General features: G+C 42.6%; 3 protein-coding genes and 2 pseudogenes across 3 annotated transcripts; 1 reads left to right on the top strand and 4 right to left on the bottom strand.

Annotated features, from left to right (window-relative positions):
* Nucleotides 1-9,468: 9,468 nt before the first annotated feature.
* Nucleotides 9,469-10,221, bottom strand: LOC136460436 (heavy metal-associated isoprenylated plant protein 43-like). Its single transcript, XM_066460131.1, has 3 exons — nucleotides 10,211-10,221; nucleotides 10,021-10,096; nucleotides 9,469-9,926 (listed from the first exon to the last, which is right to left on the bottom strand). Exons 1-3 carry the CDS (start codon nucleotides 10,217-10,219, stop codon nucleotides 9,469-9,471), a joined length of 543 nt encoding a protein of 180 aa, XP_066316228.1. The 5' UTR covers nucleotides 10,220-10,221.
* Nucleotides 10,222-33,246: 23,025 nt separating this feature from the next.
* On the bottom strand, nucleotides 33,247-33,999 carry LOC136460435 (heavy metal-associated isoprenylated plant protein 43-like). Its single transcript, XM_066460130.1, has 3 exons — nucleotides 33,989-33,999; nucleotides 33,799-33,874; nucleotides 33,247-33,704 (listed from the first exon to the last, which is right to left on the bottom strand). Exons 1-3 carry the CDS (start codon nucleotides 33,995-33,997, stop codon nucleotides 33,247-33,249), a joined length of 543 nt encoding a protein of 180 aa, XP_066316227.1. The 5' UTR covers nucleotides 33,998-33,999.
* Nucleotides 34,000-34,903: 904 nt separating this feature from the next.
* LOC136460434 (protein RETARDED ROOT GROWTH, mitochondrial-like) lies at nucleotides 34,904-53,276 on the top strand (annotated as a pseudogene).
* A 10,254-nt stretch (nucleotides 53,277-63,530) lies between these two features.
* LOC136460433 (uncharacterized) lies at nucleotides 63,531-64,109 on the bottom strand. Its single transcript, XM_066460129.1, has one exon. It carries the CDS (start codon nucleotides 64,107-64,109, stop codon nucleotides 63,531-63,533), a length of 579 nt encoding a protein of 192 aa, XP_066316226.1.
* Nucleotides 64,110-64,737: 628 nt separating this feature from the next.
* The window catches only part of LOC136460432 (uncharacterized), a 7,543-nt pseudogene continuing 191 nt past the window's right edge, over nucleotides 64,738-72,089 (bottom strand).

Below are 72,089 nucleotides of genomic sequence, written 5' to 3'. Positions count from 1 at the left end.
CTGTATACCGATTCCACTGAACCTTACACATCTTTATAACTCGGCTCCTCGTAACTCTTTCTGTTGTCTCCAAAATCCTTACCGAAAACTCCTTATAAGTGAGATCTTCCTTAACTGTAAGCTCTTCTAATGGTATCTGCTCCTCGGGTACACGTAAACACTTCTTTAATTGAGACACATGGAACACATCGTGCACACCTGACAAACTCTCAGGCAATTCTAACTGATAAGCTACTTCACCACGTCTCTCTAAAATCTTGAAAGGCCCAATATACCTTGGTGCTAACTTTCCTTTCATGTTAAACCTTCTCACACTTCTCATAGGTGTCACCTTCAAGTAAACATAATCCCCTACTTCAAAAACCAATTCTCTTCTCCTAGTGTTGGCATAACTCTTCTATCGAGACTGAGCCACTCTCAAGTTATCTCTAATAATCCTTACTTGCTCTTCTACGTCTCTTAAAATATCTGGTCTGAACACTTGAGTTTCTCCTATTTGATTCCAAAACAATGGGGTTCTACACTTTCATCCATACAAAGCTTCGAAAGGTGCCATATTGAGACTCTTCTAATAACTGTTGTTATACGAGAACTCCGCATAAGGGAAACTCTTGTCCCAGCTTGTACCATACTGCAATGCATAAGCTCTCAACATGTCCTCTAATATCTGATTAATCCTCTTAGTTTGTCCATCTGTCTAAGGGTGATATGCTGTGCTAAAATTCAACTTTGTTCCTAATGAACTATGTACTTGCCGCAAAAAATGAGATGTAAATTGAGTACCTTGATTAGACACAATTTTCTTGGGAACTCCATATAGACACACTATCCTTTCCATATATAATGCAGCCAATTGGGGTTTAGTATAGGTAGTCTTGACCGGTAAGAAGTGAGCAACTTTAGTTAACCGATCCACTATCACCCAAATTGAATCATAGCCTCTCTGAGTGCGTGGTAACCCAACAATGAAATCTATACCAACTTTTTTTCCATTTCCACTCAGGTATCTTCATTGGTTGTAATAATCCTATAGGTCTTTGATGTTCAACTTTGACTCTTTGACATGTATCACATAAAGCAACATATTCAGCAACATCTCTCTTCAATCTGTACCACCAATACTTCTCCTTCAAATCCAAGTACATCTTAGTACTTTCAGGATGAATAGAATAAGCAGATTCATGTGCCTCATGAAGAATTGCATCTTGTATAGCCTTATTCTAAGGCACACATAGCCTTTTCCCAAACCATAGAGTTCCATTGTCATCCATATGGAATCCTGATGCCTTACCAATCACTATGTTCTCCGCTATCTCTTTCAACTTCGCATCCTGTAACTGGCCCTTACGTATTTCTTGCTCCAGTTTAGGTTCCATCACCAATTCCACTGCATTAGTGACAGAGCCCAAATTTAGTCGCTCGAATTTGGCACACAACTCACTTAACATAGGTGTCACTTACACCTTATTGGCATAACTCTTCCTGCTAAGAGCATCGGCAACAACATTCGCCTTTCCTAGGATGATAGTGTACCTCTAGATTATAATCTTTGATCAACTCCAACCATCGACGCTGTCTCATATTCAGATCCGTCTGAGTGAAAATGTACTTCAGACTTTTATGATCAGTATAGATGTCACTCTTATGTCCGATAAGATAGTACCTCCATATCTTCAGAGCATGAACCACTACTACTAACTCCAAATCATGAGTAGGATAGTTTAGCTCATGCTTTCTCAACTATCGGGATGCATAAGCCACTACTCTACCTTCTTGCATAAGAACACATCCGAGTCCTTGATGAGATGCATCACAATAGATAGAAAAGCTCTTGCTTAGATCTGGCAAAACCAACACTGGAGCAGTAGTCAATCTTTTCTTCAATTCTTTAAAGTTAGCCTAACACTCCTTGGACCACACAAACTTAGTATTTTTCTCCAACAAACCTGTCATAGGCTTGGCAAGTTTAGAGAAACCTTCTATGAACCTTCTATAGTATCCAACCAATCCTAAGAAACTATGAATCTCTCCCACATCAGTTGGTGGCTTCCAATTCAACACATCTCTCACCTTGCTTGGATCTACTAATATTCCACCATTAGAGACAACATGGCCTAGGAAAGAAACTTCCTTCAACCAGAATTCACACTTGCTTTGCTTAGCATACAACTTGTGTTCTCTAAGCTTTTGCAAGATAAACCTTAGATGTTCAATATGCTCTTCTTCCATTTTGGAGAATACCAATATATCATCGATAAAATACCACCACAAACTTATCCAAAACCTCCATAAACACCTTATTCATCAAGTACATAAAGTAGGCAGGTGCATTGGTCAAACCAAAGGACATAACGGTGTACTCGTACAAATCATACCTCATAGTAAAAGCTGTCTTGGGTATGTCAGTTGCATGAATCTTCAACTGATGATAGCCAGAACGAAGATCAATCTTAGAGAAAACACAAGCACCTCTCAACTGATCAAACAAGTCATCAATTCTAGGTAACAAATACTTGTTCTTGATAGTAACCTCATTTAGTGACCGATAATCAACACACATTCTCTAGGTACCATCCTTCTTGTCAACAAATATAACCAGTGCTCCCCATGGTGATGAACTAGGATGAATGAAACCTTTCTCTTATAACTCCTTTATTTGTTTCTTAAGTTCCTCTAGTTCATTAACCCTCATTCTATATGGATGCTTAGCTATAGGTGCAGTTCTAGGTAATAATTCAATAATAAACTCAATGTCACGGTCAGGTGGCATACCTGGCAAGTCATCGGGGAACACATTTGGAAACTCATCCAGCATGGGTCCTCCTTGTTGACTGTTATCATCAAGCTGGTTTACTGTGGTTGTTGGCGGTGCTCGTACTACCACATCGACACTGATTCTATCCCCATTCGGTGTGGTCATAACAACACCTTCTCTCGACACTGAATGACTGCCTAGTTTTGCTTCATCCAGTCCATACCTAGAATCACATCAATACCAGATGTTCTCAACACAATGGGGCTCACTTTGAACTCTACCCCCGTAAGGATAGACTAGTCAGAAGACAACGATAATAAGCTTGCATACTACCCCCTGGTGAGCTTACTAATATAGGATCTTTCATGGCACATAAGGGTATGCTATGCGTTCTAACAAATGCTTGTGATATGAATGAATGTGAAGCTCCAGAATAAAAAAGAACGGTGGCAGGGAGTTGAGTTGATATCAAACATACCGAGCATGACTTTTGGTTCTGCAAGTGCCGTCTCTGTAGACACATGATTCACCTTCCCATAATGTGGGGGCTTCTGGTTGCTATTCTGCCTCTGGGGGGTTTGCTGGTTGGGCTTCTCCGAGCAATTATATGATAGATGACTGTCTTTTCCACAGCAGAAACACTTGTTGGGAGTGCTAGGGGCACTAGTCTTCATGGGAGTGTTGTTAGGCGCTCCCTGTCATGGTGTCTGCTGACCACTCTACTGCTAGGGACGTTGATTACCATTCTGCTTCTGGTTCGGGTTGCGCTGAGGGTACTAACCACGATTCCATTGATTGGGTGGTCCCTGGAACCTCTGCTAGAAGCCTTGCTGTGGGTTGGTGCGCGGATGGGTATTGCTTCCAGAGGCCTATCCCTAAAGCCTCCTCTTCTTGGCCTCCATCTCTTTGCGCTTATTGTTAATAACAATAGCATGATTCACCAGCATCTGAAAATTGGGGTATGTATTGAACATAAGATGGAGTTGCAGACCATCATACAGACCCTTGAGAAAGCGGCGTTGCTTATCAGCATCATCAGCCACCTCATTCGGAGTGTAATGTGACAACTGAGCGAACTTGTCACGATACTCAACCACAGACATAGATCCCTATTTCAGAGCTCCGAATTCCTCCTGCTTGAGCTCTATCAATCCTTTAGGTATGTGGTAGGATCTGAAATTCTCTCTAAACTCTAGGCTAGGTAATAAGAAGAGCGTACAACACCTTCTGCTGGTCATCGCACTACTGCTATGTTGAGTTGCTTTTCCACTGCACGAAGCCAATCATCTGCTTCCAGTGGATCAGTGGCATGAGAAAACACTGCGGGACGGCCCTTCAGGAATTCACCATGCTTGTCACACGGTGCTCCACCAATTAGATGGTTCTGCTGATTCTGCACCAGAGCTTGCATAAGTTATGTCTGCACTGCTAGAAGTTGCTCAATAGTAGGTGGTGGTGAATGTAGGGGAACACCTCCACGACCTCGGCCTCTTTCTCTTCTAGACATCTGACATTCAACAGAAATATTCAAAATTTAGAGATTTCCAAGTTAGAATATATTCTAAAAATTTTCTGGACGAGTTCCAACATCAGCAGCTCGGTAACACAGTCATATATCGAGTTCCAGATATCCAAAAGATACATACTTTATATTGTTATAAAGCTTAAGAAATTATCTACAACTTTTATTCAGAACACATTCCCATATTCTATCGTTAGATTACTCAAAAATAGGACACAACCAAAACTGTTTTAGATTCTAGACTGCGTAGAAACTTCAACTTAGAGCAGCGATATCTCACAAACCAGATCAGATATAGGGGTGATTATAGAGGCATTGGAAAGATACTTAAGTCTACTTGTTCCCATAAAAAATTCATAATTTTTGGTCATATTGATTTAGATTGGCATTGAGATAAGGACAGACTACTCCAAAAAATAGATCCAAGAGAGCATGATGTACCAAACCCAACTATTTATTTATTGACCTAAACTTTAATATTCTTAACTATGGGACTTGCGGACATGCCCACAAAATCCCAGCACTCAATACAAAAAGCCAACTCACACATAAACATAATAATAAATCAACTAGGTACACCAATGTTCACACCGCACTAATAGACTTAACTTGACTCGTTCTACTAACATCTTATTACATAAAAAGGGACTCCAACACCTATGGGCAAAATTTATGGGGAAGCTCCTCATACATATTTGGCAGGTTGAGGCACACCTTTGCTCGTCTATCACTTGTCGGTATCGCTTAAGGATTTCCTGTAGTGCCTTCAACTGATCTTTCAGTCACCGAATCTTCGCTACTGACTCATAGCCAAAGTGTACCATCACTTGAGTAGTTGGATCTATGCCTTGTGGGTCCATCATTGCCCATTCCAATTTAGGGTGTTGGCGAGGGAGGAATCGATATTGGTCCTCCATATCCTCAAAGCGACGACCATAGAGACCCATGCAGGCTGCAGTGGCTGCATCTTCTATGCTATCCTGCATGGTGGCATAGTGAGCATGATGTGCATAGTTTAAGTCCAGCTGGTATGCACCCTTCTGTTCATCTTTGATGGAGATGCACACCCTGGTCTTTCAATAGGTGTCCTCCATAGGGTGCGTACGCTCAGTGCAGACATACTCCATAGCTGCGTCCCAATCACCGTAGTAGGTCTGAAGAATCCCCATGAGTCGGTGGTGCGAGATGGAAGTTTCACACCCCGGCTTGAACCAGACCTTCATAGTCCATCCCAGGGGAGGGATCGGCTCATCCTATTCAACGGTCTCTTCCTCCTCCTCATCATCAGCAGACAATAAGATGACTTCTACTTCTTCAGGTTCTTTTTCAGGCTCGTCCTAGAACAGCTCTAGCGTAGGTACAGGTGTTGGCGAATCAAATTCTTGTTCCTAGGGGTTTCTCCTCCTCCTCATGTGGCTCCATGAACAAACCATGAGGCGGGTAGTAGCCTCCGATGCTGATGCGAGTGGTCTTATTGGCACGAGGCATCTACAGAATTAGATTTAGTCAGATTAGAAGTAATAATTTTCATAATAGAGTGAGGCAAAAGAAGCATAAAACTTTAGCAAATAGCAAGGGTGAGATAGGAAGTATGAAATGAGTGAAGCAAAAGAAGCTAAAAACGACCATTGCTAACAAGGCTTGTGTCCTACAGTCAACACAGCTCTGATACCAATCTGTTACACCCAATTTTAAGGATAAAATGGGAATGCAAATCTTATGTGTGCCCAGAGATTAGTCACACACATAAGCCTGATAAATTATGAATAGTATCATCACAAGTGTTTATTACATCACGAATAATAAGACAGAGTCTTCACATAAATATAGCGGAAGTATAAAGAAAAGATCTCTCACGGAAGCTCCATATCACAGGGATGTTAACTGGTTGACCACAAGTCTAGTAATCCTCAGAAAAGTCATCATTACCATAGCCATCTGTTACCCATCTGGGATTTTTATCCAAATAATAAAAATAAACAAGCATAAGTACATATTATACTCAACAAGTGTAACATGGGGTTTATGAGGCTCAAAAGGCTTGACACATATTTTACAACATTCAACTTTTAGTTGTCAAAATTTTAGCATAAGAGTAGCAACAAATTATTTCAATTCTCAAAGAAAAACACATGATCAATGTAAATATGAATAATGAATAGCATAAACAGATAATTCTTAGTGTTCATCTATTCCGTAAATGTTCCAAGGTCGCTCATGACCATGAGCACGGCTGATATACCAGTTTTACACTCTGCAGAGGTTGTACAGTTTCATTGTGAGTCGTGATATCCATATACGTGGGTTAATTACTACCAAAATAGTTCCAGGTAGGGGTCACTATGAATACTTTCAAAGGTTCGTCTAACAAGTTAGGGCCGCTAGATTTCTGTGTCCTGCGAATGTAGGGCTCCCCTTCCGACAGGCATAATGACGCGCAGCCTATACACTAACAAACAGAGGCCGCACTATATCCAACCCGGAACACACCCCTCTTGTGCCATAAAGGTAACCTCTAACAAGCTAAAAAAGGTCCTCATACTGAGCTAAAGCTAGAGCCATATAGCCCTCACAACTATACTATAAGTTCCAGATGATCACTTAAGAGAAGTCCTTAAAGAGAGGAATCTAAAGCATTTAGAAAGTAGCTAAACACTACAGCCCCTTGTTTCCAAGTTAATAAAAAGTCATATTTTAATGTATATTGCATATACCATTAGTCTAGTTATAAGATCATGGTTTAATTGAGCACTAGCAAAGCTACCCAATGCATATCCCATAGGTGACAACATATAAGTTCAATTCTATGGAATTCCTATCAAGGGGACACATGCAACATGAATTTAAAGTATTAAAGTAAATAGGAAACAAGGATGATCCCATGCTATACTTGCCTTGAACAAAGTACTCCTGCTGTTCGTGCTCGTCAAAGTAGTACTCTTGACCATCCACGAATTGCTCAACGTCTATACTCGATAACCACAGCAACATACAAGCATCCAGAAGCAATCATGCATAGCAAACAAAAGATATAGATTAGAATAGTACACCAACAGCATAAAATCAAGATGAAAAGTTTGTAAAATGAATCTATGTCTCACTACGATCACACATACGCGAAGATCACAAAAATCGGAGCTAAAACGAAAGAAGTTATGAATTAAACAAGATTTCCTTTAGTGAAATAATAGATCAAATCTAATCTCGAATTTTAAAAGTTGAAAACCTACTTAACAATAGTATGAACATGTAGATTAGGGAATTACGAACCTAACGCAAGTTGAACGGATCAAATCAGAGTTAAAACAGAGATTTTATGGCCTATAAAAGATAGTGGCAATCTAGGAAATAAGTAGAACTTGATTTTTGAATTAAAATAAATAAAATGTGAGTTTTAAATCTAGCCGAGGAGTGCGGGTGCTATTATCAGAAAAGGCAGGGGCTCTTTTGAAAGAATACAAGGATGATGGGTTAAGACTCAAATCATTGTAATGGCCTTTTTGCAAATATGCCAATGAAAGGGTATCATGGAATCTGGGCCGTTGGATTAGACTTGAATGTCACAGATTGAATCGGGCGAAGGAATAGGAAACTCGCCGGTCAGAACAGACCGACGCGGCGGCGCCAATGGCCGGAGCCGACGGCGCTAGCGCTTCAGGGCCTACGGTCCACCGTTTAACGAACCAAAAGGATGAGAAGCAAGAGAGGACGACGGCGGACTCACCGAAACCGAAAGCACGAGCCAAGAAATGACGACGGCGCGTGGCAGCTGCACGATCCTGACGGCGGCGGCGGCGGCGGCGCTAGGGCTATGGCGGCTGCAAGCTCTAGGCGATGCGAAAGCTGGCTGTAGGATGGTATAGGGAGGCGGTGCAGGCATGGGCTCGGCTTTTATGTGGTGGGGCGACGTGGGGCGCACGCCACCGCGAGGGCGTAGCATAGACGGACACGGCAATGGCAGCAGGGAGGTCTCCGGCGCGGATACGGGAGCAAGATGGTGCTGACAGATGGGCCCGGCACGTCAGCGAGAGGAGAGAGGGAAACACGGGCGCGGCGCGGAACTGGGCCAAGCTGATTGGGCCGTGGGGAAGGGAAGAGTAGAACTGGGCCGTGCTTGCGAAGGAGAGCAGGGCGCGGGAGGGAGGCCGAGCTGGGCCAGCGTGGAGAAGCGGAACAGGCTGCAGGCGCGGAGGCATGCCGACCTAAGCTGAAAGCAGGGGAAGGGGAGGAAGAGAAATTCACTTTCCTTTTCTAATTTTTCCAAAGCAAATTTTGAAATGCAAATTCAAATCAATTTGAAATCTGACTTCAAACCAGACAATACAAAAATAATATGCAGCGGCATGAATGCATAAACATGTATGTAGACCTATATTTGATTTTAATTTGAACAAAATTATTGTTTTTTCTAAATTCAAATGCCCACAAAATTACATAATAAATCAAATTCTTCTATTTTAAAATCATGCAAATTTTATGGTGTTACAGCATGGTTAGTCTCAAGCACACTTAACCGAAGCTTCGATCCCTCTTGATCACAAGCACTCATGACTCACACATGGGCATATATGCACCATGTGTTTGCAGTATGCATTTGTGGTGCTATCATCAACTTTGGTACATTTCTTCGTGATAATAAAATCTGCAATTTTTTAAATTAACTAGCAGTAAATAAGAAACGTTGGCTAACATGCATGTTTGAGCCATTCTTCGCGACCGAGATGATTCATCTTCCTACACCGGTTATGGATCGGAGCGAAATCTGACGATCCATTATCTTTAGGCCTTATTTGGTTCTCATGAATTGAGAGTTATTGGAAAACAATCCAATAATAAAAATGGAAAGCACTTTCTAGATATTAGTTTCAATTCATGAGATCCAAATAGACCCTTAGATGAAATATATATACATAACAAAGCCACAACAGCGGTTGAGTACAACAGTCTTGCAGAGGCCGGAATAAAATTTTCTTTTTCTAAAATATAATCTTACGTTTAGTGAGAGAAAACCATCAAAAATCTCAAGCAACTTTGCATATATAGTAGGAGTACAATGAACACAAACTATAAAGATACAGGGTGAGATCCATATAACCATATAAACTTGCCATAGGAAGACAACTCCCCACTCCGATCCCGTGGCCGAGACCACGCACATTTGGCATGCAGGAGTCGCATGCTGAACAGAACACTACTGGATGGTGCACGCTCCTTCATGTGACCTTTCTTCGTAGCAGCCGTAGTAGGGGTACGGCCTGCTGGCGCACCCGTTGTAGTAGCCGTAGGGGTAGTAGCTAGGCACGGCGCAGGGGTCGTAGTAGCAGCTGGGGCTGGGCTTGCAGCGGCTGCAGGAGCAGCAGCCCTTGCCGAGCCACGCCTCGCAGGCCTTCTCGCACTTGTCCTTGCACTTCTTCTCGCACTTCTCCTTGCACTCCTTGCAGCAGGTGATCTTGTCGCACTTCTCCTTGCACAGCTTCTCGCACGCCTCCTTGCAGGGGTCCTTCTTCTCCGTGGGCTTGTCGTCCTCCACGCTGACGATGGTCGCCTCGAAGCACTTCTTCTTGAGCTTCTGCACGATGCGCACCGGGTCGACCGTCCCGACCACCGTCAGCGTGCACTTCTCGGTGTCGATCTCCATGGACTTGATTCCTGGATGAGTGGTCATATCATACATGGCATCAGCCTGACAGCAGGTATATATACACACATTGTTCATTAGATAGAAAGATAGAAAGGTAGATACCTTGGTTCTTGGAAACAATTGCTAGGATCTCACTCTTGCATTTGTCGCCAATGAGGTCAGCTTTGATAACTATCTTCTGCAATATGATGAGCAAACAGAAAACATTCAATACGAATAATGATTCATGGCCACAAAATTCGGAGTTGATCTGCAGCAGAAAATAAAGACATTATTATCACAAGAACTGAACCTTAGACATTGTGATCGAGATGATGACACCCACACCCCTGGGTTGGAATGGATAGCAGACTGCTGCGTGTGTGTCGGGTGGAGACGGCTCTGCTGGTAGGGCGTAGCACGTACTGAATGTTCTCTGCGAAATCTATTGCCAATCCTAAGCTGCTTATAGGCGGCAATCCTGGAAGTCAACTCGGCGAGACAGCAGCTACTGTCAACACGCCATTGGATGGGACCTGGTCGTAGGAGTAATGAAATATATATATACACACACTTGTGATCCACATGCAGTGGAGGAATTATCATAGCCTGTTTCTTAATGCAGGAGGTTGCAACTGTCTGCTTGACTGGTTAGTCAATTCTCTTGCTCTGAGATGTCACTGACTTAGCTCATAAGGATTGGTCGGTTTTTGCTGGTACACATGTTAGTTACGATAGGGAATTTTTAGGGAGTAAATAATATGGTTCACTCATCATACCGGGTCCGTCTACACGTTGTTTCTTGTTTGTGGAAATGTCAGCCCAATGCAAAGGGTTGTTTTAGTTTGAGTTCACCCAACAACACCCCAACAAACATTTTAAGTTATCAGAAAATTGGGGGATCGGACACGCATATCCTCCAGTTTACTAAAACATGTGATCCTGATCACACCTTCCCTGAAAGCATATCTCCTACAATTAAAAAGAACAAAGCGTGGACACTTTTTAGTACGACATTCCAACGTGGGTCCATCGTCCTGCGTCCTTGTGCGATCCCGTGAGTACACGACGGGCCGAAGCGTGCGATCCCGCCCGGCGCTTCCCCACCCTTTCCCTGAAAATGCCACTCCATGCGGGACCAAGGCGATCACACCTCATCGTATGCCACCGTGCAATAGATGTAAACTGAGCCATTGAACGCCACCAGGAAAATAGAAGGAATTGATTCATGCCCCCATGGCTACGACACCCACGAGCGGTCCCCGACGGTCCTCCCCCCTCACCCCCACGCGGGCGCAGCCACGGTTCGATCCCAGCGCCATGGAGCCGCCGCTGCCGCCGGTGGGAGGGGCCGCCGCCACCATGGGAGTCGGCCATCTCGGGGCCTCCCCAACGCCTTGTAGGTCCGGCGGTGCACCCTCCTCAACCTGGGATCCGGCAGCTCCCCCTCCCCATCACCCTGTTGATCCGATGGCGCCCCCTCCCCATCCCCATCGTCAGCTGTGTCCCGTCCTTTGGTGCTAGATCAGCGGGGTCCCACGCCGCGGCCGCTCACGTATCGCCTTTCTCGAGGCTTTTCTTGTCGGCCTCGGCGGCCATGGCCATCGCGCCCCACGACGCATGTGAGTCGGGCCTCGGCGGCTTGGCGCACTGGGCTTGGATTCGCGCGGGGACCGAGTCGGCCCCGGCGCCCGCGCCACCACAGGAGGAGGACGAGGGCCCGGCACACTACATCCCCGTCAAGGCCTACTTCCTCTCCACCAGGTAAGCACGCAGCGCCGCTCCAGCGCTTGCTCGATAGGTGTTTGATGATTTATCAGCGAGGAAACATTCGGTGCTACCGTGCTATTATGAAGAGATGCCAATGCCCAATTGGCGCTACGAACTAAAATAACGTGTTTTCAATTTTTCCTCCTCGCCATGGCAGCATTGATCTGAAGAGCATGCAAGCGGAGCATGGGAATGATATTGTACCTCCATCGACCTGTTCGCTTAACTACATTGCGCTTCGGTACTCCGAGTTCCCACGTGAGATTATTTTCCAGTATGCTTCTGTTGTGCTTTTCAGCATTGCTGATCATGAAGCTGAGTACCATCTTGATACACTACTACAAAAAGCATTTCTAGGGGCGGCTGGTAACCCTTTGTAGGGGCGGTTTGCCCAGCCGCCCCTACGCAAGGGTCTCTACAAATCATGCATTTGTAGGGGTGGTTCCCAGGTCGCCCCTACAAATCGATTTGTAGGGGCGGCTCGTATTACCAGCCGCCCCTACAAATCTATTTGTAGGGGTGGCTTGTATTACCAGCCGCTCCTACAAATCGTTTTGTAGGGGCAGCTGTAGTACCAGTCGCCCCTACAAACAGGTATTTGTAGGGGTGGTTCAATCTAGAACCGCCCCTACAGTACGTTTTCCCACCAAAAAAAAATTAAATTTACAATTCAAAATCGCGTTGCCAAACGTCCTATGACCAACGTTCCGAACCGCGCTCGCGTTGCCGAACGCCCCGCGACCAACATTCTGAACCGCGTTCGCGTTGCCGAACACCCCGCGACCAGCGTTCCGAACCGCGTTCGCGTTGCCGAACGCCCCGTGACCAGTGTTCACGTTGCCGAATGCCCCGCGACTGCGACTACAAGCACAAGAGTATTATATAAACTACAATTACAAGTCCAATTCACAAGAATATATACAATCCATCATTAAATATATAAATTCTATACACATTGTTATCAACGTCCTAGAGCTAGCCTTTCAGTCTCACGAAGGTGTTGGTACTGAGGATTTGTACCTAACTTAGACTCTCGGTCATGGTAGGCGCCTCTGACGTGTACAATCTGGTCCAATATGAAGTTGCAAAGGTTGTCGACGAGCTCTAAGAGTTGGTCATCCTTGTATGGGTCTCTTTTCATTCCTTTCTCTTCTCTCCACTACAAGAGAAAAGTTTCGGTTTAGTATTTCATACCATTTACGAAGTTTTTATACTATGGGTGAAGAGGTTCAAACTTACCCTTAAGGGGTGTCTCCTGTAGGCACCAGTGTTACTCATTATAGAACATATATAGTATCCACAATGTATACTCCTAGGCTTCTGCTTGGGGCACTGTGTGTTTTGCATATAAAAATGTTAAGTAATGCTTTTGACAGCCATGTAATGGAGTACTAAAGAAGTAAGTTACACTTACCACATATAGTGTTTTTATAGCCAGCTTTTCCTTCCTTGCTGGATCATGCCTTCCATGATGATTAGTGACATAGAACCTAAATGCCCTATTCGAATTATTTTAGCAAATACAACTTGTTAGTATCCAAAAGTGAACGTTACAAGTATGTATACAAACATATAAGCTAATAATGATTGTCGATATGTATACGTCTTGAAAATCTATATGAAGTCTTTGTATGTCACCGTGTCCTTATCTAATGAATCAAAGACCCATGCCATGCTCCTCCCGACATCGACGGCTATACAAATCCAGTGATTGCTGCATGGATTTAATTATAGAACTAGATAAGCTCTTTTGCATCGAATAAAATATATCGAACAAAGCTTTAAGTATAGAGTTGAGCTTACTCAAAGTTGTATGGTAGCCATATAGTAGAGTGTTGTTGGAGATTTTTGAAAGCCAGGGCAATGTATGCCGCAACCTTAAAGGACTCTTCCCTTAGTTTCGTCGTACGGATGTGCTCTTTCTCCCGAAGAGTCTTTGCAGCAGCTAGCTCTTTGGCATCAAGTGTCCACCGTTTAGGGTAATTAAAATTTGTTTGGGCTATAGCTTGAGGGTCCACATATCCGGCTTTCACACTTGGCATTTGTTTGACAATGTGCACTTGCATTCTATAAATCACGACAGTGGGTTAGTTACAACAAAATTCAAAGATTATATTCATATCATATCGAGAGGACAAGGACTTATAGGCACCATGTGCGAATTAGATTCATCTCCATTTCTCCCAGGTGAAAGCATGTTTGCATGTCATTGAAGTCAAAGACAATTTTCCCAGCTGGGCTTCCAAATGTGCCGGTGGGAAAGCATGCTTGTATGATATTTATGCTCATTGGGAGAACACGCAAGTACCAATCATGGAACCTTCTCATTCCAAGTGGTAGGCGCTGGATGTCCCGGTTTGGTAGGAAGGGCTTGCCTCTTTCATATATTTTCGGGCAATCCTTTGACCATTTGATGGCATCAATATTTGGATACTGCTTTGCAATTTGGTGGAGTTTGCTAGTGATGGCCTCCTTAGAACCCCGTGATGGGACTTTTTAACTTTGTTCTCAGGATTGAACTGGTCATGGGAATACCACTTGGACATCGATGAGACGTCTTTGATCGAAACATAAACTGGCCTTATGGTGATTAGATGCTTCTTTCGAAGTTTCCATACAGGCACGTCCTCATCTTCTTGTGCTGCAGCTTCTTTAGGAGGCACTCGTTGTTCATGTATCGGCTGTGCTTGTTGAGAAGACTATGGTATCTCAAGATGCACTTGCTCGGTACGAGCTAGAGAAGGTTGTGGCATCTCATTAGGCACATGCTCGCTAGGAGGTGGGGAAGAATGTGGCATCTCAGGAATGTGGGGGTCACGAGACGGTGAAAATATCTTCCCGACCTCAACAACTCGCTCCAAATTTGGGAGAGGGGGAGGCAGGTGAAGAAGCAGTCAATATAATGTCCTAGTTTGTGCCAGAGGATGAACTGCCCCATAACATCTCCGAGTAACACCAGCCCCTCAGGGAGTTGCATAGTCTATCCTCCACTGCATGAAACTCGGGCTTCACTATATGCACCTCGACCCTAGTGTAGTCTGGAGGTATCTTATTATTGTGGTGTAAGCCACTGGGAGGATGTGCCACACCCGTTGCCACCTCCATCACTAGTGTTCTGCCGACCGCTGAGAAACACCAAGGTGCAACTAGTTGGTTCCCGTATGCGATCGACTAGGGTTGTGGCTAGTAGTGGAACCTTGGCTGCTAGGAACTTTCGGAGGGCTGCCAACTAATGCTAGTTCTCCCAGCGGCGTCTCTAATATCCGTGGCTCCATAGACAGTCCTTGCTCCTCTAGTGCCTTTGCAACTAGAGCCTTCACTTCGAGCTCAAGACTAGTCTCCCAGTCTCGGCCATGTTTTTTGTACATGTGCCTGTCCTCTTTGAATCCTTGCTTCCAGGTCATCCTTTTCCCTAGCCCCCTGGTGTGGCCTATGTGCTCCTTGACTCCCAAGCCAAGGCTAAGCTCGTCCCTCTCTCTAGAAGGATTGAATGAGCCCTTCTGCTTGTCTTCAGCATATTTCAGTATCCTTGATACCAGCCTCTTGGGTCTCTGGCTTATCAAACTTAAGATTACTACTGGATGATTCTATACTCCTCGCATATATCCTAGTTCCTTGAGCGTACCTTCAAATTCATCACATCGATATTCCCAGCAGCTACGGCCTCTTCGTCCATCTTCCTAAATTGCTCTTCCTTGGCATAGTAGCCACCGGGGCCTAGATGATGGTGGTGTTTGTTTCTCTTCGCCAGCTCGGTGTTACGGGCACTGAGCTCCAATGCCTCCGGTGAAGTCTTCTGAGCCACTGAGCTCCTCCCATTGACTAGGAGTTATTTTGCCGAACTCATTGAAAGGAGTTAACACCTTTTGGATATACTTCGTATTGAGCTCCGACCTCCAATGTTGGAATGACTCTCCCATCATCCTGATAGTATTTTTTACCAATTTGTGCTTGCCCTCCAGAAATCTAAAATTGACCTTTAGCTACCTATCTCATAGTGCATTCTTTGTGTTCTCTGGTACCTCTTTCTAGTTAGGGATTGCTGGGTTCAATTTATCTCTTACTAGGGCCCTGATCACATTACTGAATTTTTCTCTTAATTCCTTTAGCTCAAGGATCTCCCTTGCTGGCCCGACCTCTGCTATCACATAGCATGCCTTATCTGAATATAGATTTCCTTTTCTATCTCCTCATTTCCTCTTAGGCTTGGTAGTCGTGGTTGTGTCTTGAGTTTGTGGAGTAGAGGCATCGTGATCCATCTCTATGGCTATTGCCTCTGCTCTCCTTTCCTTTACTCCGTCTCGTCCAGCGAGATGTCGCTGGACGTCGACGTCATCTTTTTCGAGTTTCAGGAGGGACCTGTATATACGACAGGTCAAAGTGTTAGCAGAGGTAACACAACCAAAGCTTTAGCAAAATTTACAAGCTAAGGCTTTTTCCCTACCTCCTTGTTCGGGTCAAAATCCTTGTCTAAATCTTCCTCTATTGGCCTCCTTCTGGCTTCATGTGGGAAAGGATCCTCGGGACTTTCATATCCCTCTTCTAAGTCATCATCATCATCATCCTCTTCTTCTTCGCCTTCAGCAGCCTCTCCTACTCTTCCTTCTGCTCCCCCTTCCTCCTCGTCACACTGCTCCTGAGTAGGCATCACTTCTAGATCCTTTTCTAACTCGTTATCGAACTGCTCCTGAGTTAGCTGGTCCTCTAGTGCTTGCTCCTCATTGGTTGGGTGCTCATCATGCTCGGGGCATCGAGCTGCACTGTCTGGCATCCACGACATTATTTCGTGCTTTGTTCTAATAGATGCAAGAAAGTGTGCTTTAGGTACGCGAGAAGGTATAAGAAATCAAAAAGGGCTATAAACCAAAGTAGTCCTATAAAACAACAATATATCAAAAAAGAGTAGTAGCAGTGGTAGAGGCCTTAGAAACATGTCAATCATCATCTGATCTTAAACTTGGAGCATCAAGGCATCATAATAGAGAAGAGAGGAGAAGGTAATGTAGGGGCAGGCTGCTAATGATGCCAAGTTCCTCATAAGTTCTTGATCATCAGCTCATATTCCATATAATGTATGGACTTGGACAATTTCATCATCGGCAAAACAAAGGAGAGGAGAGGAGAGGGGAGATTTGGCAAAAAACCAACAACTGCTTAGCAAACAAAGTGCAGCAGCTGATGGCAAAAGACAGGACAATAAGTCCTGGGCGAGTCCTAGGAGATTTGGCAAAAAAAGCAACAGCAACCAACAGTTAGTAGCTAGAAGTAGCCACTTAGGAGTAGTAAGTAGAAAGTAGTTGAGTAGAGTAAGTGTAGCAGTAGAGTGGTAGTAGTAGAGTAAGAGCAGCAGCCACTTAGGAGTAGTAGTAGGAGCATCACTGAAAGAAGAGCAGCAGTAGGAGTAGCAAGTACAGGGAGGAGTAATAGGAGTAGTAACAGGAGGAGTAGTAGGAGTAGTAAGAGGAGTAGTAGTAGGAGGAGGAGTAGTAGTAGGAGGAGTGGTAGGAGGAGGAGTAGTAGAAGTAATAGCAGCAACAACCACTACACACCAGCAGTATATAAGCAAAAAAATAGAGAAGGAGTAGTAGTAGGAGCAGGAGGAGTACTAGTAGGAGTAGTGGTAGGAGTAGTAGTAGTAGTAGCATCAACCACTACACACCAGCAATATATAAGCAAAAAAACAGAGAAGGAGTGGTAGTAGTAGAGTAAGAGCAGCAGCCACTTAGGAGTAGCAAGTAGTAGTAGTAAGTAGAAAGTAGTAGAGTAGAGTAAGTGTAGCAGTAGAGTGGTAGTAGTAGAATAAGAGCAGCAACCACTTAGCAGTAGAATGGTAGTAGTAGGTGCTATAATGACAGATTATATATATAAAAAAAGAGTAGTAGCAGTGGTAGAGGCCTCAGAAACATGTCAATCATCATCTGATCTTGAACTTGGAGCATCAAGGCATCATAACAGAGAAGAGAGGAGAAGGTAATGTAGGGGCGGCTGCTAATGATGCCAAGTTCCTCACAAGTTCCTAATCATCAGCTCATATTCCATATAATGTATGGACTTGGACAATTTCATCATTGGCAAAACAAAGGAGAGGAGAGGAGAGGGGAGATTTGGCAAAAAACCAACAAATGCTTAGCAAACAAAGTGCAACAGCTGATGGCAAAAGATAGGACAACAAGTCCTGGGTGAGTCCTAGGAGATTTGGCAAAAAAAGCAACAGCAACCAACAGTTAGTAGCTAGAAGTAGCCACTTAGGAGTAGTAAGTAGAAAGTAGTTGAGTAGAGTAAGTGTAGCAGTAGAGTGGTAGTAGTAGAGTAAGAGCAGCAGCCACTTAGGAGTAGTAGTAGGAGCATCACTGAAAGAAGAGTAGCCACGACTAAAATCAAGACAAAAATAATAGAATATCTCGTGGCAGCCCATGGTTCAAGCATTCGCTCGAACATGTGGTGTGCATGTGCGTCATCTTCCCACAGCACCCATTCAACAGTTACCGATTCACCAAAAAAAATGCAAAATCCCAAAAATAAATCCCCACAACAGTGGTACAACCCACTCGATTCAGTGAGGCCTGAGGGGCTAGCTGGCCAGGCATGGCAGCACCAGCGCCACGCGACGTGCGTTGGCCGCCGCCGCCGCTGGCCACTGTCGTCATCCGGGAGACGGACCAGCAACGCACGTGGCTGCGCCCAGGCACACCGCACGCAGGGCAGCCACCCGCCACCCGCCACCCGCCGCCCCGAGTCTGGGAGAGCCGTCTCACCCTCAGGCCTCCGCCGAGCGCCGCATGCCGCGCCGCCCGAGCGCGAGCGAGTTCGCCGAGCCCAAGCGCCTTCATGTGCTTGTGCCCTGCCCCTGGTTGCCCTAAGGTCTAACTGGATCAGCGATGTGCCATCGGGTGCTCCTCCCTCGTCGCCGTCCTGAGTGCTCAAGGTGGCGTGGCCGCGGGCTCGAACGCCGGCTTGACGAGGTCGCGGACGGTGGGGTCGGCTCCCGGCTTGGCGTGGCGGCGAGGCTCCTGACCGCGGCCCTGGGCGCGGCGAGAAACAAGTCATGGCGCGTGCCGCGGCGGGGACGTCCGGGCGGCGCTGTGGTGACCAGAGAAGAGCGAGAGCGAGAAGGGGATGAAGGCTGCGGGGTGGCGCTGGACTCCGAGTCGGAGCTTGCCCGTGCAGGACAGAGGAGAGGGTTGGGAGGGAGGGGGCAATTTAGACATTTTTATTGGTCGGGCCCACATGTCAGGACTGTTAAAATCTAACAGAATGTGACGAGAGTGGTGCAGAAGACAAAGAAGTTTATACCAACGACACTTGACCGCTCAAACTTTTTAATGACATATAAGTAATTACAATCTTTTATAATGGTACACACGTAAAAAAACTCCTATCTGTATCTCTCTCAACACGGTTGTGAAATATCTCTCTGTTCCTATCTATTTGGAAAAGCAGAAAGACAAAAGCGATAAAAGGTCCAAGATGTTTCAAAAATTGTACTACATGAAAGCATGTTCTGAAAAAATACTTTCAGGTCCCACTCATTTGGTTGACATTATGCTTTTTTACATTGGTCGCTTTTATTATCATTGTTTGGATTGACCCCTTGAAAAAAGAAAGCACCGCACCTTGTCTTCTATGGACATAGAGAGTTTCTTCTTATGCTTGACCTTTTCACAGGTTATGGCTTGATTAGTTTTACCCTCCTTTGTTTTGAACGTTTTGTATGTGAAGGACCGAGCATGTGACCATTGAAGGGTGAGGAGGTGAATGGGATCGAAATAAAAATTCTGCCATGAACTTAGCCTATATTCCAAAATCAACCTGAGCGCTTTCTTACCCCAACCCTAGATCACACAAGCCAACAGATGACAAGATGACCTAGAGAAGTTCATAGATGGCAGAGAAACAACATGAAGGCAATACAAGCAAGAAACGAGACAAAACCTGCACGCTCTATGAAATCCGGCCAAGCTGGTTCTGCAACACGGCTAGATACACCGTTTGTGAAATCCAGCTATGCTGGTTCTACAACATGGCCAGGCCAGTTCTACGGTTTTCTACGGCCCGAGCCAAGGAAGAAAAATGCAAAACTCAATCAAACGAAGTCCAATTGAGTTGAAACTTTGCACACACCTTCTCAAGAGGAAGTGAAGATATCTGCAAAGTTTCAACTCCGAAAGATCAAAACTTGGGTACCAGATCTAAAAAGAGGCTCTCAAAAATGGGGTTTTCTACAATTTCAAACAAAGTTGTTTCCTTGATGCGCGTGCTAAAACTAGTTGAACAAGTGGCTAGATGTGTTCCCAGGGGGTCATAGCACCAAAAGATCAACTCAAAACAGTCCCCAAAACCTCAGATGAAAGAACTCCCAAAAGGATCACAAAAATCAACTGAAACCGGAGAAAAATAAAGGAGGTTGAAAAGATGAACTCGAAATTTCAGATGACAACTTGATTGATTCATCACAGAAACATCATTACAAGATTAAGTCTAGCCTCCTCTCTTCATCCCGCCTCTAGAAAGTGGAAAACTAGAGCAAGAGGTGCTCACCCTCTCTACTTCTAATTTTCTCTAAGCGAGATCTACTTGGCTAGCCTAAGGAAATAAACTTAGGGGGGAGAGATGGCTGTTTTGGGCAGCTAATACCCTTATTTATAGGGCTATTACACATTCTAAGACGACTACCTCTAGGTATTTGTCTTGAACCACTTAGCCATGAGGGAAAATGGTCAAAAACGAATTCCATGCATCGGCGGCCACGAGCCCTTCACGAAGTCGCTTTGCCTCAACACAAGCTCTCATATGATGCCACATGCCACCCTAAGATCCTCCCCCGGAGTTTTGAGGCCCAAACTTGGCAAACCTACCGCCCGCGGTTGTGAGGCATAAATAAACCGCCAAACCCACTTGGAGTCGCGCTACGCCACTCCAAGATGTCAATGTGTGTCCCGCTCGTCCTTGACCGTCCGATCACTAAGTGCTTGCGCGTCCACCTTGACTTGGTCCAATCACTGTCTTGACTTCGATCAATACCATCTTCATCACCATCCTCGCATGTACACTAGCTTGTGTTGTCGACATGTCTAAGTGCTAGCTATCCATAGTCCATCCTCCGGCCCTCGGTTCCTCGGTCCAAGACTTCACGTCCACCCTTCACCTCTTTCGGTCCATCGCGTATGGACTCCTGGTTTACCTTCTCCATTATCGTCGACCGTCTCAACTCTCAACACCTGCACATCACAAGCCAAGATACATATTACACACACAACTCACGCCATGTGTCACACCCGATTTTAAGGATAAAATGGGATGTAAAATCTTATGTGCGCCCAGAGATCAGTCACACACATAAGCTGACAAATTATGGATAGTATCGTCACAAGTGTTTATTACATCACGAATAATAAGATAGAGTCTTCACATAAATATAGCGGAAGTATAAAGAAAAGATCTCTCACGGAAGCTCCATATCACAGGGATGTCAACTGGTTGACCACAAGTCTAGTAATCCTTAGAAAAGTCGTCACTACCATAGCCATCTATTACCCATCCGGGATTTTAATCCAAATAATAAAAATAAACGAACGTAAGTACATGTCGTACTCAACAAAGTGTAACATGGGGTTCATGAGGCTCAAAAGGCTTGACATAGGTTTTACAACATTAAGCTTTTAGTTGTCAAAATTTTAGCATAAGAGTAGCAACAACTTGTTTCAATTCCCAAAGCAAAACATATGATCAATGTAAACATGAATAATGAATAGCATAAACAGATAATTCTTAGTGTTCATTTATTCCGTAAATGTTCCAAGGCCCCTCGTGACCGTGAGCACGTCTGATATACCAGTTTTACACTCTGCAGAGGTTGTACACTTTCACTGTGAGTCGTGATACCCATATGCCCGGGTTAATTACTCCCAAAACACTTTCAAGGTGAGCAGGCAGGGGTCACTATGAAGCCTATCAAAGGTTTCTGTGGCCTACGAATGTAGGGCTCCCCTTTCGACAGGCACAATGATGCGCATCCTATACACTGACGGACAGAGGCTACACTATATTCAACCTAGAACACACCCCTCTTGCGCTATAAAGCTAACCTCTAACAAGCTAGAAAAGGTCTTCATACTGAGCTAAAGCCAGAGCCATATAGCCCTCATAGCTGTACTATAAGTTCTGGATGATCACTTATAGATAAGTTCCTTAGGGACAGGAATCTGAAGCATTTAGAAAGTAGCTAAACACTCTAGCCCCCTGTTTCTAAGTTGCTAAAAAGTCATATTTTAATGTTTATTGCATATACCACTAGTAAAGTTACAAGATCATGGTTTAATTGAGTACTAGCAAAGCTACCCAATGCATATCCCATAGGTGACAAGGTATAACTTCAATTCTAGAGAATCCCTATTAAATAGACACATGCAACATGAATTTAATGTATTAAAGTGAATAGGAAATAAGGATGATCCCATGCTATACTTGCCTTGAACAAAGTACTCCTATTATTCCTACTCGTTAAAGTAGTACTCTTGACCACCCACGAATTGCTCACTGTCTATACTCAATAACCACAGCAACATACAAGCATCCAGAAGCGATCATGCATACTAAACAAAAGATATAGATTAGAACAGTACACCAATAGCATAAAATTAAGATGAAAAGTTTGTAAAATGAATCTACGTCTCGCTACGATCACACAGACGTGAAGATCATAAAAATCAGAGCTAAAACGAAGAAGTTATGAATTAAACATGATTTCCTTTAGTGAAATAATAGATCAAATCTAACCTCAAATTTTAAAAGTTGAAAACCTACTTAACAGTAGCATGAACATGTAGACTAGGGAATTACGAACCTAATGCAAGTTGAACGGATCAAATCGGAGTTAAAACGGAGATTCTATGGCCTATAGAAGATAGTGGCAATCCAGTAAATAAGTGGAACTTGATTTTTGAATTAAAATAAATAAAACCTGAGTTTTAAATCTAGCCGAGGACTATGGGTGCTATTATCAAAAAAGGTAGGGGCTCTTTTGAAAGAATACAAGGATGGCGGGTTAAGACTCAAATCATTGTAATGACCTTTTTTGCAAATATGCCAACGAAAGGGTATCATAGAATCTGGGCCGTTGGATTAGACTTGAACGTCACAGATTGATTCGGGCGAGGGAATTGGAAACTCACCGGCCGGAACAGACCGACATGGCGGCGCCATAGCCAGAGCAGGCGGCGCTAGCGCTTCGGGGCCTATGGTCCACCGTTCAACGAACCAAAAGGATGAGAAACAAGAGAGGAGGACGGTAGACTCACCAAAATCGAAAGCACGAGCGGGGAAACCACGACGGCGCGTGGCAGCTGCACGATCCCGATGACAGCGGCGACGCTAGGGCTACGGTGGCTGCGAGCTCTAGGCGAGGCAAAAGCTAGCTGTAGGGTAGAATAGGGAGGTGGTGCAGGCACGGGCTCAACTTTTATGAGGCGTGGCAATGTGGGGCGCACGCCACCACGAGGGCATAGCAGAGGTGGACACGACAATGGTAGTAGGGAGGTCTCCGACATGGACACGAGAGCAAGACGGTGCTGACAGATGGGCCCAGCACGTTAGCGAGAGGAGAGAGGGAAACACGGGCGTGGCGTGGAACTGGGCCGAGCTGATTGGGCCATGGGGAAGGGAAGAGTAGAACTTGGCCATGCTTGTGAAGAGAGCGGGAAGCGGGAGGGAGGCCAACCTACGCTAAAAGTAGGGAAGGGGAGGAAGAGAAATTCACTTTCCTTTTCTAATTTTTCCAAAGCAAATTTTGAAATGCAAATTCAAATCAATTTGAAATCTAACTTCAAACCATACAATACAAAAATAATATGCAGCAACATGAATGCATAAACATGTATGTAGACCTATATTTGATTTTAATTTAAACAAAATTATTGTTTTTCTAAATTCAAATGCCCACAAAATTGCATAATAAATCAAATTCTCCTATTTTAAAATCATGCAAATTTTAGGGTGTTACAATTCTACCCCCCTTAAAATGAATCTCATCCTCGAGATTCGGATGATGCTTACTCAAAAAGCTGTGGGTATGTTTTCTCAAATCCTCTTCTCTTTCCCTTGTAACCTCATCTTCTGTATACCGATTCCACTGAACCTTACACATCTTTATAACTCGGCTCCTCGTAACTCTTTCTGTTGTCTCCAAAATCCTTACCGAAAACTCCTTATAAGTGAGATCTTCCTTAACTGTAAGCTCTTCTAATGGTATCTGCTCCTCGGGTACACGTAAACACTTCTTTAATTGAGACACATGGAACACATCGTGCACACCTGACAAACTCTCAGGCAATTCTAACTGATAAGCTACTTCACCACGTCTCTCTAAAATCTTGAAAGGCCCAATATACCTTGGTGCTAACTTTCCTTTCATGTTAAACCTTCTCACACTTCTCATAGGTGTCACCTTCAAGTAAACATAATCCCCTACTTCAAAAACCAATTCTCTTCTCCTAGTGTTGGCATAACTCTTCTATCGAGACTGAGCCACTCTCAAGTTATCTCTAATAATCCTTACTTGCTCTTCTACGTCTCTTAAAATATCTGGTCTGAACACTTGAGTTTCTCCTATTTGATTCCAAAACAATGGGGTTCTACACTTTCATCCATACAAAGCTTCGAAAGGTGCCATATTGAGACTCTTCTAATAACTGTTGTTATACGAGAACTCCGCATAAGGGAAACTCTTGTCCCAGCTTGTACCATACTGCAATGCATAAGCTCTCAACATGTCCTCTAATATCTGATTAATCCTCTTAGTTTGTCCATCTGTCTAAGGGTGATATGCTGTGCTAAAATTCAACTTTGTTCCTAATGAACTATGTACTTGCCGCAAAAAATGAGATGTAAATTGAGTACCTTGATTAGACACAATTTTCTTGGGAACTCCATATAGACACACTATCCTTTCCATATATAATGCAGCCAATTGGGGTTTAGTATAGGTAGTCTTGACCGGTAAGAAGTGAGCAACTTTAGTTAACCGATCCACTATCACCCAAATTGAATCATAGCCTCTCTGAGTGCGTGGTAACCCAACAATGAAATCTATACCAACTTTTTTTCCATTTCCACTCAGGTATCTTCATTGGTTGTAATAATCCTATAGGTCTTTGATGTTCAACTTTGACTCTTTGACATGTATCACATAAAGCAACATATTCAGCAACATCTCTCTTCAATCTGTACCACCAATACTTCTCCTTCAAATCCAAGTACATCTTAGTACTTTCAGGATGAATAGAATAAGCAGATTCATGTGCCTCATGAAGAATTGCATCTTGTATAGCCTTATTCTAAGGCACACATAGCCTTTTCCCAAACCATAGAGTTCCATTGTCATCCATATGGAATCCTGATGCCTTACCAATCACTATGTTCTCCGCTATCTCTTTCAACTTCGCATCCTGTAACTGGCCCTTACGTATTTCTTGCTCCAGTTTAGGTTCCATCACCAATTCCACTGCATTAGTGACAGAGCCCAAATTTAGTCGCTCGAATTTGGCACACAACTCACTTAACATAGGTGTCACTTACACCTTATTGGCATAACTCTTCCTGCTAAGAGCATCGGCAACAACATTCGCCTTTCCTAGGATGATAGTGTACCTCTAGATTATAATCTTTGATCAACTCCAACCATCGACGCTGTCTCATATTCAGATCCGTCTGAGTGAAAATGTACTTCAGACTTTTATGATCAGTATAGATGTCACTCTTATGTCCGATAAGATAGTACCTCCATATCTTCAGAGCATGAACCACTACTACTAACTCCAAATCATGAGTAGGATAGTTTAGCTCATGCTTTCTCAACTATCGGGATGCATAAGCCACTACTCTACCTTCTTGCATAAGAACACATCCGAGTCCTTGATGAGATGCATCACAATAGATAGAAAAGCTCTTGCTTAGATCTGGCAAAACCAACACTGGAGCAGTAGTCAATCTTTTCTTCAATTCTTTAAAGTTAGCCTAACACTCCTTGGACCACACAAACTTAGTATTTTTCTCCAACAAACCTGTCATAGGCTTGGCAAGTTTAGAGAAACCTTCTATGAACCTTCTATAGTATCCAACCAATCCTAAGAAACTATGAATCTCTCCCACATCAGTTGGTGGCTTCCAATTCAACACATCTCTCACCTTGCTTGGATCTACTAATATTCCACCATTAGAGACAACATGGCCTAGGAAAGAAACTTCCTTCAACCAGAATTCACACTTGCTTTGCTTAGCATACAACTTGTGTTCTCTAAGCTTTTGCAAGATAAACCTTAGATGTTCAATATGCTCTTCTTCCATTTTGGAGAATACCAATATATCATCGATAAAATACCACCACAAACTTATCCAAAACCTCCATAAACACCTTATTCATCAAGTACATAAAGTAGGCAGGTGCATTGGTCAAACCAAAGGACATAACGGTGTACTCGTACAAATCATACCTCATAGTAAAAGCTGTCTTGGGTATGTCAGTTGCATGAATCTTCAACTGATGATAGCCAGAACGAAGATCAATCTTAGAGAAAACACAAGCACCTCTCAACTGATCAAACAAGTCATCAATTCTAGGTAACAAATACTTGTTCTTGATAGTAACCTCATTTAGTGACCGATAATCAACACACATTCTCTAGGTACCATCCTTCTTGTCAACAAATATAACCAGTGCTCCCCATGGTGATGAACTAGGATGAATGAAACCTTTCTCTTATAACTCCTTTATTTGTTTCTTAAGTTCCTCTAGTTCATTAACCCTCATTCTATATGGATGCTTAGCTATAGGTGCAGTTCTAGGTAATAATTCAATAATAAACTCAATGTCACGGTCAGGTGGCATACCTGGCAAGTCATCGGGGAACACATTTGGAAACTCATCCAGCATGGGTCCTCCTTGTTGACTGTTATCATCAAGCTGGTTTACTGTGGTTGTTGGCGGTGCTCGTACTACCACATCGACACTGATTCTATCCCCATTCGGTGTGGTCATAACAACACCTTCTCTCGACACTGAATGACTGCCTAGTTTTGCTTCATCCAGTCCATACCTAGAATCACATCAATACCAGATGTTCTCAACACAATGGGGCTCACTTTGAACTCTACCCCCGTAAGGATAGACTAGTCAGAAGACAACGATAATAAGCTTGCATACTACCCCCTGGTGAGCTTACTAATATAGGATCTTTCATGGCACATAAGGGTATGCTATGCGTTCTAACAAATGCTTGTGATATGAATGAATGTGAAGCTCCAGAATAAAAAAGAACGGTGGCAGGGAGTTGAGTTGATATCAAACATACCGAGCATGACTTTTGGTTCTGCAAGTGCCGTCTCTGTAGACACATGATTCACCTTCCCATAATGTGGGGGCTTCTGGTTGCTATTCTGCCTCTGGGGGGTTTGCTGGTTGGGCTTCTCCGAGCAATTATATGATAGATGACTGTCTTTTCCACAGCAGAAACACTTGTTGGGAGTGCTAGGGGCACTAGTCTTCATGGGAGTGTTGTTAGGCGCTCCCTGTCATGGTGTCTGCTGACCACTCTACTGCTAGGGACGTTGATTACCATTCTGCTTCTGGTTCGGGTTGCGCTGAGGGTACTAACCACGATTCCATTGATTGGGTGGTCCCTGGAACCTCTGCTAGAAGCCTTGCTGTGGGTTGGTGCGCGGATGGGTATTGCTTCCAGAGGCCTATCCCTAAAGCCTCCTCTTCTTGGCCTCCATCTCTTTGCGCTTATTGTTAATAACAATAGCATGATTCACCAGCATCTGAAAATTGGGGTATGTATTGAACATAAGATGGAGTTGCAGACCATCATACAGACCCTTGAGAAAGCGGCGTTGCTTATCAGCATCATCAGCCACCTCATTCGGAGTGTAATGTGACAACTGAGCGAACTTGTCACGATACTCAACCACAGACATAGATCCCTATTTCAGAGCTCCGAATTCCTCCTGCTTGAGCTCTATCAATCCTTTAGGTATGTGGTAGGATCTGAAATTCTCTCTAAACTCTAGGCTAGGTAATAAGAAGAGCGTACAACACCTTCTGCTGGTCATCGCACTACTGCTATGTTGAGTTGCTTTTCCACTGCACGAAGCCAATCATCTGCTTCCAGTGGATCAGTGGCATGAGAAAACACTGCGGGACGGCCCTTCAGGAATTCACCATGCTTGTCACACGGTGCTCCACCAATTAGATGGTTCTGCTGATTCTGCACCAGAGCTTGCATAAGTTATGTCTGCACTGCTAGAAGTTGCTCAATAGTAGGTGGTGGTGAATGTAGGGGAACACCTCCACGACCTCGGCCTCTTTCTCTTCTAGACATCTGACATTCAACAGAAATATTCAAAATTTAGAGATTTCCAAGTTAGAATATATTCTAAAAATTTTCTGGACGAGTTCCAACATCAGCAGCTCGGTAACACAGTCATATATCGAGTTCCAGATATCCAAAAGATACATACTTTATATTGTTATAAAGCTTAAGAAATTATCTACAACTTTTATTCAGAACACATTCCCATATTCTATCGTTAGATTACTCAAAAATAGGACACAACCAAAACTGTTTTAGATTCTAGACTGCGTAGAAACTTCAACTTAGAGCAGCGATATCTCACAAACCAGATCAGATATAGGGGTGATTATAGAGGCATTGGAAAGATACTTAAGTCTACTTGTTCCCATAAAAAATTCATAATTTTTGGTCATATTGATTTAGATTGGCATTGAGATAAGGACAGACTACTCCAAAAAATAGATCCAAGAGAGCATGATGTACCAAACCCAACTATTTATTTATTGACCTAAACTTTAATATTCTTAACTATGGGACTTGCGGACATGCCCACAAAATCCCAGCACTCAATACAAAAAGCCAACTCACACATAAACATAATAATAAATCAACTAGGTACACCAATGTTCACACCGCACTAATAGACTTAACTTGACTCGTTCTACTAACATCTTATTACATAAAAAGGGACTCCAACACCTATGGGCAAAATTTATGGGGAAGCTCCTCATACATATTTGGCAGGTTGAGGCACACCTTTGCTCGTCTATCACTTGTCGGTATCGCTTAAGGATTTCCTGTAGTGCCTTCAACTGATCTTTCAGTCACCGAATCTTCGCTACTGACTCATAGCCAAAGTGTACCATCACTTGAGTAGTTGGATCTATGCCTTGTGGGTCCATCATTGCCCATTCCAATTTAGGGTGTTGGCGAGGGAGGAATCGATATTGGTCCTCCATATCCTCAAAGCGACGACCATAGAGACCCATGCAGGCTGCAGTGGCTGCATCTTCTATGCTATCCTGCATGGTGGCATAGTGAGCATGATGTGCATAGTTTAAGTCCAGCTGGTATGCACCCTTCTGTTCATCTTTGATGGAGATGCACACCCTGGTCTTTCAATAGGTGTCCTCCATAGGGTGCGTACGCTCAGTGCAGACATACTCCATAGCTGCGTCCCAATCACCGTAGTAGGTCTGAAGAATCCCCATGAGTCGGTGGTGCGAGATGGAAGTTTCACACCCCGGCTTGAACCAGACCTTCATAGTCCATCCCAGGGGAGGGATCGGCTCATCCTATTCAACGGTCTCTTCCTCCTCCTCATCATCAGCAGACAATAAGATGACTTCTACTTCTTCAGGTTCTTTTTCAGGCTCGTCCTAGAACAGCTCTAGCGTAGGTACAGGTGTTGGCGAATCAAATTCTTGTTCCTAGGGGTTTCTCCTCCTCCTCATGTGGCTCCATGAACAAACCATGAGGCGGGTAGTAGCCTCCGATGCTGATGCGAGTGGTCTTATTGGCACGAGGCATCTACAGAATTAGATTTAGTCAGATTAGAAGTAATAATTTTCATAATAGAGTGAGGCAAAAGAAGCATAAAACTTTAGCAAATAGCAAGGGTGAGATAGGAAGTATGAAATGAGTGAAGCAAAAGAAGCTAAAAACGACCATTGCTAACAAGGCTTGTGTCCTACAGTCAACACAGCTCTGATACCAATCTGTTACACCCAATTTTAAGGATAAAATGGGAATGCAAATCTTATGTGTGCCCAGAGATTAGTCACACACATAAGCCTGATAAATTATGAATAGTATCATCACAAGTGTTTATTACATCACGAATAATAAGACAGAGTCTTCACATAAATATAGCGGAAGTATAAAGAAAAGATCTCTCACGGAAGCTCCATATCACAGGGATGTTAACTGGTTGACCACAAGTCTAGTAATCCTCAGAAAAGTCATCATTACCATAGCCATCTGTTACCCATCTGGGATTTTTATCCAAATAATAAAAATAAACAAGCATAAGTACATATTATACTCAACAAGTGTAACATGGGGTTTATGAGGCTCAAAAGGCTTGACACATATTTTACAACATTCAACTTTTAGTTGTCAAAATTTTAGCATAAGAGTAGCAACAAATTATTTCAATTCTCAAAGAAAAACACATGATCAATGTAAATATGAATAATGAATAGCATAAACAGATAATTCTTAGTGTTCATCTATTCCGTAAATGTTCCAAGGTCGCTCATGACCATGAGCACGGCTGATATACCAGTTTTACACTCTGCAGAGGTTGTACAGTTTCATTGTGAGTCGTGATATCCATATACGTGGGTTAATTACTACCAAAATAGTTCCAGGTAGGGGTCACTATGAATACTTTCAAAGGTTCGTCTAACAAGTTAGGGCCGCTAGATTTCTGTGTCCTGCGAATGTAGGGCTCCCCTTCCGACAGGCATAATGACGCGCAGCCTATACACTAACAAACAGAGGCCGCACTATATCCAACCCGGAACACACCCCTCTTGTGCCATAAAGGTAACCTCTAACAAGCTAAAAAAGGTCCTCATACTGAGCTAAAGCTAGAGCCATATAGCCCTCACAACTATACTATAAGTTCCAGATGATCACTTAAGAGAAGTCCTTAAAGAGAGGAATCTAAAGCATTTAGAAAGTAGCTAAACACTACAGCCCCTTGTTTCCAAGTTAATAAAAAGTCATATTTTAATGTATATTGCATATACCATTAGTCTAGTTATAAGATCATGGTTTAATTGAGCACTAGCAAAGCTACCCAATGCATATCCCATAGGTGACAACATATAAGTTCAATTCTATGGAATTCCTATCAAGGGGACACATGCAACATGAATTTAAAGTATTAAAGTAAATAGGAAACAAGGATGATCCCATGCTATACTTGCCTTGAACAAAGTACTCCTGCTGTTCGTGCTCGTCAAAGTAGTACTCTTGACCATCCACGAATTGCTCAACGTCTATACTCGATAACCACAGCAACATACAAGCATCCAGAAGCAATCATGCATAGCAAACAAAAGATATAGATTAGAATAGTACACCAACAGCATAAAATCAAGATGAAAAGTTTGTAAAATGAATCTATGTCTCACTACGATCACACATACGCGAAGATCACAAAAATCGGAGCTAAAACGAAAGAAGTTATGAATTAAACAAGATTTCCTTTAGTGAAATAATAGATCAAATCTAATCTCGAATTTTAAAAGTTGAAAACCTACTTAACAATAGTATGAACATGTAGATTAGGGAATTACGAACCTAACGCAAGTTGAACGGATCAAATCAGAGTTAAAACAGAGATTTTATGGCCTATAAAAGATAGTGGCAATCTAGGAAATAAGTAGAACTTGATTTTTGAATTAAAATAAATAAAATGTGAGTTTTAAATCTAGCCGAGGAGTGCGGGTGCTATTATCAGAAAAGGCAGGGGCTCTTTTGAAAGAATACAAGGATGATGGGTTAAGACTCAAATCATTGTAATGGCCTTTTTGCAAATATGCCAATGAAAGGGTATCATGGAATCTGGGCCGTTGGATTAGACTTGAATGTCACAGATTGAATCGGGCGAAGGAATAGGAAACTCGCCGGTCAGAACAGACCGACGCGGCGGCGCCAATGGCCGGAGCCGACGGCGCTAGCGCTTCAGGGCCTACGGTCCACCGTTTAACGAACCAAAAGGATGAGAAGCAAGAGAGGACGACGGCGGACTCACCGAAACCGAAAGCACGAGCCAAGAAATGACGACGGCGCGTGGCAGCTGCACGATCCTGACGGCGGCGGCGGCGGCGGCGCTAGGGCTATGGCGGCTGCAAGCTCTAGGCGATGCGAAAGCTGGCTGTAGGATGGTATAGGGAGGCGGTGCAGGCATGGGCTCGGCTTTTATGTGGTGGGGCGACGTGGGGCGCACGCCACCGCGAGGGCGTAGCATAGACGGACACGGCAATGGCAGCAGGGAGGTCTCCGGCGCGGATACGGGAGCAAGATGGTGCTGACAGATGGGCCCGGCACGTCAGCGAGAGGAGAGAGGGAAACACGGGCGCGGCGCGGAACTGGGCCAAGCTGATTGGGCCGTGGGGAAGGGAAGAGTAGAACTGGGCCGTGCTTGCGAAGGAGAGCAGGGCGCGGGAGGGAGGCCGAGCTGGGCCAGCGTGGAGAAGCGGAACAGGCTGCAGGCGCGGAGGCATGCCGACCTAAGCTGAAAGCAGGGGAAGGGGAGGAAGAGAAATTCACTTTCCTTTTCTAATTTTTCCAAAGCAAATTTTGAAATGCAAATTCAAATCAATTTGAAATCTGACTTCAAACCAGACAATACAAAAATAATATGCAGCGGCATGAATGCATAAACATGTATGTAGACCTATATTTGATTTTAATTTGAACAAAATTATTGTTTTTTCTAAATTCAAATGCCCACAAAATTACATAATAAATCAAATTCTTCTATTTTAAAATCATGCAAATTTTATGGTGTTACAGCATGGTTAGTCTCAAGCACACTTAACCGAAGCTTCGATCCCTCTTGATCACAAGCACTCATGACTCACACATGGGCATATATGCACCATGTGTTTGCAGTATGCATTTGTGGTGCTATCATCAACTTTGGTACATTTCTTCGTGATAATAAAATCTGCAATTTTTTAAATTAACTAGCAGTAAATAAGAAACGTTGGCTAACATGCATGTTTGAGCCATTCTTCGCGACCGAGATGATTCATCTTCCTACACCGGTTATGGATCGGAGCGAAATCTGACGATCCATTATCTTTAGGCCTTATTTGGTTCTCATGAATTGAGAGTTATTGGAAAACAATCCAATAATAAAAATGGAAAGCACTTTCTAGATATTAGTTTCAATTCATGAGATCCAAATAGACCCTTAGATGAAATATATATACATAACAAAGCCACAACAGCGGTTGAGTACAACAGTCTTGCAGAGGCCGGAATAAAATTTTCTTTTTCTAAAATATAATCTTACGTTTAGTGAGAGAAAACCATCAAAAATCTCAAGCAACTTTGCATATATAGTAGGAGTACAATGAACACAAACTATAAAGATACAGGGTGAGATCCATATAACCATATAAACTTGCCATAGGAAGACAACTCCCCACTCCGATCCCGTGGCCGAGACCACGCACATTTGGCATGCAGGAGTCGCATGCTGAACAGAACACTACTGGATGGTGCACGCTCCTTCATGTGACCTTTCTTCGTAGCAGCCGTAGTAGGGGTACGGCCTGCTGGCGCACCCGTTGTAGTAGCCGTAGGGGTAGTAGCTAGGCACGGCGCAGGGGTCGTAGTAGCAGCTGGGGCTGGGCTTGCAGCGGCTGCAGGAGCAGCAGCCCTTGCCGAGCCACGCCTCGCAGGCCTTCTCGCACTTGTCCTTGCACTTCTTCTCGCACTTCTCCTTGCACTCCTTGCAGCAGGTGATCTTGTCGCACTTCTCCTTGCACAGCTTCTCGCACGCCTCCTTGCAGGGGTCCTTCTTCTCCGTGGGCTTGTCGTCCTCCACGCTGACGATGGTCGCCTCGAAGCACTTCTTCTTGAGCTTCTGCACGATGCGCACCGGGTCGACCGTCCCGACCACCGTCAGCGTGCACTTCTCGGTGTCGATCTCCATGGACTTGATTCCTGGATGAGTGGTCATATCATACATGGCATCAGCCTGACAGCAGGTATATATACACACATTGTTCATTAGATAGAAAGATAGAAAGGTAGATACCTTGGTTCTTGGAAACAATTGCTAGGATCTCACTCTTGCATTTGTCGCCAATGAGGTCAGCTTTGATAACTATCTTCTGCAATATGATGAGCAAACAGAAAACATTCAATACGAATAATGATTCATGGCCACAAAATTCGGAGTTGATCTGCAGCAGAAAATAAAGACATTATTATCACAAGAACTGAACCTTAGACATTGTGATCGAGATGATGACACCCACACCCCTGGGTTGGAATGGATAGCAGACTGCTGCGTGTGTGTCGGGTGGAGACGGCTCTGCTGGTAGGGCGTAGCACGTACTGAATGTTCTCTGCGAAATCTATTGCCAATCCTAAGCTGCTTATAGGCGGCAATCCTGGAAGTCAACTCGGCGAGACAGCAGCTACTGTCAACACGCCATTGGATGGGACCTGGTCGTAGGAGTAATGAAATATATATATACACACACTTGTGATCCACATGCAGTGGAGGAATTATCATAGCCTGTTTCTTAATGCAGGAGGTTGCAACTGTCTGCTTGACTGGTTAGTCAATTCTCTTGCTCTGAGATGTCACTGACTTAGCTCATAAGGATTGGTCGGTTTTTGCTGGTACACATGTTAGTTACGATAGGGAATTTTTAGGGAGTAAATAATATGGTTCACTCATCATACCGGGTCCGTCTACACGTTGTTTCTTGTTTGTGGAAATGTCAGCCCAATGCAAAGGGTTGTTTTAGTTTGAGTTCACCCAACAACACCCCAACAAACATTTTAAGTTATCAGAAAATTGGGGGATCGGACACGCATATCCTCCAGTTTACTAAAACATGTGATCCTGATCACACCTTCCCTGAAAGCATATCTCCTACAATTAAAAAGAACAAAGCGTGGACACTTTTTAGTACGACATTCCAACGTGGGTCCATCGTCCTGCGTCCTTGTGCGATCCCGTGAGTACACGACGGGCCGAAGCGTGCGATCCCGCCCGGCGCTTCCCCACCCTTTCCCTGAAAATGCCACTCCATGCGGGACCAAGGCGATCACACCTCATCGTATGCCACCGTGCAATAGATGTAAACTGAGCCATTGAACGCCACCAGGAAAATAGAAGGAATTGATTCATGCCCCCATGGCTACGACACCCACGAGCGGTCCCCGACGGTCCTCCCCCCTCACCCCCACGCGGGCGCAGCCACGGTTCGATCCCAGCGCCATGGAGCCGCCGCTGCCGCCGGTGGGAGGGGCCGCCGCCACCATGGGAGTCGGCCATCTCGGGGCCTCCCCAACGCCTTGTAGGTCCGGCGGTGCACCCTCCTCAACCTGGGATCCGGCAGCTCCCCCTCCCCATCACCCTGTTGATCCGATGGCGCCCCCTCCCCATCCCCATCGTCAGCTGTGTCCCGTCCTTTGGTGCTAGATCAGCGGGGTCCCACGCCGCGGCCGCTCACGTATCGCCTTTCTCGAGGCTTTTCTTGTCGGCCTCGGCGGCCATGGCCATCGCGCCCCACGACGCATGTGAGTCGGGCCTCGGCGGCTTGGCGCACTGGGCTTGGATTCGCGCGGGGACCGAGTCGGCCCCGGCGCCCGCGCCACCACAGGAGGAGGACGAGGGCCCGGCACACTACATCCCCGTCAAGGCCTACTTCCTCTCCACCAGGTAAGCACGCAGCGCCGCTCCAGCGCTTGCTCGATAGGTGTTTGATGATTTATCAGCGAGGAAACATTCGGTGCTACCGTGCTATTATGAAGAGATGCCAATGCCCAATTGGCGCTACGAACTAAAATAACGTGTTTTCAATTTTTCCTCCTCGCCATGGCAGCATTGATCTGAAGAGCATGCAAGCGGAGCATGGGAATGATATTGTACCTCCATCGACCTGTTCGCTTAACTACATTGCGCTTCGGTACTCCGAGTTCCCACGTGAGATTATTTTCCAGTATGCTTCTGTTGTGCTTTTCAGCATTGCTGATCATGAAGCTGAGTACCATCTTGATACACTACTACAAAAAGCATTTCTAGGGGCGGCTGGTAACCCTTTGTAGGGGCGGTTTGCCCAGCCGCCCCTACGCAAGGGTCTCTACAAATCATGCATTTGTAGGGGTGGTTCCCAGGTCGCCCCTACAAATCGATTTGTAGGGGCGGCTCGTATTACCAGCCGCCCCTACAAATCTATTTGTAGGGGTGGCTTGTATTACCAGCCGCTCCTACAAATCGTTTTGTAGGGGCAGCTGTAGTACCAGTCGCCCCTACAAACAGGTATTTGTAGGGGTGGTTCAATCTAGAACCGCCCCTACAGTACGTTTTCCCACCAAAAAAAAATTAAATTTACAATTCAAAATCGCGTTGCCAAACGTCCTATGACCAACGTTCCGAACCGCGCTCGCGTTGCCGAACGCCCCGCGACCAACATTCTGAACCGCGTTCGCGTTGCCGAACACCCCGCGACCAGCGTTCCGAACCGCGTTCGCGTTGCCGAACGCCCCGTGACCAGTGTTCACGTTGCCGAATGCCCCGCGACTGCGACTACAAGCACAAGAGTATTATATAAACTACAATTACAAGTCCAATTCACAAGAATATATACAATCCATCATTAAATATATAAATTCTATACACATTGTTATCAACGTCCTAGAGCTAGCCTTTCAGTCTCACGAAGGTGTTGGTACTGAGGATTTGTACCTAACTTAGACTCTCGGTCATGGTAGGCGCCTCTGACGTGTACAATCTGGTCCAATATGAAGTTGCAAAGGTTGTCGACGAGCTCTAAGAGTTGGTCATCCTTGTATGGGTCTCTTTTCATTCCTTTCTCTTCTCTCCACTACAAGAGAAAAGTTTCGGTTTAGTATTTCATACCATTTACGAAGTTTTTATACTATGGGTGAAGAGGTTCAAACTTACCCTTAAGGGGTGTCTCCTGTAGGCACCAGTGTTACTCATTATAGAACATATATAGTATCCACAATGTATACTCCTAGGCTTCTGCTTGGGGCACTGTGTGTTTTGCATATAAAAATGTTAAGTAATGCTTTTGACAGCCATGTAATGGAGTACTAAAGAAGTAAGTTACACTTACCACATATAGTGTTTTTATAGCCAGCTTTTCCTTCCTTGCTGGATCATGCCTTCCATGATGATTAGTGACATAGAACCTAAATGCCCTATTCGAATTATTTTAGCAAATACAACTTGTTAGTATCCAAAAGTGAACGTTACAAGTATGTATACAAACATATAAGCTAATAATGATTGTCGATATGTATACGTCTTGAAAATCTATATGAAGTCTTTGTATGTCACCGTGTCCTTATCTAATGAATCAAAGACCCATGCCATGCTCCTCCCGACATCGACGGCTATACAAATCCAGTGATTGCTGCATGGATTTAATTATAGAACTAGATAAGCTCTTTTGCATCGAATAAAATATATCGAACAAAGCTTTAAGTATAGAGTTGAGCTTACTCAAAGTTGTATGGTAGCCATATAGTAGAGTGTTGTTGGAGATTTTTGAAAGCCAGGGCAATGTATGCCGCAACCTTAAAGGACTCTTCCCTTAGTTTCGTCGTACGGATGTGCTCTTTCTCCCGAAGAGTCTTTGCAGCAGCTAGCTCTTTGGCATCAAGTGTCCACCGTTTAGGGTAATTAAAATTTGTTTGGGCTATAGCTTGAGGGTCCACATATCCGGCTTTCACACTTGGCATTTGTTTGACAATGTGCACTTGCATTCTATAAATCACGACAGTGGGTTAGTTACAACAAAATTCAAAGATTATATTCATATCATATCGAGAGGACAAGGACTTATAGGCACCATGTGCGAATTAGATTCATCTCCATTTCTCCCAGGTGAAAGCATGTTTGCATGTCATTGAAGTCAAAGACAATTTTCCCAGCTGGGCTTCCAAATGTGCCGGTGGGAAAGCATGCTTGTATGATATTTATGCTCATTGGGAGAACACGCAAGTACCAATCATGGAACCTTCTCATTCCAAGTGGTAGGCGCTGGATGTCCCGGTTTGGTAGGAAGGGCTTGCCTCTTTCATATATTTTCGGGCAATCCTTTGACCATTTGATGGCATCAATATTTGGATACTGCTTTGCAATTTGGTGGAGTTTGCTAGTGATGGCCTCCTTAGAACCCCGTGATGGGACTTTTTAACTTTGTTCTCAGGATTGAACTGGTCATGGGAATACCACTTGGACATCGATGAGACGTCTTTGATCGAAACATAAACTGGCCTTATGGTGATTAGATGCTTCTTTCGAAGTTTCCATACAGGCACGTCCTCATCTTCTTGTGCTGCAGCTTCTTTAGGAGGCACTCGTTGTTCATGTATCGGCTGTGCTTGTTGAGAAGACTATGGTATCTCAAGATGCACTTGCTCGGTACGAGCTAGAGAAGGTTGTGGCATCTCATTAGGCACATGCTCGCTAGGAGGTGGGGAAGAATGTGGCATCTCAGGAATGTGGGGGTCACGAGACGGTGAAAATATCTTCCCGACCTCAACAACTCGCTCCAAATTTGGGAGAGGGGGAGGCAGGTGAAGAAGCAGTCAATATAATGTCCTAGTTTGTGCCAGAGGATGAACTGCCCCATAACATCTCCGAGTAACACCAGCCCCTCAGGGAGTTGCATAGTCTATCCTCCACTGCATGAAACTCGGGCTTCACTATATGCACCTCGACCCTAGTGTAGTCTGGAGGTATCTTATTATTGTGGTGTAAGCCACTGGGAGGATGTGCCACACCCGTTGCCACCTCCATCACTAGTGTTCTGCCGACCGCTGAGAAACACCAAGGTGCAACTAGTTGGTTCCCGTATGCGATCGACTAGGGTTGTGGCTAGTAGTGGAACCTTGGCTGCTAGGAACTTTCGGAGGGCTGCCAACTAATGCTAGTTCTCCCAGCGGCGTCTCTAATATCCGTGGCTCCATAGACAGTCCTTGCTCCTCTAGTGCCTTTGCAACTAGAGCCTTCACTTCGAGCTCAAGACTAGTCTCCCAGTCTCGGCCATGTTTTTTGTACATGTGCCTGTCCTCTTTGAATCCTTGCTTCCAGGTCATCCTTTTCCCTAGCCCCCTGGTGTGGCCTATGTGCTCCTTGACTCCCAAGCCAAGGCTAAGCTCGTCCCTCTCTCTAGAAGGATTGAATGAGCCCTTCTGCTTGTCTTCAGCATATTTCAGTATCCTTGATACCAGCCTCTTGGGTCTCTGGCTTATCAAACTTAAGATTACTACTGGATGATTCTATACTCCTCGCATATATCCTAGTTCCTTGAGCGTACCTTCAAATTCATCACATCGATATTCCCAGCAGCTACGGCCTCTTCGTCCATCTTCCTAAATTGCTCTTCCTTGGCATAGTAGCCACCGGGGCCTAGATGATGGTGGTGTTTGTTTCTCTTCGCCAGCTCGGTGTTACGGGCACTGAGCTCCAATGCCTCCGGTGAAGTCTTCTGAGCCACTGAGCTCCTCCCATTGACTAGGAGTTATTTTGCCGAACTCATTGAAAGGAGTTAACACCTTTTGGATATACTTCGTATTGAGCTCCGACCTCCAATGTTGGAATGACTCTCCCATCATCCTGATAGTATTTTTTACCAATTTGTGCTTGCCCTCCAGAAATCTAAAATTGACCTTTAGCTACCTATCTCATAGTGCATTCTTTGTGTTCTCTGGTACCTCTTTCTAGTTAGGGATTGCTGGGTTCAATTTATCTCTTACTAGGGCCCTGATCACATTACTGAATTTTTCTCTTAATTCCTTTAGCTCAAGGATCTCCCTTGCTGGCCCGACCTCTGCTATCACATAGCATGCCTTATCTGAATATAGATTTCCTTTTCTATCTCCTCATTTCCTCTTAGGCTTGGTAGTCGTGGTTGTGTCTTGAGTTTGTGGAGTAGAGGCATCGTGATCCATCTCTATGGCTATTGCCTCTGCTCTCCTTTCCTTTACTCCGTCTCGTCCAGCGAGATGTCGCTGGACGTCGACGTCATCTTTTTCGAGTTTCAGGAGGGACCTGTATATACGACAGGTCAAAGTGTTAGCAGAGGTAACACAACCAAAGCTTTAGCAAAATTTACAAGCTAAGGCTTTTTCCCTACCTCCTTGTTCGGGTCAAAATCCTTGTCTAAATCTTCCTCTATTGGCCTCCTTCTGGCTTCATGTGGGAAAGGATCCTCGGGACTTTCATATCCCTCTTCTAAGTCATCATCATCATCATCCTCTTCTTCTTCGCCTTCAGCAGCCTCTCCTACTCTTCCTTCTGCTCCCCCTTCCTCCTCGTCACACTGCTCCTGAGTAGGCATCACTTCTAGATCCTTTTCTAACTCGTTATCGAACTGCTCCTGAGTTAGCTGGTCCTCTAGTGCTTGCTCCTCATTGGTTGGGTGCTCATCATGCTCGGGGCATCGAGCTGCACTGTCTGGCATCCACGACATTATTTCGTGCTTTGTTCTAATAGATGCAAGAAAGTGTGCTTTAGGTACGCGAGAAGGTATAAGAAATCAAAAAGGGCTATAAACCAAAGTAGTCCTATAAAACAACAATATATCAAAAAAGAGTAGTAGCAGTGGTAGAGGCCTTAGAAACATGTCAATCATCATCTGATCTTAAACTTGGAGCATCAAGGCATCATAATAGAGAAGAGAGGAGAAGGTAATGTAGGGGCAGGCTGCTAATGATGCCAAGTTCCTCATAAGTTCTTGATCATCAGCTCATATTCCATATAATGTATGGACTTGGACAATTTCATCATCGGCAAAACAAAGGAGAGGAGAGGAGAGGGGAGATTTGGCAAAAAACCAACAACTGCTTAGCAAACAAAGTGCAGCAGCTGATGGCAAAAGACAGGACAATAAGTCCTGGGCGAGTCCTAGGAGATTTGGCAAAAAAAGCAACAGCAACCAACAGTTAGTAGCTAGAAGTAGCCACTTAGGAGTAGTAAGTAGAAAGTAGTTGAGTAGAGTAAGTGTAGCAGTAGAGTGGTAGTAGTAGAGTAAGAGCAGCAGCCACTTAGGAGTAGTAGTAGGAGCATCACTGAAAGAAGAGCAGCAGTAGGAGTAGCAAGTACAGGGAGGAGTAATAGGAGTAGTAACAGGAGGAGTAGTAGGAGTAGTAAGAGGAGTAGTAGTAGGAGGAGGAGTAGTAGTAGGAGGAGTGGTAGGAGGAGGAGTAGTAGAAGTAATAGCAGCAACAACCACTACACACCAGCAGTATATAAGCAAAAAAATAGAGAAGGAGTAGTAGTAGGAGCAGGAGGAGTACTAGTAGGAGTAGTGGTAGGAGTAGTAGTAGTAGTAGCATCAACCACTACACACCAGCAATATATAAGCAAAAAAACAGAGAAGGAGTGGTAGTAGTAGAGTAAGAGCAGCAGCCACTTAGGAGTAGCAAGTAGTAGTAGTAAGTAGAAAGTAGTAGAGTAGAGTAAGTGTAGCAGTAGAGTGGTAGTAGTAGAATAAGAGCAGCAACCACTTAGCAGTAGAATGGTAGTAGTAGGTGCTATAATGACAGATTATATATATAAAAAAAGAGTAGTAGCAGTGGTAGAGGCCTCAGAAACATGTCAATCATCATCTGATCTTGAACTTGGAGCATCAAGGCATCATAACAGAGAAGAGAGGAGAAGGTAATGTAGGGGCGGCTGCTAATGATGCCAAGTTCCTCACAAGTTCCTAATCATCAGCTCATATTCCATATAATGTATGGACTTGGACAATTTCATCATTGGCAAAACAAAGGAGAGGAGAGGAGAGGGGAGATTTGGCAAAAAACCAACAAATGCTTAGCAAACAAAGTGCAACAGCTGATGGCAAAAGATAGGACAACAAGTCCTGGGTGAGTCCTAGGAGATTTGGCAAAAAAAGCAACAGCAACCAACAGTTAGTAGCTAGAAGTAGCCACTTAGGAGTAGTAAGTAGAAAGTAGTTGAGTAGAGTAAGTGTAGCAGTAGAGTGGTAGTAGTAGAGTAAGAGCAGCAGCCACTTAGGAGTAGTAGTAGGAGCATCACTGAAAGAAGAGTAGCAGTAGGAGTAGCAAGTATAGGGAGGAGTAATAGGAGTAGTAAGAGGAGTAGTAGGAGTAGTAAGAGGAGTAGTAGTAGGAGTAGTAGGAGTGGTAGGAGGAGTAGTAGAAGTAATAGCAGCAACAACCACTACACACCAGCAGTATATAAGAAAAAAAAACAGAGAAGGAGTAGTAGTAGGAGCAAGAGGAGTACTAGTAGGAGTAGTGGTAGGAGTAGAGTAGTAGTAGTAGCAACAACCACTACACACCAGCAATATATAAGCAAAAAAACAGAGAAAGAGTGGTAGTAGTAGAGTAAGAGCAGCAGCCACTTAGGAGTAGCAAGTAGTAGTAGTAAGTAGAAAGTAGTAGAGTAGAGTAATTGTAGCAGTAGAGTGGTAGTAGTAGAATAAGAGCAGCAGCCACTTAGCAGTAGAATGGTAGTAGTAGGTGCTATAATGACAGATTACATATATAAAAAAGAGTAGTAGCAGTGGTAGAGGCCTCAGAAATATGTCAATCATCATCTGATCTTGAACTTGGAGCATCAAGGCATCATAATAGAGAAGAGAGGAGAAGGTAATGTAGGGGCGGCTGCTAATGATGCCAAGTTCCTCACAAGTTCTTGATCATCAGCTCATATTCCATATAATGTATGGACTTGGACAATTTTATCATCGGCAAAACAAAGGAGAGGAGAGGAGAGGGGAGATTTGGCAAAAAAACCAACAACTGCTTAGCAAACATAGTGCAGCAGCTGATGGCAAAAGACAGGACAACAAGTCCTGGGCTAGTCCTGGGACATTTGGCAAAAAAGCAACATCAGCCAACAGTTAGTAGCTAGAAGTAGCAAGTAGTAGTAGTAAGTAGAAAGTAGTTGAGTAGAGTAAGTGTAGCAGTAGAGTGGTAGTAGTAGAGTAAGAGCAGTAGCCACTTAGGAGTAGCGAGTAGTAAGAGGAGTAGTAGGAGTAGTAAGAGGAGTAGTAGTAGTAGTAGGAGGAGTAGTAGTAGTGGTAGGAGGAGTAGTAGTAGTAGCAGCAGCCACTACACACCAGCAGTATATAAGCAAAATAAAAATAGAGAAGGAGTGGAGTAGTAGAGTAAGAGCAGCAGCCACTTAGGAGTAGCAAGTAGTAGTAGTAAGTAGAAAGTAGTTGAGTAGAGTAAGTGTAGCAGTAGAGTGGTAGTAGTAAAGTAAGAGCATCAGCCACTTAGGAGTAGCGAGTAGTAAGAGGAGTAGTAGTAGTAGGAGGAGGAGTAGTAGTAGTGGTAGGAGGAGTAGTAGTAGTAGTAGTAGTAGCAGCAGCAGCAGCAGCCACTACACACCAATAGTATATAAGCAAAATAAAAACAGAGAAGGAGTGGTAGTAGTAGAGTAAGAGCAGCAGCCACTTAGGAGTAGCAAGTAGTAGTAGTAAGTAGAAAGTAGTTGAGTAGAGTAAGTGTAGCAGTAGAGTGGTAGTAGTAGAGTAAGAGCAGCAGCCACTTAGGAGTAGCGAGTAGTAAGAGGAGTAGTAGGAGTAGTAAGAGGAGGAGTAGTAGTAGGAGTAGTAGTAGTAGTGGTAGGAGTAGTAGAAGTAGTAGTAGCAGCAGCAGCAGCAGCCACTACACACCAGCAGTATATAAGCAAAATAAAAACAGAGAAGGAGTGGTAGTAGTAGAGTAAGAGCAGCAGCCACTTAGGAGTAGCAAGTAGTAGTAGTAAGTAGAAAGTAGTTGAGTAGAGTAAGTGTAGCAGTAGAGTGGTAGTAGTAGAGTAAGAGCAGCATCCACTTAGGAGTAGCAAGAGAGAAGAGAGGAGAAGATAGAAGAGAGGAGAAGAGAGGTGAGAGAAGAGAGAATAGAGGTCTGCACAAAAGAGATCCCCAAAAAACTTAACAAAAGAGAAAAACAGAGAGACAGACAAAGGAGCCGCTGTCAACTCTAAGCAACTCTAAGCAACAGTGGAGATCCCAAAAAAAAGGAGTAGCTGTAAAATGCTCACACTGCTAGCAGGGAGCAAGAGGTCGTTTTGGAGCATTTTTTAGAAGCTGAACCAAACAAGACCGGTCTGCCAGCAGGGAGCAAGAGGCCATTTTGGAGCACTAGCAGCAACGAGAAGATGGCAGCATTGCCGGACAATGTCGGCATAGTCATGGCAGACCCAAGTAAGTTCTCCGTGGCAATCGTGGCCGCGATCAACAGCTATATGGGGAAGGACGGGCAGGTGGCGGGCGGCAAGGACGGGGAGAGCAGCAGCAGCACGAGTAGTAACAAGTGGCGGGTGGTCGAATCACTTCCACCTCTATGACTAGTAATCAGTAGGGTATAAGACACCACCACTGAGAGACTAGTTAATTGTGGAAAATTTAAGGGGTGTGTTTCTTCATAATTTGTTGTGTGTAAACAAATCAAGATAGCGCGCATAGGGGCAGGCAAACACAAATTGGAGGGAATTTTTGGGCCATTGGTTGTAATCATTTTTTAGGTTTTGCTCCATTGAAACAAATCAACTGAAATTGTTGTTAACCGTAAACTGCAATATCTATTGTTTTATCATGCTCACTCAAAAGGCAACATGTGAAATTTTGCAATATGCACGTAGAACTTGGCGTCTTAAATTATGAGGTATTGCGTAAATAATGTATAGTCTAACACTAGAGTTCTCTCAAAACAACAATGTTGAACTGGTTTTGCTTATTTCATCAAAAAGCAAGTAAGTCATGATATATGTGCAATAGACATAGAACATAAGGATTCTAATTACATATGTGTTTTCTTTAAAAAAATAGAGTACTTCAATTTATACCAAGTTTATTCACTACATATAACTTGAATTAACTTGTTTGGTTCAGCTTCTAAAAAATGCTCACACTGCCATAAAGTAGAACACCAACCAAATGGCCAGAACTAGAAACTGCTTTTTCAGAAAAAGCAATTGCTCTCATGCAGTATAAGTTTCACAACACCTTGGACCTCTAGTTTTGGCTTTGAAGGAAGACATTTTTCACTGCTTTACAGTTTATTTCAAGAAAGGTAAAGAGAGAGTAGATTTCATAGTTGTTTTAACCAAATAGCCTACATAATTTTCGTAGCACATAGCTCACGGAAGCTTTTTCAGAGCTCACAGTTGAACCAAACAAACCTTTAGTATTGTACTAGCTGCTCCATCTGTCTTTGAGCAAATTCATATCTTCTATAGTTGTCTTAAGTCAAAAAATTTAAAATTTGAACAAATTTATTAAAAATAACAAATATTTATGACATGGAATTAGTATCTTTAGATATACCATGAAATATATTTTAGTGCATATAAATATTTATATATATTTTTCTATAAATTTGTTAAACTTAAAAAAGATAACTGCTTGAGACAACTATAGAAGATTTAGCTAGCGAGGAGTTGTTCTAGAAGTAGCAGAACTTCACAAGATTAGAAGATCTTGGAAGGGGCGCATAGCAGAGGTGGCTACACTAGAATCGAACAAGCACTTGAAATCAATTGAGAAGTAGGAAAGAGTGGATATGAACTCACATTGGGCCTGGGTCGCCTGGGCCTGGACCAGCGCAGCGCCTGCAGCTGGCTGGCGTTGGCCACCCCGAGCACAGCTGACTCATAGGTGCCGATGTTCCCGACGATCCTCTTGGTCGACTACAGGTACACGTACGCCTCCACGGAGATCAGTGCAGACGGTGGATCCCACTTCCTGGAGTGGAACAGGAAGCCGAGCTCGACGGGGCGGGTGCGAAGATGGGGCCGCCGTCGGCCGGTCAGAAACCCTAGGTCGGGGAGGAGGGCGCGCGCGGGTGCGGGGAGGGGAGGCAGCCTGACGGCGTCGGAGAAGAAGAGAGCGCCCAACAGGCAACTCCCGTGTGCAGCCTTGATTATATAGGCGGGATGATTTGTAGGGGTGGTTTCTGATCCAGCCGTCCCTACAAATCCATTTATAGAGGCGGTTCCTGATCCAGCCGCTCCTACAAATAGTTTCTACTTTTTAAATAATAAATTCTATATTTTTTATATCATAAAAACACAAAATAATATAAAAAATTATGTATATGCACAAATATAATATTTTGTATTATTCTATATATAAACAAATATATATATAAATAATTGTGGTCAAAGCAATCTAGAAAACAAAAAAAATTAAAAATTTGAATTTTAAAACTTCGACTGCAATTTTATGACATTAAATGAAATAAAATGAAAATGTTGTAAACATAAAAGTTATACAACTCATCAACATGTACAACTTTTATTTTGGTCATCTTATCATATGACTTTGTTTGAATGATTCAAATTTTGAAATTCAAACAATTTCAACTTGAAATAATATTTTGAAAGAGTAAATGATTTCAGATGAAAAACTCATGAATACCAAAGTTGTAGAACTCATCAATATGTACAACTTTTATTTTGATCATATTTTCATTTGACCAAATTTGAATAGTTGAAATTTTGAATTTCACTAAATGGCAACTTCAAATAAAATTTTGAAACCTTAAATGATTTCAACAATAAAAGTCATGAACATAAAAGTTGTTGAACTACTCACTATCTATAACTTTTATTTTGGTCATTTCTTTATGTGATAAAGTATTAGTAAACATTGTTTATAAATACACATATGACTCATAGTTTCATGAACTATACGAGAAACATGTTGATTTGTAAATAATGTTTACTATCACTTTGTCAGATGAAGAAATGATCAAAATAAAAGTTATAGATCTTGATGAGTTATACAACTTTGATATTCATCACTTTTTCAGCTGAAATCATTTAATGGTTGAAAATCTCATTCGAACTTGTTATTTTTTTTTTAAATTTGAAAATTTGAAGTGCTCAAACTTTGTCAAATGAAAAGAATGACCAAATCAACACACTAACTTGATAGGGCAAGATTTTAGAAAATTTTAGAAAAAAAATCATCACATTTGGAGTTAGTATGAGGGAGAAAGACTAGTTACAAATTTTGCCCAGAGATTAAAAAGAAAAATCATAACTGTTCATGATGATCAATGATGAACAAGTGTGATTTCTCTTTTTAATCTGTGGCTAAAACTTATAACTAGTTTTTCTCTCTCATACTAACTCCAAATGTGATTGTTTTTTTTCCTAAAATTTTCTAAATCATGCTCTATTATTTTAGTCTAGTCATCTATATTTGTCACTAATTTTGAATAATTCAAATTTTAAATTTTAGAAAATAACAGCTTCAAACCTGATTTTCATACACTAAATGATTTCAGCTGTAAAGGTGATGAATATAAAAGTTGTATAACTCATCAAGATCTTCTACTTTTATTTTGGTCATTTCTTCATTTCATAAAGTGTTAAGTGATTTCATAAAGTTTTAGTAGTAATATAGTGGATGTTTAAATAGAGTCATCTAGATGTTGCAAAGGGTAGTCTCACACACATGCATAAATGTAGTCTTACACACATACAAAAATATATAGTCTTACACACGTACATAAATATATAGTCTCACACGCATGCATAAATAAAGTTTTACAAACACACACTTACACAAACACTCCACGTTCAACAACTAGCTAGCCCACTGTAACAACTTTCCCCTTGACACCTTTTTGTTCCCATGGCAATATGTCTTTGAGGAGGTTCTTTTCCACAACATTGATCTTCTTAGGAAAGTCTATGAATAGTGGCATCTCATCGTAGTTATTGTAAGCTTCAACATCGTCCACGCCATCAACTCCAATAATGTACTATTTCCTGGAGGCAACCACGTGCTTTGTCTTCTTCTTCGGGGGGAGGTTACTTTGTGGGTCAGACATATAGAAAACTTATGCGACACGTGAAGCGAGCACCCAAGGGTCATCTTGGTAGCATAAATTCTCGAGGTCCATGACTCTCAACCCGATCTCGTTCAGTTGGTGTTGTTTGATCCAGCGGCATCGAAACAGAGCCACCGTTTTATCCCTTCCATAGTCAAGTTCCCATATCTCTTCAATGATGCCAAAGTATTGGATCTTTCGCCCTAATCCATCGAGAGCCTCTATTCGAACGCCGCTGTTTTGGTTCACATATTTACTATCCTTTGCATGGGTATAGTACGTATACCCATTAATGTCATAAGCATTCCAAGATGTCACCTGTCTCGATGGCCCCTCTACTAACCTACTGATGGTAATAGAGTCTGTGGTTTCTCCAGGCGGTATGTTTTGGTCCTTCAACCATGTAGTTAGTCATTGCTTGTGTTGTTTCATGACCCAATCATCCGAACGGCCATTTCTCTTCGCCATAATGGTAGCCAAGTGTTCATCAATGTACGGTTGCATCAGTTATGTACTCTGTAAGACACTATAATGCACCCGACTCACCTCTTTGTAATCATGGTCAATAAACACTTTTCTACCACTGGTGCCCTTCCCGGCCAGCCTTCCCTTGTGACAAGAATCGGGTTTACCAATCCCTTTCTGTACTTTTAAGTACTCTTGACAGCACTCGACGACTTCTTCAGTACTGTAACCCTCTATCATGGAGCCCTCTGGGTATGCTTGATTATGCACGTATCGACTTAGAGCCGACATGAACCACTCATAGGACCACATTTCATGCAAGTAGCAAGGGCCCATCGCCTATATCTGATGAACCATGTGAATCATGAGATGTGGCATTATATAAAAAAAGCAGGAGGTAAACACATCTCTAGTTGGTTTTGTGTCTCCACCAGAAATTCATGTAGGGCACTTAGCTCTTGCTTGCTAATCGTGTTCTGTGAGATCTCTGAAAAGAAGTAGCACATGCGGGTGATGGCCATTTTCAAGAACTCTATCTTTATAGCCCTGATTGCAATAGGTAGAAACACTGTCAGCATCACATGGCAATCGTGAGCCTTGCAGTGTGTTATTGACAAGTCCTTCATCGACACTAGCTTCTTAACATTTACTAAAAACCCAGTCGGGACTTTGATCCTCCTCAGGAAAGTGCATATACCTCTCTTCTCGTCTGGTGTTAGGTTGAAGCACGCCGTGGGCAGAGTGTATTTTCCATTAGCCTTAGGTACCAGGTAAAGCTGTGGCATCATGTTTAGCTGCACCATGTCTTTCCGTGCCTTCAGACCATCCTTTGACTTGCCTATGTCCATCAAGGTAGCAATGAGACTCTCAAGGACATTCTTCTGCACATGCATAGCATCAATGGCATGGGGGACCTCCAAGTCTGGCCAATAAGGCAGATACTAAAAGAAGATCGATTGTTTCTTGAAAGGTATGCCTTCGATAGGAGGTGTGCTTCTATCTCTGTTTGTCCCATCAGGATTCTTCTTTCCATAGACAACACGTATGTTTTTCACTATTCTATACATGTGTTCTCCGTTATGACGTCTCTCCTAAGGGGTTTCAATCTCCGGGGCGTTGTCATAAAATCTAAAGAATAATTTGTTGCGGTACTTGTAACTTGTCTTTAAGAAGCGTCGGTTTCTTAGGTAAACTATCTTCTTGGATGCATCTAGGTACACCCATGTAGTACCATCCTAGCAAACCAAGCATCTCGTCTTTCCTTTGATCTGTCCAGACAAAGCAAACAACACGGGATAATCATTGGTAGTAACAAATATTATTGCTCTACATATAAAGTCCTCCTTTCAGAACGCATCATACATCTGCTCCCCATGCCTCCATAGCCTCTCTATTTCTTGCATCAAAGGCTCGAGGAACTTGTCTATATCAATGCCTGGTTATTTAGGGCCAGAAATAAGAATAGTGAGGAGAAGGTACTTCCTCTTCTGACACAACCATGTTGGGATGTTGTACATGGTCAAGATCACTGGCCATGTGCTGTGGTCGCTCATCCTCTTATTGAAGGGATTCATTCCATCGGTGCTCAAGCCAAACCGTACATTCCTTGGGTCATCGCTGAATTCTTTGTGCTTCTCATCAAACCTTTGCCACTGACTACAATCAGTCGGGTGTGCAATCTTATCATCATCCACCTTGCGCTCATCATCCCACCATGTCATGAGTGCGACTTCTTTAGGGTTTAGGAAGATACGTCTCAAGCGGTCGGTCATTGGCAGGTACCACATTACCAAGGCAGAAATTCTTCTCTGCTTTGCATCGTTGCCTAATGGAGTGTCCTCTGGGGGCTAAGATTCTTGTACCACCTTTTTTGTACCCTTTTTATTCCTCTTTTTTCCCATGGAGGGTTCGTCACCACTGTAAAGGTCATTGTTCTTGCACTGGCTGGCCCCACACCAGGGACATTTATCTAGTGACTTGAATGTTTTGCCACGAAAAAGTATACAGTGGTTGGGGCATGCATGGATTTTTTCGACCCCCATTGTCAATGGACTTATGACCTTCTTCGCTTGGTATGTGTTGGCGGGAACTGAGTTTGGTTGTGGCAGCACCTATGACAGGAGATGCAATAGATCATTGAAACTATAGTCTGACCAGCCGTACTTAGCCTTTAGGATGAGTAGCTCAAGCACAAAACATAGCAATGTCCAATGTGTCGGACAACCCTTTTCAACACCATACACAGTCTCCTTCGATGCTTTTGTCACCCTTTCCAAAATTTCTAGACCTTTTGGGCTATTTAGTAAAATCTCTAGTCCAAGGGTTCAAATCATGTCCTCCAAATCATCTTCATCCCCGACACATGCTCCACCATCATTATTGGCACCATTTTCGTCGTTACCATCCCAACCACCAGCATCACCACCTTGTTCATTACCAAACTCAAAATCCCTTCGTGCATCAAGCTCTGCTGAATATTGAGACATGGATTCTATGGTTTCGTTGTCGTATTCCTCCTCATCCTCGTCGTTAACAATAACCGTTTTACCATAATGAATCCACACTGTGTAGTCCTCAACAAATCCTCGCATAATCAAATGTGATCTGATGATAGTCACATTTGTCCATGCCATACGGTTCTTGCAATCTTTACATGGGCAAATAATTGTATCCTTATTCTCTTTCAATGTCGTTGCATGCTTCTTTGCGGCTTCAATAAATTTGTCTACCTCTTCACGGAAACCTACCTTGAACCTTAACGAACCATACATCCAAGAGTTCCTGTACTCCATCTTTTACAACAACAACAAAACAAACATTAAAGGACTACTTATTTAGATATATATAAAAATGAATCAAATTAATAATTACTTGAGAATAATTGTATATACTTTAGATATATATGAATATAAATCTAATATAATTACATGAAGCATAAAAACACACCATGGTAGAGAAAAATTAATTAATGGACCCATTTATCCATAAATAATTAAAATACATATTTATTGATTATAATAAATAATTTCAAAGACAACAATTAGCAATAATTATACTTTACCCAATATCTTTCATACAAATCCTAGTCCAATTTCATCAAACATAAATTAACAAAAACAAAATTAATAAAAAAATCAAACCCTAGATCTAGATCCACATGCACATGAAACATCCATAAAACTAACTAATTATTCACTAAAATAAAAAAACATGGACCAAATAAGGTACTGATCTTGTTCTCCTCCCTAATTTACCCTAGTACATTTAAAACTTGGCTCTAATTTGCTTTATAAGTAGCTCAAGCACCATAGAAGAGAGAGAAAAAATAAAACTCTAATTACTCACTAACCTAACCATTAAAACTTCAAAAAAAATGTGGAATAGTATTTTCTTACCTTCTACAACCTCTCCACCAAAGGATTTGAGACCAAAATCTTCCCCCTTAGTAGAGCAATTTTTGGGAGGTGCCTAAGGCCTCTCCACCTTTCTTTCACGGGTTGGAGTGAGTGACCTGAGGAGGAAGAAGTGCTGCAGCTGTTTTATATGTGGGTCATTTGTAGGGGCGGCTGGTGATTGAGCCGCCCCTACAAATGCCATATATATATATATATATATATATATATATATATATATATATATATATATATATAGCTCGGATTTGTAGGGGCGGCTCAAACACCAGCTGCCCCTACAAATAGAAATTCCAGGGGCGGCTGGTGATTGAGCCGCCCCTACAAATCAGACCCCATTTGTAGGGGTGGCTCGTATCACCAGCCGCCCCTGCTGTTTCATTTGTAGGGGCGGCTGGTGTCTAGGCACCCGAGCACGTCACTGTAGGGGCGGCTCCATCACGAGCCGCCCCTACAAAAAAATTCGACCTATTGCTAAAAATCGTTTTTTACGTAGTGATATAATTAGGAAGCATGCTTCAGGATGGCTTCCAGAGACGAGAAAAGATGGTATGCCCAGTTTGCTCACTGCTAAACTGTGTCTGTTTACTGCTTTTTACTTGCCTCCATTTTTGTGTTCCTTGATAACATTTGCATGGACAGAAAACAGTGCCTTCGTTTATATTCAAGATCCTATTTGGTAACTGTGATAGAACTCAACTTAAGAGAATCATCGCATGCCTAGGCTGTGCGTTGTGTGCATTTTTGTTTAGCAGAAATAAGTTGCCACTGCTTTTTGGTCACTGTGATGCTTTGGCATATGCCCCTTGAAATTTCGCTGTTTGACTCTTTGTAAAGATGCAGTGCCATCTACTTTGCATGAACAGATTATGCAGTGGTTGAGAAACCATCCTTGACAGCATGGATGAAAGGAGGTCTTGATTATATAGTTCTTAAAAGTTTGGACACGGATAGGATTTGCATAATTTCAAGCGTTCTTGCTCAAAGTATCGCCCTTGATCATTATATTCGACAAGTACTAAAATTCTGCGAAGTTAATGAACTTATGTGTTGTGACAGTATCATCAAAGCTTTGTCTGGAAAAAAAACACTTTCAACTTGTGGAAGGCTAATTCGAATCTTGTGGATCTTATCATCGGACTTGGTCTTTTTGACAAGTATGTCTACGACACTCAAGTACTGTACTTCCTATTTAGGATGGTTCCATCTCTCATACAACATATATGAAGTTAAATATTTTTTATGGATCAAAGAATGTGTGAATCCCATGTGAACGATTGTGAAGGTGTGCAATTCAAGTCGCTAGACATTGCAGGTCTATAAGCCACTGTTAGCATACATTTGATAATCCCTTTTGGAAAAGAAGGGTTCACTTGGGGTTTATGCTCTTTGTTTGGAATTTCTTCCGGTGCTTTGAATAAATATTGATGATTTTGATCGTTGTACTAAGAAATTGGACATTACTATCTCACAGTACTCATTATTTTTAAAAGTATTGTGCTTGCTATCCGTGGATTATATCATATTCTTGTTGGCTCTATTGCATGCACCCCTTGTTTCTGTCTTGACTCACTTGTTGCTTTTATAGTGCAATTTTTCTTTTGGATCCCTGTTTTTTTCCTTTTTTTTTTTTGCTTCTGGATACATCCACCTTCTATCATTTGACCATGATTTTTTCTGTATTTCTGTGTCTTTTATGAAGATTACCTTTTATGATTTAGAGATTCTCTGGCATACTTTTTACAATCACCAACCAGTTTATTTACTTCAGAAGTTGATCCTGTTGTGCTTCACATGCAATTTGTGTCCTATCCAGGTTCTGTAGTTCTCCTTTCGTGCATTGTGTTGGTTGGTCTATTTGCCTTGCAAACACCAGGGTACTAAGAACTACATTCATGTTTGCACCAATTGTAATCATCTGGCTGCTTTCCATTGGAGGAATTGGTTTATACAACATTCTTCATTGGAACCCAAATATATATCAATCTCTGTCTCCATATTATATGGTTAAGTTCTTTAAAAAGACAGGTAAAGATGGATGGATTGCTTTAGGAGGGATCCTTCTTTCTATGACAGTGGAGTGATGTATGATGTTTACCTTTTCCTCTTCCTATTTTTTTATAACCTGTTTGCCATTTAGGATTTAATCACCAGGTCTACTTTCCACTTTTCAGGCAGTGAAGCAGTGTTTGCTGACCTTGGTCATTTGACGAGTGCATCCATCAGATGTACAGTTAGATCCACGGGATATTTGGAACAAGATATGTCCATGCTAATATCCTTTACTACTTTATAGAAAGAGATTTTACCGTAATTGTAATAACATTAACCATGGTCCATGGAGATGGATGAGCCTGCATTTTAGGAAGACCATATCAGCTAACTGAACTTAAGCGGTTATGGACTGTTAAATGGGCACAATAAAATTCTTCAATTTGCTTGCTAGCTGTACAAATGAACAAGTAATATTAGTTCATTTTCTTTATTTTGCCACAGCTCAACTAGATTTACGTGCTATCATATTTCATAAGCATTGTAGAATGCATGTGTGTGTTCAGTATGATAGACTTCACTAATCTGGATTTGAATATATAATTATAGCATTGATAGTTCTGAAGCACAAAGAGATGTACTTGAGACCCATAATAGGTACAATCTTCAGCATGTGTATTTTATATCTTTATCATATATCTGTTCTTCCTATCTGAATGACTGAGCGAAGTTCATGTTAGGTGAAGAATCTGATTGTGTTAGTCCTATTGAATCTAAAGAAGTTCATGAGAATTCTAGCATGGAAGAGGCTATAACTGAGGAAGGAAATCCATGTCTCATTACAGAGCAAGAAGTGCAGGGCCGCCGTCGCTACCAGCACGGTCCTAACCCATACGCGAGGTTAGGGTGTCGACGCTGCGGCAGCCCACAGCTAGGCGAGGTGTGGCCTATGCAGTGGGTGGAGAAGGCGACGTGCGGTGCGCATGGTTGAGGCGCGGCGGCTGGCGGCGCTAGCTGATGTGCCACGGAGGTGATGGAGACGGCGACACGCGCGCGGCGAAGCTGACCTGCAACGCAATGACCTGAGGCAATGCGAACGCCAACAGCCTCCATGTCGTGCGGAAAGGTCTATACAGTTTGTGAGTCTACGACGCGGTGCTGTGCGTGACTGTTAATTTCACGAACTTTGCTTTTTGGATTAACACGCGTATTTAATTTTATAGTATTGTTATCTTATCGTGCGATCCGTGTGTTTTTAGTATAAAAGTTTAGTTGTCCCGTAGCAACGCACGGGCACGCTACCTAGTACTTGCAAAGACTAGGAATAATTTCTAAATTTGTTCGCTTGGTCATGGTCTTCATTTTATAAAAATGACTAATAAATTCTTCCCTAGAAGAGGTAAAACTATATTTCATTTTTTTGGAAACATCAAGGCAACGAAACTAAGCTATTTTCTATTATTTCTCTTTCAGGATTTGTATAACTCAATAAAATCTCAAAGACAAAGAGGTTGACATGATCTTTTGGTAAGAACTCTATGCAACTAAAAGGGTTGCATCCAGTGGAGCATATAAGAAATAAGATCTAACAAAGCACACCCCTGCCCCTATCATATACCATCTTTTATTTGATTTAGAGCTTGTTTGAGATTGCTCCACAAACTTCATTGCGGAGAAGCTCCACAAATTAAAAAAGCTGAAGTTTCTAGAGCACTGTTTAAATGCTCTCATAACTTCATCTTTTTTTTCTAGAGCAGAATTGTGTGGAGCTACATTTGTTTGGTAGAAAAATGTGAAGCAGACGTGAAAAACATGGAGCGAGCAGGTACCAGACCGAGCCTTAACTAAGCACACCTCTGCCCAGCGTCAATGGTTGGTAGATGGTGGTGAAACTTCACTGGCAACCGCGTTAGTTTGAATATAGTATTCATATGGATACTAACGCATTACTTATTAGTTTGCTTGTGGAATGTGGCAAAAGTGACGTGTAGCATTCTTGTCGTTCAACTCTAGTTAAGATTTCCTAAAAGGACTACGGTCCACACAATATGCTTATGACAACATGCGGGGAATTCGGTTGAACAAAATCAATATTCAAACAAAGTAATGACTAGAACACACAATTAATCAAGTGACAGGATGAAACGGAAGCATATATGAAATTGAAAACAATGTTCAAACGAAGCCAAATAAAATCATGTATGAGGCATGACAAGCTACTCCGCAAAAAGTTCAAATCCATCTGTGTCACTGAAAGTGGGACAGTGGATGTTCAAATCCCCATACTATGTACACCAAAACTTTGTGAAACTAGATTTGTTGCATAAGTGTAGAACCATACATATGAAGAACTTCATAAACTGGGTTCTTGCCTGAGACCTCTTCATCTCTTTTTTTTTTAAGATAACGAGACCTCTTCTTCTCTTCTCTTTTTTTACATAATGAAACCTCTTCTTCTCTAACTATGAACCCTTGATTCAGCATTCGGCAACATTGGTGATTGTTGTTGTCATCGTGCATGACGATGCAAGTAATAATACTCATGACGTGAGATTAGAACGCTGGAGTGGCTCTGGTAGTTGAAAGCTCGCTCTTTCGTTCTAGGTTGGTGACGGTTCAAATATAGCAGCAGCAGTCCAGCATTTCCTGCCTATGAGATCAGCTCTACTCACTGTATTCTGCATAGATCCAAGAGAAGGCAACAAGTTTAGCAGTAATTGGTCACGGACATGATTGATCAGTTACTTAACCAAGAATTATGCCTTAAGTTTCTCTTGTAGAGGCATAAACAATGTTACTGCCTTAGACATTGTGTGCTGAGAAAGTCTGAAACAGCGGAAGAATGCAGGAGGACCTTGTTGGAACCTCTGAGAAACAACTGCCAAACCAAATGTCAACTTGAGTACCATGTAACATTGGGTAGGAACAGGTCATATGATTGACCAATAATGCTTGTATTTGATGTAACGAGATGATTGAGATATAGGTCATATTATTAACCCCTCTCTTTATTACTACCTCCCTTGCTCAATGAACCGCGTTCTCAACAGCTAGCCTGAATGTAGAATTAGGGATACTTGGTTGGTCGGAACGCCATACAAAAGAACTGGAGGGAGTATTTTGCAAGGAGTTACTCCTCCATGTTTATAAAGGAGGTTATTTTGAGGTTGTCTTAAATTAAACATTTTAAACTTTGACTACAAATAATTTTTTTGGGTTGAGTTTGAAAATATGAAAGTGATGTAAGTAGATGCATCTCGAAACGTAGTTTTATAAAAGTATACATTTGCTATATTTTATAAATATTTTATAGCAAAAAGTAGCAATCAAAGTTGTTTTTGGAGACCATGTCGATATCAAAAACAACTTCTTTTAGGGACATGGAGGTAGTTTATATTAATATATAATAATGTAGAATGGAAAATATTCGAAGGATGCAGTCTTAAGTACTTCTTTGGCGTAGTTGATTGGTGCACCAGTAACTTCTGCAAGTAGAAATGATAATAAGAAATGTCAAGGCAATGCAGCAATGACATAATGTCGAAGAGTTCTATATGTTCAATTGTTTTGCACAAAAACAAAAGCGACTACACAAACATTTTAATGTTTTTTAAAAAGATCTTCTAAGGAGTCTACCCATACTGTTTCTTGAAAGGGAAGAATATTCCATGCAAATCCCTACTCAATAGAATCCTGAAACCCCCTAAGAGGACATACTTAAAAGTTTGAAATTTTCTGAAACGGCAGTGAAACACACGCATGTAAAATTTGAAAACCAAAGTATATTCGCGAGTTTTGAAATGGAGAGTACCATTATGAAAAATAAACTAAAATATTTCTCAAATCTATGTATAAATACCATTATAAGTTAGTATAGAAATAATTCAATAAAAGCGCACTATATGTATTTCTAATTACCCACTTCTACGAGTACTAATTTAAAAATGAACATAGTGCTACATGACACCATGTAGATCAAGTAAACATTCGATAAATATTTATTTAATGGTTTATCAAGTGTGGACAAATGTTCTCTTATCAAACCATGTATTAATATGACACTGATAGTCCATTTTAAATTGTATTAATACTCTATGGCAATAATTTTTTTATGTTGCTATTCCAAATAATTTTATACATTTCGACTAAAATAATATATCATTTTAATATTTGTAATTTATTTTAAGCACTTTATGTTTTTGAAAATAATCAATACTACTATACATATAATTCTTCAATACAGCAAATTCAACATCTTGAGTGCCAAGGTATAGGCTGAAAAGACTATTTATGGTATTATAGTAACTAATAAAAGTGTAGCCTAAACCAAAAATCTTTCTTAATAAATAAAAAATCACAAAATACAATTAGTACTAGAGTTTCTAACTTAACACATGGATAAAAAATTACATCAACTAATAAGATCAAAGGGTCAAAGCTAAAATGTAGATTCATGATGTCATAGAAATAGATGCAACGAGAGCTTATATAATTAATCTTAGGTTTCAACTAAATACAAATCACGCTAGAAACAAAAAAGAGAAGTCCTAAAATTATAACAAAATTTTACCCATGGGGCTTCTAATCAATCATCACAATACGAGTTAGAAAAGAAATACGAGTTAGAAAAGAAACATGAATCCTAGAAATTCTCAAAAAAAATCATATGGCTATGAATTCAGTTCACTCTAATGTCTAATCACCATTGATAATAATAGCCACAGAATCTATGGATAACCGTTGGATTATTATAATCTAGATTATATATAGGATTATTATAATCAGGATTATGGGTTATAATAATTAGAATATTTGGATCCCTAGATTATGATGATCGACTATGGTTAGTTAAAGTGCAAAATTTCTATCTTATCCTTTAGTTTGGCACATTGGACAATAGATTAGGGCAAGTTAGACTTTTAACACCCATAATCCCGTAAAATCTGGTCTCACCTAGATTATGGGGTTATGGTAATAAGGAGTTTAGATTATAATAATCTGGCATATAATCAATCCAGTTTAGATCAAAATTTGATTATAAGAATACGTTATTTAATCAATCATGTTTGGATCAAAATTTAATTATATAATTTGATTATTGTAATCACAGATATACAAACAGGACTAAGATGTGATTTTGTTTCAGTTTGGGTAAGCTGCCATGCATGCACTTGGAGCCTCTACTTACTCCTCTCGGAATAGTTGTTTAAGTTACTTACTCCCTCTGGTCCAAATTATAGCTAACTTTAGCTTTTGTCTTAAATAAATTTTTTAACTTTAAGTTTATAGAAAAATACCATCCAACATCTACAACATCAAATTAGTTTTATTAAGTGACTGACGAAATATGTCTAGAAGGTATGTTTATTTGAGCTTGTACATGTTTATATATTTTTATATAAACATGATGAAAGTTAGAGAAATATGACTTAGAATAAAGCTAAGTAAATTATAATTTGGAACAAAGGGAGTAAGATTTATTACTCATGCGATGGGACGTGATAAAATTGATAGCAACCACTTGATCAACTGTTTGGGTAGAGATCTCATAAAAGAACTACTCCATGCCGTGAGGACTGACGACAGCAGCCGAAGATATGATTGATTAATTCCTGCTCCCCATGCATGCGCACGTATCAATTTGACATGAGTGCTCGTATTATTCAGGGTAAAAAAGTGAAATCATATCATAAAGATGATTAGATCGATGACGGAATGCCAAAATTTGGTGGATCAGTATCCGAAACGAGTGTGCATTCTCCTCCGGGGCTTCGGCAGGCTTTCTTTTAGTACGCAGTGATAACAGTCGAAGATCGCTGTCTCTCAATTCAGAGCTCCCACATAGTACCTTGGACTTTGGCCACAGTTGAGTTGACAGGATAGATAGAGGTCGTGCCTATGCTACCGACGAGATTAGTTAGCTCGGTACATATATGATATGCCATATTGCCAATGCAAGCAACAGGCGTTAACGTCCAAGCAATTACCTCTATGCAGCAAATCGTGGAATTTGTGACGCTTTGGAACTTGGGACTAAGTACATGCCATCCAACTAACACAAGACTAAGACACTTGGAGACTCAGTGCTGATGGAGAGTCTTCCGCTCAATTGGTATAGTTGGTACATTTTGTAGTCTCTGTCAACACTTACCTTCATACCTTGATGTGGCACAATTGGGCACCTCATATATAAAGGGTTTTTTTTGCATGGTTAATTAACTACCATTCTAGAATCGGTTCTGGATTGCCGGTGCCCAATTGGTGTGTCGCGAGGGGATCACCGAATCAACAAGTTTGGGCGCCCTCTTGAAAACAAGACGATGCCAAAGCCTTCAAATGGTCAAAGGTGTGGCAGTGGATTGTAGGAAAAGGCTGCAGGAGCACCAACCAAAGGGGTGAAATCGCCAATAGCTCAATACTCTTGCATTGGTAGTTTGGGACATTTGGAAGGAGCAAAATGCACGGCTATCTTTGAACGCCGACGGTCCGTGCTGGAACTCGAAACGCCATTATTGATGAAAATCAAGGAAGATGCGACGCTTTGGTGCATGACAATTGACAGGAGTAAATTAAGGGACGACATTCCTTTTTATTCTTCTTCAGTAGTAGAGAAAAAAATTGTGATATAGGGCCATAGGGGAGCAATCAAAGAATATGACTGACCTTATTCTGAGACGTATAAACTTACGGTAATGCTATACAACAACCGGGTATTTTATCACCCGGTGGCACATGAATTTTTTTGCCGCAGAATCGCACGTCCGCCCGTGCCTGCGCCCGCCCGTCCCCGCGCCGCCGCCTTCGTGCTCGTCCGTCCCTGCGCTGCCGCCGCCGCCGTCCCCGGCATCTTCCTCATGTCCGGCGAGCTTCTTCCCCAACTCCGGTGCCACCACCAAATTTATCTCTGTCATTTCATAGAAAAAAATTGTTACTTGTGATTTGTGATTTATTACTTATGATTTGTTACTTGTGATTTATGATTTGTTACTTGTGATTTGTGCCAAAGAGAAAGAGAAGAGAGGAGGAAGATAAACAGTATCTATGGGGGAAAAATTCAGGTGTTACCGGCAGCCGGGTATTAGATAGACAAACTCTAAACTTATATTACTGGGTGTTGAGTCACACTTGGGATCGAGGAAAAATCAGCTGGGTGGTGACAGGCTGACAGCAGAAGAAAGTGACCTCGTTGGAAGACTCTTTCATTCTTTATTCTATTATTAATACTAGGTAGCGTGCCCGTGCATGACTACGGAATAGCTAATAGTTTGTAATAAAATACACGGATCGCACGATAAAATAACAGTATTGTAAAAATTATGCATCAATATTAAAGTGACAGTTAATCTAAAAAGCAAAGTTTATAAAATTAACAGTCATGGAGAGCGCGGCGTCATAGGCTTACAAACTCTACTTTATAGACCTTTTCGTGATGCGCCTAAGATAATGCTTTATATCGGCAGAAAGAAATCTCCGATATCCATTTCTTTCGTGCGCCAATAAATCTACGAATAAGTTTCGGCCCATCTCCATACCATCCTGTACACAGGCTCGAATATATATGTCAATATTAGTGCATGTCGCATGGGTAATACTGCGTCTCTTGAAAAATCTTTCATAAAAACTTAAAACAAAGTGTTATACTCACTATATAAATATGTGTGGCTTTTGATCTATTCCACGTAGACATATACTGTAGAATAAGATGTCCACTTAAGCGTCTGTGGCAAGATTCACGATCAGCGATATATAGAAATAGTTAAATCGTAGGTATTATTATTGCAAGCCATAGTGACTCTGAGTTAGTTACCTATCTATGTCCTCTGTAATGTTTTCTTCCCGTCTAAATTTTCATTTGAAGACATCCTCATTCCATCTAGGAATATATGCATTCACTACTTCCGTGTAATGCAAGGTAAATCCAAGAGTATACCTAGCATACATCAGCGTTGGTGTGTCTTTCGGGCCATTTGTGCCCTTTCGAGCTTGTCTCCTCCAATATGAAATCTTTCTGTTTTCGCAATCCACCTCACTATTTGTTCATAGAAGAACGAATCAATCATCATTTCTAAAATATAAAATATGTACAAATAGCTATGTTAGGAGATACCCACAATTTTATTGAGGTCAGCAAGTCTGAACATCTCGCCCAAAAAGTCTAGCACCTGGACCTCACGTTTTTTTCGGCATTTATAACAGCAAGGTACCAATGTGTATTTGTAACATTTATTGGAAGGAACACCTATCAAATCAAACAATAAACATTTTGCTAGGCATAAAAAATTGATAATGAAAGACCAATAAATCGTTTAAAAAATTGCTACCATGTCATGCTTCAAGTAAGCTAGCACCCTTTGAACTAAATCAGGACGCTGTGAAGTGCCACGGTTAGGGTAATTGGCTTCAATGGTCTCATCCTTTTCTCCACCCCGCTTCATGATTGCAACTAAACACGCAGTTTTAAGATAGACTGTACCTCCTGACCTCTTTTTCAAACCCTCCTGGGCCTTTAGCAGTTTAATATAAGCATCTATGACCACCTCATGAATTCCTCCCGCTCTAGTGCTACGTGGCTCCTCATGACGCGCTCCATGCACGCCATGCGCATGGTCTGGCAACTGCAAAGACACACGCACGGTATAGGTAGACAAATTAAATGTGTAAGTAATGCGACTCATGCGTGGGTGGACTGCAGACACATATGTGCCACGGAGGCTACAAAGGTCCTCCATCGGGTGTGGTGAGGTTGCGGCGACAAGCCCAGCGATCTCGATGACTATTATGTACGGGAGCGCCAGTAGCGTCCGTCGCGCCACCCGCGAGGAACCGCTCTGGACGGAATTCGTCAGGGTCTGTCCATACCTTGCTGTTCCTCCCGATCTTATGTATGTCCATTATGACGCTCGCTGGCATGCTGTCGGTGGATGCCGGTGTTCAAGTGATCGCCACGTCCATGGCACTGACATCGTGTTAGTGAGATACTATTTGTGCAATATTTAATTGAATAAAAAATACATTGTATGTGTTAGTAATGTTCTGTTACCTTGCCTATGGTGTTAGAACCTCCTTAAATACAATATTCTTCGTGAAAGTTTCATCCACTATTGGGGTCTTCTTATCCTTATCTTTTTTATTTGACGCATTCTTATTTTTTCCCTCGGCATTCTTTTTAGCATTTTTCTTCTCCATGTTTTTGGCCTCCTCCTCCTGTGCATCCGCATCAGGCGGGAGGGCAAGGATCTTAATATTCGTTCTTGACGTGGTTCTAGACATCACAACGTACAACTGATCGTGAGAGAACACCGGTGCGGGCAGGTACACACCCACGTTCGGGATAGTTTGGTCCTATGACTTGTTGACCGTCATGGCAAAGCTCAGCCTGATAGAAAATTGCTTTCTCTTAAACTAGAACGGGAACATCTCGTCATCGGATGGGCATAGCAGTATTCGAGGAAGGAATACACGCTTCCCAGCATGTTGCCCCACCACAATTTCCGCATCGATTGTATTTCTTTAGAACCCCCGCACCACTAGCCTTGTACTGTTGCATAGCCCATTGGCAGGGTCAATATTCCTAAGCAATATCATAGGACACTCGAGCTTGAGCTTCAAGACGTGTGGAGGCAGCTCGTTGGGGGTCAGACTATTAAGGAACTACAATGGATAGTAGTTATGTGGATCATCTACCGTGGAGTCAAAACTGTGATACACATAAATCATTTTCATATTGATCATGTCAACCCAATCGTTACATGTAGATAAAATCGCTCTGGTGGTGATGTAGTCTTTGTCCACCATGTTTGCATTTAGATATGGAAAGATGATGCCGATCAATCTATGAAGATCTTTCTCGGCATCGCCAGAGTACGGGACATAGATCTCATCTGGAATACGTACATTGCCATCTTTGTTAACTTCTTCTGTTCCACCACCAATGCACAATTGATAATCTGTAAACCACGGGTCACTCTGAGCCCTCATGTTGCGGACGAGCTTTAGGTGGCGCATGGATTCCCAAAGATACGACCTTGATAGAGAAACACCGACTATTTGAGCCCTAGATCCTTTTCGCACAACAGGGAGGACCTGTCTAAAATCCCCACCAAGGACAACAGTCCATCCCACCAAATGGTAGGTCTGACCGGCCCATTATATCCCATAGGCTATTGTCTAGTGCTTCAACATTTTGCCTCTTTGTCATAGATGCCTCATCCCAAATTATGAGAGCTGCTTGCTGCAGCAACTTGGCAGTACCACTCTGTTTCATGAAGCTACAGCAACCACCCTCTTCAATAGTGAGGGGTATCTTGAAGCACGAGTGGGTCATCCTCCTGCCTGGCATTATGGATGCTGCGACTCCAGATGTAGCTGTAGCCACGACAAGCTTGTCCTGGCTATGTAGTTTTGCGAGAAGTGCCCTATACAAAAAGGTCCATCCTGTCCCGCCAGGTCCATCCACAAAGAACAACCCACCTTGTTTGATGTAGACAGCGGCCATTATCTCATCATAGGCAGACCTTTGCTCGATGTTGAGTGAGTTGCACAATAGCACATCTTCAGGATTCTGCTTGATGCTAGCTTCCTCAAATATCTCACGAGGAATATGGCTAGCATCATCGTATGAGTGATCAATATCTGGAAGAGGAAATAACCTTATGTCCTTCCCCATAGACTATAGCATGTTTCTAATGTCTATCAAAACCATCTGTTGCACCAGATCTGGGGATGGATTATTGCGGCTGTAGTCCTCTGACATTGCATCATAGTGTTTTTTCCACAACCATATCACATCATTCGGCTCATAGAATACCAATATTGTTGCAAATAGCCTTCGCAGAGAGGAAGGTATCTGAAAGAAAGTAGCTTCACTTAGACATTCATCCAGTGTATTGTCTTCTTCGATTAGACCCCTCCTTTCTGCAGCTCCACGGAATGAAGGCAGTAGCACTGCCATCAACCATCCTAAGGAGTTCATATGAGGTAGCACCAGCAACATTGTTTAAGAGAACACAAAGAAAGTAGTGTTCTCCCTCAGCAGGATGGGACGAGATGACTCCGCCAACTTGGAAAATGGAGTTTTTCCTTTTCTGCCAGAATTTACCATCAGACTGCCAAGTAAAATGCTCTAGGAAGTCCCGATACAAGATTGACTCTTCTTGCATCCTATTTTCCTCATGCATCCTGTTTGCCTCGAAGTATGCTGTTAGCATTGACTCTTCTTCACCTGGCCTATTAACGATCCATTCGACCTTGTCCCGTTTATGAAATACCACCATGTGCATGTTGGGTAGATGAAGCTATAGCTGCTGTACTGGTGGATGGTTCTTGCTCAAGTCAAAGCCATATATCCTCCACAGTTCTTCTAGAGGTGTCACCCACCAGGCATCTCTATACTGCTTGATCTCATCAATGTTGCCTTTCTCGTCTGCTTTGTCGGTCTCCCTCATCACCACTGATGCCCTATCATGTCCCTTGTATATGTACTTGAACAGATACTTTACTGATTTGATGCTCCCACAAGCCTCAACATTTATATGGCAGTTGAAGGTACATAGTAGGCAAGGGTTGTAAGGAACGACCCATTGATTGTCCAGGTAATGGCCTTGAACTTTTTGCATACGGCCGTCATTGCGTCACCGATAGATGGGGTACTGAATCCTTTCCCTGTGACGTGGCCTCACGGAATGGGCGTGGGTAACGATTTTTGCATGACCCAGTGGCCCACCGTGCATGGATAGTATGGGTTAAGTGTCCCACAAGGACCATGCATCATATGCTTCATGACCATCTTGTATAGCTCAGGGTACTTTTTCTTGTTTGGTAGCTCTGCAGTGATGATCATGTCATTGCTCGGGACATGTGAGTTTGTACTTCCATTCCATTATTAGCAAGAAGTGTGCATGCGACAAGCCCCTCTTCTAGGAACTCCACTACATATATGTAGGCCTTCACCTTTCCAAGTATGTCTTTCTCCATCAACATTTTTCTCATCGCCTCTAGGTCTGAAGACTCGTGTGATAAGATCTGGGTGGTCCTGTGGTGTCTGGCATGGATAAAGTTCATTCTTGATCTCATCCCTGTTAGGGTTGCATGTCATTGTGAGGAAGATATCAGGTTTACCGTACTTTTGCACCAAAGCCATTGCATCCATGTACCGGCGCCTCATATCATGGGGTCCTCCGATGAATGATGAAGACATGACAGTACGCCTTCCGACATTCTCAGTAGATCCTTCACCCGAATGCATGTTGTCCACTAGGCCTTGGTATAGGTCAGCCCTCAAAGTATCTTGATTGTTCCTCATGTAGTCTAAACACGAGCTCTCAATCTGGATGTAGGTGTCGACGGTGAATTGCTGGAAAAGACGCCGGCCATAGAGTATTGGATTAAATATCCCTGGCCACATCTAGAACTTGTAGCAGTAGCAGTCTCGCATGGAGAAACATGTATTCGCAATAGGTTCTACAGGAAGACATTGTTCGAATTAGTATCATGAGTTAACAGAAAAGAGTTTATATTGCATTATTGAAAAGAGTTCAAGTTACCTCCATCATCATCGTCACCATTCTCAGCACACTTTTTGTGGATTGCTCGATCTCGATCAACTTGAGCCATAGTCACATCCACTTTTAGAATACAGTTGTGCCACCCGAGCTCACCCATTGGAAAGAACATTGGGAATGACAGTGGGTCATAGCATGCATTATATGAGTGGATGTCGTATATAGACCTATCCTTCCCTTGTAGGAGAACACTATGCTCAAATTGGTCGTGATGCTCACTCCCCTCAACCCAGATGGCTGCTACCTCTGATGCTAATGGCATGTTATATGTTCTCTGGTCAAGCCACTGGTCAAGGTTCAACTCGACCTAGTAATCCTCGAGGTTTTCAACGTGTCCCATACTCCTTATTTGCTGAGAGTAGGGATTCCCATTAAAGATACTAACCAATTGCTCTATAACTTCTCTGTCCTTTTGGGTGCATTGCTCATGGCACTTGCTCATTCGATGCTCAAGGGATGGATCATCGTCATAAAAATAAAGCTCGAGGTGTCTCTTTTAGACACCATCCTCTTTACCAAATGATGGTATGTTATGGTAAATCTGGCCATGGGCGAAATGTGTAGACACCGTAGATTTGCATGTTAGTGGTCACACGATCTAGGTGGCAGTATAGAGAAGTGAAAGAGAAGTGGTCATTGAAATATCTGATGTTTGCACGAAAGTGCCTAGCATCAGCGTCCAAGCTTGACTACAACCTCATGAGCTCTGGTGGTGTCTCAGGTGTTGAAAGGTGAATCTTTTCACCCCAACAACAGAATCTGGGTGGTTCACCCTCAAATTTCTTTGCTTTGCAGTGCTCGTAGTTTAGCACCGATGGTAGCATGTGCGACTCTAACGGGACATTAGCGTTAACCCTGGCGTATGGATCTAGGACATCAGGCCCACTATTCTCTTCCTCATCCATGTCAAGATTGTGCTCGACGTCGGTTCCCTCCTCATCGTCTTCTGACAAAATGTTGATGTGTTACATGTTGAAAGAAAGTTTGTGAAAGAATGTTTTGACTATTACACAATGTACCTTGTTCGGCGAAAAAGTACGCCTCATCCTCTTCCTCATCCTCCTCAAATATGACATCCTCATCATAGTCTGTGCAACACGGCCACATATATGATGAGAGAAACATAATGGCATACAAAAAAAAACAAAAAGGATAAATTTAATAAAGAAAATACCATCCTCGACCATAGAGTCTGGCGTATGAGCTTGTGCACCATTTGGAGGCATTGAAGAGGTACCATCAACAATAGATGATTGTGTCTGTGTACCTGTGCAATTATTTGGTGGTGGAATTGGAGTTTCCTAGGTGACACCACCTGTAGTAACAAAAGGTATGAGTTTTTGGAAAAGAAGAGCGAAGGTGAAACAACAATATATACTGATCAAGGCTAATTATCATTGTAAACCACACTCGGTTGAGTCAGGTAGTTCGAATCATTGCACTTTCCATCCGCACATCCTCTAGCCCTTCTTCCAATGTTTGCTTGAAAAGCCCGATTGCGACGGGATAGAAGGGCATTTCTCTCTCCAGTGGTCACTCATTGCCTATGTATGGTCTGTGTCGCAGCCACTTCAAGGGTCTAGACTTCTTGATTTTGAACTATAGTCGGCGTGACGTTAACAGGTGTGCCCCTCAATTCGCGTATTTCCATCTCGTGTGAAGGCGCTTCATGCGATTGAGGTGAAGAAGGGAAAATAAACTAAGCGTTAAAGCGAGGGCTCTCCATGGCTATTGAGTCTGGATGCAAATTGTTGGCTCGGTGTTCTCTCACCATCCAATCGTATTTTTTTCTTGCTCTCTTTTTGTTTCAACTCCTTCTCTTGTGGAGTCATTTGCAGCTTTCTTGTAGTATTTTTCTGTGCATACAAGTCACGCCGTCTCTTATTTAAAAGTGCCTTTTGTTTAGGAGACATTGCAGCCCTTTGTGCTCTATCTAGCTCACGCTTATGCTCTTTTGGACACGTGATAATATTGTCGATGGAACTGGATGCATTTACATCACCTATATATAATAGAAAAGTACGGTCTCAAATAAAATACAGAAGGGCACATTGAAAGCTCTAGTTTGGTTTTGGTTAATTGATGAAACCCTAAGTGCTAACCTAGTTTATCAAGTTATCATGAGATAGGTAGCACATTCCAAGTGGTGAAGCAAATGAAGATCATGACATGAAGATGGCAATGCCATGGTGATGATCAAGTGCTTAGAATTGAAAAGAAGAAAGAGAAAAACAAAAGGCTCAAGGCAAAGGTATAAATGGTAGGAGCCATTTTGTTTTGGTGATTGAGACACTTAGTGAGTGTGATCACATTTATGATCGATAGCAGTACTATTAAGAGGGGTGAAACTCGTATCGAAATGTGGTTATCAAAGTGCCACTAGATGCTCTAACTCATTGCATATGCATTTAGGATCTAGTGGAGTGCTAACACCCTTGAAAATATTTGTGAAAATATGCTAACACATGTCCATAAGGTGATACACTTGGTGGTTGACACATTTGATCAAGGGAAAGAAACTTCACCAGCTCCCTATATAGAAAAGATGGAGGTCACTATAAGTGACTAGACGCTGGTCTCGGTAGGACCGGTGTGTCTGGTCAGTGGTAGTGTGAAGACGCTAGCGTCGGTCTTCGACCGGACGCTGGGTCACTTAGTGACCAAACACTGATGGGGTGCATCTGGTCCTCCTAACGTGGCAGCGCACAAAGGAGATGCCGAGTGACCGAACGCTGGGTGAGTCCGGTCGGGCATGACCGGACGCTTCCGGTCGTGATTTTTCGCTTCTGGATGCTTACTGGAAACGATCGGACGCTGAGGTCCTACGTCTGGTCACTTTGTAGTACCGTGTCTGGTCATCTCTTGACCATTGGGATCAAGCTTCAATATTTGAAGAGAGGGGACACGTGGTGTGCATTGCACGACCGGATGCTGGGGTCCTGCGTCTAGTCGATATGACCGGAGCATCCGGTCACCCCATGTTGTGCCCAATGAAGGTGTACAACAGGCTCTATTTCGTGGGGCTTCTATTTAAGCCCCATGGCTGGCTCAAGCTCACTCTTTTGGTCATTTGCATTGACATAGCAACCTTGTGAGCTTAGCCAAAGCCCTCCCACTCATCTCCATCATTGATTCATCATCTTTGTGAGATTAGGAGTTAATCCAAGTGCATTGCTTGAGTGTTTGCATCTAGAGGCACTTGGTGTTTGTGTTTCCCTATGGGATTAGCTTGTTACTCTTGGTGGTTGCCACCACCTAGATGGCTTGGAGCAGCGAGGATCGTCGAGCGGAGGGTGGTGATTGTCTTCGGCTCCGATCATGGTGATTGTGAGGGGTTCTTGACCTTTCCCCAGCGGAGAGCCAAAAGGTACTTTAGTGGATTGCTCGTGGCTTATGTGATCCTCATCTTGTGTTGGTTGTGCGGCACCCTACTGAGGGTTTGGCATGTGATGCCAATTAGCGCGTGAACCTCTAAGTGAGTGAATCGCCACAACGAGGAGTAGCTTGTCGGCAAGCAAGTGAACGTCGGAAAAAAATCATGGTGTTCATCATTTGATTCCGAGCTGATTGGTCTTCATTGTTATTCATTTTTGTGATTGATTGGCTCCTTCCTCGACATGGCGGTATAACCTTTTTGCTCACTATCTTTACATTACCGCAAACTAGTTGTCAAGCTCTTTAGTGTAGCTAGTTGTGAGAGCTTGTTAGTTTGGTTAGTGTGGCTCTTTAGTTAGTTTTTGAGAGCACACTAACTTAGTATAATGTTATAGCTATTGTGTGGATAGAAACTATATAAACTAGAATTGTGGTAGGTGGCTTGCTATTTTAGTAGGCTAGCGTAACACTTGCTTCGCCTCATAATAGTCTAACTGGTTTGTTCAGTGTTGTTGTAGAAATTTTTAATAGGCTATTCACCCCTCTAGCCATTAGGACCTTTCAAGTGGTATTAGAGCCGAGGTCACCACGATTTGAGGCTTAACAACCTTCGGTGTAAAAATGGCTCAAATCAATAACACAAAGAAGTCACCCTAATTTGATGGCTCCAACTATCCCTATTGGAAGGCTAAGATGACAACTTTTATCACGTCAATCAATAGGAAGGTTTGGAAAGGTGGTAGAGACAAAGATTGAGATTGAAGATGAAGAGGCTCCCACTGCCACCGAAGAAATACTACTCCAAAATAATGACATTGCTCTTAGTGCCATCCATGATGCTTTGGATGAAAGAATATTTGAGCAAATCAAGAATATTGAGAGAGCTTATGAGGCATGGAAGAAATTGGAGGAATCATTTGAAGGCACTCAAGCCATGAAGGGTGCAAAGGCATATATTCTCAAAGAGAAGTTTGCAAGCTTCAAGATGAAGGAGGATGAGAGTGTGCCGGAGATGTTCCATAGGCTTCAAATGCTTGTCAATGATCTCAAAGCACTTGGAGAAGAGGTGAAGGACCAAGACTTCTCCCACAAGTTCTTAAGATGTTTGCCTTCAAGATTTGGCACATTGGTCACTATTCTAGTGAGGAGTGGTTTGGACACCATGATACGAAACCAAGTGTTGGGAGATATAATGACCGATGATACATATAGAGATGATGATGAGAAGAAAGAAAGAAAGGAGAAAAAAGATGAGAAGAAGGATGAGAAGAAGAAGAGCGTGGCATTCAAGGCCACATCATCCAAGGGCAAGGCAAAGCAAGATACATCAAGTGAAGATGATGGCTCATGGGATGATGATGATGATGATGAGAAGATGACTCTCTTTGTCAAGAAATTTGGCAAGTTCATGATGAAGAAAGGGTACCATGCTAGAAGAAAGAAATCTTCATACAAGAACAAGGAAGAGTCAAGAATGTGCTTCAAATGTGGAAGCAAAGATCATCTTGTTGCTCAATGTCCATACAATAGCGATAATGATGATGACAACAAGAAGAACAAGAAGGACAAAAAGGAAAAGAAAGAGAAGAAGGACAAGATGACCTTCAAGAAGAAGAAGGGGGGTTCTTATGTGGTCACTTGGGATAGTGATGCTTCCTCAAGTGATGATGATGATAGTGATGATGACAAGACCACCAAGAAAAAGGCACTTACAAGCATTGCAATCAATGAGAAGCCTTCTCTCTTCGACACTCCATCATGCTTCATGGCTAAGGCCACTAAGGTACAAATTTGTGATGATGGAAGTGATGAGGAACATGATAATGAAAATGAAAATGAAAGTGATAGTGATGATGATGAATGTACTAAGGATGAACTATTTGACATGCTAGAAGATACTAAAGAACACTTTGACATCAAGAGAAGGGAATGCAAAAGCTTGTGAAAGGAACTAAAAGCCCTTAAGCAAGCCTTTGATGAGCTCAATGCATCGCATGAGAGGCTAGAGGAAGCCCATGAGAAGCTTGGCAAGGCTCACAAAAAGCTTGAAAAGGCTCGTTCCTCTTTGCTTGATGAGCAAAATAAAAAGATAACATTAATGAAAAAACAATGTACCTAGGTTTAGATCAGGTGATGCATCAGTCATGCCAATCATGCCACTTTGATCTATACATCTATCGGAGTATTCATCTACATATATATAATAACATGATATTAACCTTGGCCTCGGCATCATACAAACACAAGAAAAAATAATTAGTATTTAGGAAAAAACCAAAATGGTACATGTGTTATCTTTATCAATCTGCACGGGATTGTATGAGTTGTTTCGATATAGCCAATCACTATCTTCATAGACATCAGTGCTTTCCGTGGTCGAATCAACTCCAACTGGTACCACATGGCATTCACTATATATTAAATAAACTAAAAATGGCAACACTGAATTTAGAAAGGCAAAATCAGGTTTACCTGCTTTTTTTGATGATATCGTTCACGACGCTTTCTATTTTTTTTCATTTCTTTCTTCCGGAGTCATTGCCGCCAATCATGCCGTTTCCCTTTCCCTTTTTAGTTTGGTGGCATCCGTGTTTTCCTTTGTCTCATGATACTTTTCCCTAAGTTTTTTTTTATTTTTTTCATCCATTTCTTCTTGAGTCATTGATGCATGCCATGCTTTTTCTCTTTCTCTTTTACGCTGCGCACGATAT

This window comes from Miscanthus floridulus, chromosome 6 (assembly GCF_019320115.1).
Source record: "Miscanthus floridulus cultivar M001 chromosome 6, ASM1932011v1, whole genome shotgun sequence".
NCBI classification, from domain to species: domain Eukaryota; kingdom Viridiplantae; phylum Streptophyta; class Magnoliopsida; order Poales; family Poaceae; genus Miscanthus; species Miscanthus floridulus.
The sequence above is the reverse complement of the archived record's forward strand: the minus strand, read 5'-3'. Positions and strand labels throughout refer to the sequence as shown.

Coding starts and splice junctions, on each gene's coding strand:
- LOC136460436 (XM_066460131.1), bottom strand. Junction 9,927..10,020: donor AATTGTTTCCAAGAACCAAG/GTATCTACCTTT, acceptor CCACTCATCCAG/GAATCAAGTCCATGGAGATC.
- LOC136460435 (XM_066460130.1), bottom strand. Junction 33,705..33,798: donor AATTGTTTCCAAGAACCAAG/GTATCTACCTTT, acceptor CCACTCATCCAG/GAATCAAGTCCATGGAGATC.
- LOC136460433 (XM_066460129.1), bottom strand. CDS start 64,109: ATGGGGAAGGACATAAGGTTATTTCCTCTTCCAGATATTGATCACTCA.